Source organism: Mya arenaria, chromosome 6 (genome assembly GCF_026914265.1).
Source record: "Mya arenaria isolate MELC-2E11 chromosome 6, ASM2691426v1".
NCBI lineage: Eukaryota > Metazoa > Mollusca > Bivalvia > Myida > Myidae > Mya > Mya arenaria.
In genome coordinates this window covers 49,531,038-49,603,126 of record NC_069127.1, presented here as the reverse complement: position 1 = coordinate 49,603,126, position 72,089 = coordinate 49,531,038, and the positions used below count along the sequence as shown (strand labels likewise).

Sequence of the window (72,089 nt, the reverse complement as noted above, 5' to 3'; positions counted from 1 at the left end):
CAATGAAAAAAGAAGAGAGACTCATTAAAACCAATTATGGTTAATTCTCAATTCTGTTATTTGCTCACTGTCTATGCGTTTATCACTCGTTATTTTGCACGTATATTTTGCATTTCTGTAGCTCAAATGCTTATTTACTTTGTTCAATATTTTCTGCAATAAATACTTGTTAAATCAAAATGTCTTAATTTTCTGTCCTGTGACACCAATGTCGAGGCTGTCACATAAACTCTATGATGTGTCCTGAACTGGCCAAGACCATGTGCATTTTCCTTTGTTGGTAGCGAACATGTCACATCCAGTATTCTATGGCCATTGTTTTTCGCCAATTATCAACATCCTCTATTGACGTGGACTGGTTTCATGTTACATATAATTCGCGATTTTCACATCGCGACCAGTCCAAGTCACGTGTTCAAGAGGTCATGCCCCATGCTGGTTAACAAGATGGTGACCGCGTTGACATCTTTGTTTTCTGATGTCTTCCTAGTGTCAGCTTTTCCGTTGAACAAGATGACGGATTGGAAAATGTGAAAGTAATTGGGAGATTACGGAAACCGTTTTGAATGTAAACTTAAGTCAATCAACAACACAACCATCAACGCGAAGAATTTTGTTTTTACTACAGCAGTAGCGTTGAATAACAATGTACAAAGACGTCGTGGACACATTGCATTTAGAGAAATATTATACAGAAGAAACTGCAAATTTACAAAGTACAAAGTAAAGTATATTAAAGTTTTTTTATGAAGCAATATTTCACAATCAATTGCATTACAGTTGAACCCCGTTTGCTCGAACTCGCTTGGCTCGAATTCCTCGTTGGCTCGAACTGGATGTAAAGGACCGATTTCTATACACTGAAGATAAACATTCCCGCATGCCTCGAATTTTCCGAGGCTCGAGATATTTTCGCCGGTCCCTTGGAGTTCGAGCCAACGGGGTTCGACTGTATGATAAAACTTAAATCAATATTTTTACCATCGTGATATTAGATTGATATAGGTAGAAGTCAGACATCGCCCGTTCATTAAAGCTCGTAACATGGCAACATAATTTGTCAGCCATGATTGATCAGCTTACAAAACGATGCAAGTTAATACAAGTATTTTAGCGAAAACGGCAACATTCATTAGTTGGTATCGGGCAAATACTCCAACTGGGACGCTATTAATTGTGTGTCACTCAAATGCGTATTTGTCAAGCTTTGGTTTGAAAGACAGACACTTTGACAAATACAATAACTGATCGCACGTCGTCATCTGTCTTCAAGTAGGAGAGTGACTTGAGATTGCCTGTTGCATGTCAATGAGGACTTTCGGACTTCGTCCACTGTGTAGTTATTTATTTTCTGTCCCATTGGTGTAATTTAATTATAGAAACTAGAATGTCATTTATACCAGTCCTATAGGAGGCGTTGACAGTGTTTCACTAATCATTATGGTCACTTACAATAAGACAATGAAAACTACAGGGACAAGACCAGTAGTTGAAAAATCGAAAAAAATAAACCCTGTTTAAGGACACAAGGCAAGAGGCCAGAACACATTGAACTAGTGACATAAACGTATAAACACCACACAAACATTGAGTACAAACACCACAAGATCACACTCTCATCAAATAGCTTTTACCGATACATGATGGGATTTCCGCATTGAAACATACAGTTGCAAATGTGGATGTATTTTGTTCTTCCAAAGTGTATGTTTGGTGGTCATTTCTGTTGATTGGTACCGCTGACCAGTCACTTTGTGTGGTGTTTAAATTATGATTGAGAAAAGGTTAGGCTGTTATAAAAACAGTGTCCAAAATGTAAAACATACGTATTACACCCCCACCCCCTAACCCCCCTTACAAAAATATTGGCCAATTTCTGAAACGTATCCATCTATTTTGTTAAAGGTGTCTTGTGTTTCGATTTCCGCCAATAGAGAGACATAAGGTTCATAGCGCTGATGCTAGACGCGTAATGTATTCCTTACAGGTGATTTCTTGGGCATCAATGATTCATTTAATCATATTGATCAATATTGTCGTACCTCGGTACCATCATTGCACTGTATATGCCCCTTGATTCTCCAGACGGGTTATCAAGATCAGCATTGATTGCAATAAATCATTTGTCCTTATATGGTGTCCCTTTCTATCTTTGGACCTGATTAAAGAATTACTGGTATTCTGCTGTGCAGTTTGCATGAAATAAACGCTTCAATCCACGCTATTTTATTTGACTTTCGCTGTTAAGCCAGCATTCCTGTTTGATCATTCGGAGCTCTTCTGCCACATTCCATCGAAAATAACCACGGATGTACATCTATATGGACGGTTTACATTGTCAAAAATCTTTACATTCAACTACAAGTACATCGCGGAGTATAAAGTAAAGTATATTAAAGATTTTTTTTTTACTTAAGCTATGTTTCACAATCTATTGCATTATTACAAAACTTGATTATCATTACGTTGAAAACAACTTTGTAATTATTGTTGAAATAGTTTTTCTTTATAATAAGTTGGTCACGAAATGAAACAAAGGAAAAAAGCAAAACCTTTCTTATCATAAAAATTCATAGTCTGCATGACAAAAGAGTAGTCTAGCAAAAAGCGAACTACTTTCGTTTCCTTGTAATAAATTATGTTGCTTAGCTTTCAAACGTCCTATTTCATCAATATTTTTACCATCGCGATATTAGATTGATATAAGTAGAAGTCAGACATCGCCCGTTCATTAAAGCTCGTAACATGGCAACATAATTTGTCAGCCATGATTGATCAGCTTTCAAAACGATGCAGATTAATATAAGTGTTTCAGCGAAAACTGGAAAATTCATTAGTTGGTATCGGGCAAATACTGCCAACTGGGACGCTATTAATTGTATGTCACTCAAATGCGTATTTGTCAAGCTTTGGTTTGAAAGACAGACACATTTACAAATACAATAACTGATCGCACGTCGTCATGTTTTCAAGTAGGAGAGTGACTTGAGATTGCCTGTTGCAAGTCAATGAGGACTTTCGGACTTCGTCCACAGTGTAGTTATTTATTTTCTGGCCAATTGGCGTAATTTAATTCTAGAAAATAGAATGTCAGTCAATTAAATCAGTCCTAGTGGACGTGGACAGTGTTTCACTAATCAGTATTGTCAATTACAATACAACAATGAATACTACCCAGTAGTTGAAAATTCAAAGACAAATCCCGTTTAAAGGCACAAGGCAAAAGCCCAAACGACAATGAACAGACAACACACTCATCAAACAGCTTATACCGACAAATAATGGCATTACCATCTTGGAACATACAGTGACAAACCAAGATGGTCGTTTTCGTACTGTGGATGGAATACGTACTTCCAAAGGGGGATTTTGCTTGTCATTCCTGTAAATTGGTACCGCTGACCAGTGCGTTTGTATTGTGTTTTAATGGTTGTTGAGTAAGGTTAGGCTGTAATAAAACTGTCCAAAATCTAATGTACTATAAAATTCCCCCTTACAAATATATTTGATTGGCTAAGTTCTGAGACGTATCCATCTGTTTTGTTAAAGGTGTCTCGTGAAACACTTCCCCAATAGAGACACGTGGCTGATAGCGTAGAGGCTAAATGCGTAATGTATTCTTAACAAGTGATTTCTTGGGCATAAACAATGCGTTTTATCATATCGATCAATTCCCTCGTACTTCGGTACCATCATTGCACTGTGTATGTCCCTAGATTCTCCAGACTTAAGGCGGGTTATCAAGATCAACATTGATTGCAATAAATCATTTGTCCTTATATGGTGTCCTTTTCTATCTTTGGAAATGAATGGAGAATTACTGATATTCTATTGTGGAGTTTGCATGAAATAAACGCTTCAATCCAGTTTTATTTCGCTGTTTAGCCACCCTTCCTGTCATCCTGATCATTCGGAACTCCACGGCCATTTTCCATCGAAAACAACCTCGGATGTATATGGACGGTTAACAATGTCAGAAATATTTTCATTTAACTACGCTGTAAGTATATCGCGTAGTAATTTCAATTTAGCTGTTAAACTTCATGTCTTTACTTTTGGGAATCTTAATTATTTATGCAAATAAACATTTCACGGGCGATCTAATTTATCTCAGTAATACAATATACACGGTTAAACACTTCAATTATTTAATACTATTATTTTTTTTTATTTTATTTTTTTGGATCTGGCTGTTCCGAGTATGTCTGTTATGACTCTTTTTATTCTTATTATGCTTAATAATAGTGCTTCAAATAGATACAAGATAAATCGTCATTGAGTTTTAGGTAGGTGTCCGCTTTGAAAAGTTTGCTGTAATCTATTATGCAGGAAGACACGCCATGTGCTTGAAATGTGGTTGATTGCATTTTTCGTTTCAAATTATACTTTATCTAGTACTTAAAAGAAACAATTCACTAATGTCGATCGTGACTGAAACCAAGTAAATTTGAAATTTTCGTCACATTTCGGATATTTTTATCGCAATTTACTTGCATTGTTCTCCTCTAAATGCCAAAGACTTAATATGAAGACGCCAGAAAGTCCTGGCCAGGATCAGTTCGAAATGATTCACTAGATGGGAATTTAGTTCCTTTACGTATACATCTTCATATACATGCACCGGGGCTACATTAATGCATTTTATTTAATCGAATGTTTGTTTCCGAATACCTTTTACCCAACTGTCTTTTGAGAAATCATAAAACGCGACAAACCCAATGTCAAATCAATTTCTCTTTTCGCATCCCCCTTTTCCACAATATCCTTCTTTTGAATATTACACTTCAAAAAACATTTGCTCATTAAATTGATATATTTCACAAAAGTTCACGCCAGGTCCCGGTGAACGTTTTACAGGTCTTCAATTAACAATAATTCATACATTCTCTATCCAAACTTTCTCCGTTGCTCAGCAACGGCTCACGTCTGCGCATAAACATTTTGGTTTACTGCTAAATGCATACGTTCATTATTATCTATTAATTGCTTTGTAAATAGCACACCGTAGCGGTCTTAAAGTTAAGTTTATTCTTTAATTTATTAGAATTGGGTGACACAATAGAAAAGGCCGGCCAAGCTACTTCAAGTTTGTTTTTCAATTTCATGAGTTTTTTGTGTATTTTCTATTGCCATGAATGTCGCATCCCGAAGCGGCTTAATCGGGCTGCGGTAGGGCGGTATAGCCGTGATTCAGCGTGAAAATCGCTTCTTCCTTACTTCCAATAGCGTTCAATGGCCGACTGGGGCGGTTTACAATTTGTATGAAAAAGACTGCACCAAGAAGTATGTTGTACCTAACTGAATATGACATTTTTATTTAGGATGAATAGCACAAGAGCTTGAATTATTAATATTCATTAATCACTCGTTCACTGACATGCAAATGGTTCGGTATGATTTATAGTTGTTTGTTTTTTAAGACGTTTGCAAAAGTTTGTATAGTCAGTTTGGAGAAGTGCAGAAATACCGAAGTTCCCTTATTAGTTCACACAGATGTCAATACCATTTGAATACATACATACTCACGTAACAGCAATACTTTGAAATTTATTCACATCATAAAGTATACACGCTTTTCGTTTTCTTTTAACCCTACTTCAAAGGTGTTTTGACCTTATGCACCAGTTAATTGTAACCACGGTCCCCCAGGACCGGGGGTATACCGGGGATAGCCGGGGAAATGGGCCGTGTTTTTACCTTTTTAGGTGGCCCCGCAGTGCCGGGTAAATGCGGTGGTTTTGTCTTTACGCCAAATAAAGCGGGGAATGGGTCTTATCTAGAGTCCCTTGGGTGCGGGGGCATTTGGCGGGGGTTTCACGAGCAGTTCGTCCCTGCAGGGCGGGGACTTTGTCCGGGCTTGGCTGGACCGAAAGTCAAAGTCCCCGCTAATCCCCGGACCTGGGGGGCCGTGGTTACAACTGAATGGTGCATTAAGAGGACATGCTTGGGTCATGTCATCTGAGTAAAATATAAATCCAAGATACATGGATTGTTCTACACTTCATCGCTTTTCATTTAGTTTCCTCGATTGTTTTACGTTAAAAACGTCAACGTATTGTCTTAGCCTTCAATGGTTTCGTTGTGGTTGTTTAAATGTTACCTCCAGTTAGGGCTTTTATTATTTTTATGTCCAGTGTTGAGTCTATACAGAGCTTGTGATTTTGTGACAACCAGATGTGGTCAATCCCCTTGCGAGTGACTTTTGAACATTGTAAGACAGTTCATATCATATTACTTTAACAATTTTTCATACAACCTCGATTGGTTAAAATTTAGTCTCAAAGTACGAAGTTTGATCGCTTTTTATTTTTATTTCAAAGTATTAAATCTTAATATTAAGTATAAAGATAAATTGCTAGAGCCAGATGTGGTTAATGTTTTTCAAATGTTGTATCCACCTTGGCAAGAGTCCTTGGGCTCAATTCGACGTAGCTTATAACTCTTAACTCCGCAGAAACGTCACAGATTGCAGAATATAAACTTGAAAACTGGTATAAGAACTGAATTTTCGTAAATGAGGCGATTTAACTCCAAAATTGGCTGTCTGCATTCGGAAAACAATAGCAATACTGTTATTGCCCAGAACAAAGCATCGGGTGGGGTTTGTACGCAAGAGAACGGTATTAAATAGGTTTTTTTGAAGCAAAATATGCATTGAGTAAGTCGGGAAGCCTAGTAAGAACGTGCCTTGTTTTCACGAGATATTTTAATACAGACATTATTTTGATCTAAAACAAGCGTCTTCGTAAACGAGCAATTGCTCTTCATTCGGTGCACAAGTTAGTTTCTAAAAATTATCGTTGAAACATATAGAAAACAGTGGTAATACTCACCGAATCGAGGACGTTTTCCACTCAAAACAATGAACCGGGAAGCATGGACGCACCTGACATTACTGCCCTTGTGATATATAGATCGTTTTCAGCATTAAGTACTGATATTGTATATTATTGCTTAAACTGGCCTGGAATTTTGTTTGCATCAAAACAGTTGTTAACCTTTGTTATTCTAGTGGCCCCTAATAAACTGATTTTTCCTTAGGAATTTAGACTGAGCAGTAGTTTTTTTGTTAATTAAGTTGTATGTAAACCTCTTTAGTATCGACGACAACTATGGTTTGAACCGAGAGTAGTTGTTTTTGAAGATGTTTGTACACCACTTACGCGTCAATAGCAACTTCAACAAGACTGTCTTCAGCGTGCTTACACATTCTTCTTGCATACTATTTAGCAATTTCTCTTCAACACACGTGTCGACGTAAATGTTTGAAATAAACATAACTAAGTGTCACTTGAAACTGACACATCGCGACATAAGTTGATTGACAAGTTCTCATACATTTCTGCATCTGTGTTTTCGACTTGCGTAATCTGCGCTGTCAATGGAAGAGAACTTAATAACCCTAATGATTGAGAAGGATTAAAGAAGAAATTAAGTGCAGATGTTTATAAATAAATGCCATCGAAAGCTTAATAAATGTCAATTAAATGAAAGTCGGGTCAACATTCATTTATTTATGACGGAAAATGAGTAAAAGAGGTAAAGAAAACAAGTGGCCTCGAGTGTCGGATTATTATGAAAGTATACGTACTATGGTCATGGGAATATCATCAGGACAGTTACTTATTTGTATTGAATTTCTCGTTTCCCACATTGCTTAAGTTTTGACATGAGTTATCTCCCAGGGCTGGTATTAAATATTGGTTTTAATTTGATCCAAGAACGATGTAGCTAATCGGATCACTTGATCACGGATTAATAACTGACCAATAGAGTGAATGAAGGCATTGATATATGATCATAAGATTAACTTAAGTTGCATATTGAATACCAGCTCAGCCAGTGCTCGCCGAATATGTATAACCCGATGGAGAGGGTAAATAGGCTTACACACCCCCCCACACACACCACTAATCTCCTATGAGGACAACCCTAAAAATGCTAAATTATAAAAAGACACCCGCTCCTGAAAGAGCATTAAGAGAGCGTTCAGATCAGCTCAGTTAGGCCAGAGTTTTTTTATCTTTAGATTTACGGGAGATTTTTCAAAAAGTTGGGTAAGGAGGAGGAAATAAAAATAAAAATAAAATGCATAAAAATAGATTTTTCTTTGATTTTTTTGATTTTTTAAACCTTCTTATATCATGAAGACAAAACACACCTAACTTGTGTCAGCTATTTCATAGGCTGAACAAAGGGTGAAAGATCACCATAAAGTATCAAAAGCATAATTAAAAGTTCCTTTTAAAGACTAAAAATATTGACCTCCACACTGTCAGTTCAAACGCTTATTGAAATTAGTTGTATATATTTGTTCGAATGCATCTATGCATATGTGGTGCATATATTATCAACCCATAGATTTTATGAAAAATGTCAGTGTAATAAAGAAATTAAAATGGCCATTTCTAATCTTTTGCCCACAATATAAGCATATCCTTTCCATTGTGAAGTATTCAAACATTGAACAAAGTTTCAGACACGGTATTAAAGGAGGTCAAATGTGTTTTTCTGTCTTTAACGAATTAGCACCGTGACAATTTACCGTGATGTGGTTTTTATATAGAAAATATTACCAAATAAAGTCCAAGCCCTGATGGAAATTCCTCTTCACTTCGAAGTTTGACAGGGCTTACGGATACACAGACATTCAAAATCTACATTTATGTACTTCACCAAAGAAAATTCGGGAGCATTAAGATAAATTTGACAAGTGTTATGTGTTTCAAAAAACCGGGTCTAAGAACTGATTTTAGAATCAGTCCTGAACAATATCCTTCCTATTCCAGCTATGCCCGTTGGCAATGAGCAACCGATCAGTATAACTTCTTGCACTGACTGCCAAATATCTTATGTTCAGATTTTTTTCTGTCTTATCGGAAACACACACTATGTTATTATTACATCATTTTCAGTATTCTTTAACGATTTAAATTCTAGATCATTATTAAACTAATTAACAACTACGAACGTATCACGATACCTTGTGTTTTTCTCTTCAAATATATGTGATCGTGAAGCAGTGTGTTTGTTCAATGCTCCTCAGAGTCAAATTTAGAAAAAAATATCCATTTTGACTATGATGAACACGATATCATTTTGCAGTTTATGTTTGTCAGAAGCTATACATTTTTGCGCTGTAATCCAATTCATTCTTGTTAATATACGACGTGCGCCAATGACTTTTAATGGACAATACAACCCACGAATTTCTGTCTCCTTATTTTGCCCGGAAGTTGCGCAATCATTCCACGAATCGCGAACAACATAATGAATCTACAAAAAAAATCACAATAAACACGCTTTAAGTTCTCCCCGGTTTGATTTAAATAAAGAAACATAACCATCGGAACGTCTTTGTAGTAAAACCTTTCAATATAGTTGCAGAAATTGCGAGAAATAAGGGGTATGACATTAACTACTTTCACTTTTGACAGGACGTTGTTATGGTAACGGGTACCTGTTCTGTTTCCCCGCGTATTTCCGACTGGTTTACGTGGTTTGTGCAGTAAAAAGACCGATAATGAATGACAATTAATACACCAGTTGGTTCTGAGATATGGGTTATAGAGCACTGATTTTATTTTCTTCTTAACATTGGAACAACGTTCGTCGGAAAAAATAAAAATAAAACTACGAAAATGAATTTTATTTTTATTTGGGTTTTGCAATATTTAGGTACGGCGCTCCCGTAAATCTAAAGATATAAAAACTCTGGCCTTACCACAGTGTCTTTTAAGAGTTCCGGCCATGATTCAGAATAACCCTATGATTTCGAATATAAAAATGTCAGCATTCCGTTGAATTTTCCTAACGGCACCGTGGTCATACGAAATCGTAAATCTAATTACGCATCTCCATGCAATTAGGAAGATTATACTCAATAATAAAAGGAAACGCATGTTCATTCCGATACAAAACTTAAGAAAAAATACAATCAAATGACTAGACACAAATTTAATGATACTGTTTATCATTGTTGAGCAGATGCATGGGTAAAGAACAACGGGACGACGCCATTGGAAAGACAGCATGCTAGAAACAATATTATGAAATGTTTGAACTGATAATATGATAAGGAATAGCAAAACAAACGTTTTCACTGGATTATTTAACGATTAGCGAGGCGGGAAGTTGATCTTGCATCTAACTCGAGCGGCCACTCGGCCCGTATCCACGTCAGGCAGATATGGCGAGGGGTTACACCGATTGTGAATGATGTGAGCGAAAATAGACCTGAAAAGAACATTATGGATCAAGTTTATATCCAAAAATCGATCATAGAGAATTGTTTTGCCATTAATATCGGGAGAAACACTTGAAAAAGAATGATAAAAATGTTATCACCGGTGTTGGTGGTCTTTTTGAAGCCATGAAGATATCCGTCCTAGACATCCATTCATGACTCGGGCATTGATTGTTATGGGAAGGACTATTCCATTATGTCTCCTTTAATGAGAGTTATAACTTAAAATACATTGGGTATTAATTATTTAACATATAGTTTGCTAATAGCCATTAATATTGTATTTCAAGAACATTAGACTGCAGAATAATGTTAGTGACACCGAATATATGACACGGAATTGTGAGATTGTGCATTTTGATGACAAAATGGGCTTGATAAGAGAATGATTTGTATACCTTTCTATGCAAAACTTAATAAATTATTTTAATAATGTGTGGGGATGATGATATAATCTTAAGATATGCATTCCACTAGCAAACTGTGTTGTAAAGGTTGTCATATTTATCTCGGCCTCTGTAAACATGAACAATACAGGGTCTCAGTGTAAGTGTTCAAAATATGCAAGTAAGGAAATAAACCTATGTGTTTGTTTCCTTGAATTCATAGATTTGAAGGCATTTACGCCTTTTATGAAATTGGTATGTATTTGGTGACATGACGTACGATTAAGTAGGCGTGTTTACCCGTGGGTTTATCCTTGTACATTCCAAACATGTCGACTTCTTTTATCTCAATGTTCCGGTTATGTCGAACTTGTTTTCGAATCTTTTGGGCTCGGTTAGACATGTTTCGTTTTCCGGTTATATCGAACAAGTTATTACAACGTTATATTAATCTCTCGTTGGCGCGATGTTACGCGAGAATGTGGTCTTGTGTTGTGGGGGAAACCGGAGTACCCCGAGGAAACCCACTTGTCCGGCTTGTGACCACAAACCAAGCTCACAAACTTCTTATTTTGACTAAATGGGTGACCATGACAACGACTTTAATAGTTTAGTTTCATTTATGCTCATTTATATTTGTTCGGTTTTAAAGGGACTCGTTCACAGATTTCAAATTGGCAACATGTTATTTCAATTGTTGAAAAAAACTTGTTGTTTTGTTTACTTTCATGAAAAACATAACAGCAAATGCCGGATGATCATTTGAACAGAAATAAGTAAATCCAAGCCTAGAATGGTTCAATATTTCTGTCATATTATCTAATACTTATTTAAAATAGACCAAATTGAACTTTTGTAGATGTCGTATCATTGCTAGAAGCCTTTTTTTCACATTTCGCGCGAAATAATAAATCGATGCCTGACCCTATCAAACGTGAACGCGTCCCTTTAAAGATAGCCTTGATATGCATCACACTCGATCAAGAGGACACCTAAAGCAGTTGACCACACTCTCCACGCTTAATCGTTTCGACAATGGTTAACGCCAATGATCTTACTTGCTAGTCCAGGACATTACTTGTCTTGATGGGTGGGGTTGTGTAAGATTATTTATACTCGCACTAGGGCAAGACCAATTCGGCGAGTGGTCCGTTAAATTTGTTAGTAATTTTAGGTTTTTGGAGCATAGGAAACAGACAGAATGAAACCATAGTTAAGGCTTTCCTGGTTCTTTAACGTGCACCAGTGTATAGCACAGTCACACGGGACCCCGGAAGACGATTAGTATTTTTGTTGGTGCGGCTGGGAATCGAACCTGCGACCCCTGGATTGACAGTTATGTATGTTACCACTATACCACGGATCCGCCATCTTGGTGTATTTAGAAGTATTTGATATAACGGATATTGCTCGGTGATGACATCACCGGTATCAACATATGTGTGTCTAGATGTGGCACGTAACGTCAACGTCTTCAAGCTACACATCAATGACTCCTCTCCTAGACTCTAGACTCAGATATAGTGCTTTTATTAAGTTACAAAGAATCATCTTTCCTCGATTCGTTTTTTAAAAAAGTATAAATAATTGTATTATTTCGAATAGCAATACAATTCAGAAAATTCATGATTAAAACTCAATTAGCAAGAAGGATACAGTGAAATGAAGATCTTCAGTTTTGCCACATGAGTCTGAACTCAGATTTGAGAGAGTTGGAGGTCATGTATTATTTGAATTGTCTGCGTAGCGAGTATTGGTGACAGTTGTCTTCGTATACACTTATCAAAAAGATAATCTGCAATAGATATTCTGAAATATGATAGAAACTATCTTAAATCCATTAACAACAACCGTTTGAAATATGGTACGTTATATCTAAAGCGAGGTGTTGGTATTTTAAAAAAGGTGCAGTTGAGTTTTATTGCTTATATTTAAAATATCTTTTTAAGAAACACTAGCACGTAATTTCATTTACTTTATTGTTTAATAAAGGATTCTATCCAGGCTTAAGTGAGAATAAAACTGTTAAAGTAAAACGACAATTTCCATTTTATGCGTTTATAAGTGAATTTAACGACAAGTGTTGCATTGCAATAGCTATAAATGCTTCATTTTACTACATTTGAATTGTCAGAGAAAGACAGCTTGGATGATCGCACCTCGCTAGTTCAGAAATTATCCAAATTAACTGCCACCTGTTGCTAGTTATTGTATGATAATTTCGACGTTGAATAAAGGAAAAAGGAATATGATATTTAAAGAAAACATAAACATGACTGATTACTCGCATTCTTTTTCGGGTTTTTTTTTGCAGATGATATATCGAAGCTAAGGATGCAGTAAAGTATGCATGTATGTAGTTAAACTCTTCTATTGCATATTTATAAAACAAGCAGGATGAAGGGAAAATAAAAACATAATAGAAACGCGCACCATTCTTGGAGATACTCAGGCAATACTATTGATTCTTTAAGGCAAATTACACCAATTCGGAAATGTCTTCTCATTGGTACATTTTCAGTAACACATCACAGTGAATCAAGCATTTCAGACCATTGGCTGCCTTCAATATTTATAGAGTTTGAAGGTCAATTGTTTGTAATTTCAAAAAAACAGGCTAACATGCTGAATCTACTTGATCTACTTTTTATTGTTTACATGTTCATTGCATTTTTTGTCCTCGTACACCGAATATTGTCAATTTACCGTATACAAAGTGGTTACGTTCAAACAATATCATTTTTCGAAGGGGAGACGTTACTTTTTTCTGACGCTGTTTAGTGTTTAGTATAGAGTGAAGCTTTCTTTCCATATATGGTGTTGGGGTTGTGAAGCACTGGAAAACAGTGTTATTTCGCGTGAAATTGATTAATTGTCTATAGAATTAGAAAATATCATATATATGATATAGGATATTGATTTAGTAGTCTGTGACCTAAAGTAATGTTCAGCACCTTTGTTGCAATTCTTCGTTGACCGTTATTCACTAAAAGATCTTGTTAAAAGCAATGTATGTTCTTCTATTATTCGATGTTTTGTATCTCAGTCTTATATCAGTTGGTTGCATTTTTAAGTGGTACGACTAAGACTTGAAGTGTGTTCTGGAATGAACTCAGTAGTTTAAGGGTATCTAAGTAAAGCAGGTGTCAAATTTAATTTAGAGACAGAGATATATAAATGGCATCCGTTTTGAATGGTATAAAATAACAACTGATGTATTACTTTGGAATCACATACACTGATAAACGGGACTTTTTAAATCGGATGAAAAATGATTTGTTCATTTTAAAAACAAGATAATTTGTTACATTTTGCATGTGACAGAAGAATGTTATCTTGTGCACCTTGTTTAAAATTCATAAGTGTTAGTGTAAGACAAATGATTAACACTGTTTAGTTCGCCAATCTTTTGTTTGGTAGAAATATTTTCATCTGTGACAGGATAATCCTTACTAATGTTTTCGCGTTTAACATTCACGTCCAAACATTTTATTTCACACAGGTCTGACAAGGGAAGCATTCCCCCAACGTCCGTGTCAGACGAAATCTTACCTTTGAACAAATAATAGCAATAGGATTTCAAACGGATCTCCTGATAATAACGCATTGTAGAGACCGCGGTATTTTCCTGACGACATAGCGCGTAGTTTCGAATTTATACCCAGTGGGCCACAGTTTCGAATCCAGTCATGCTGTGGTTGTCGCCTAATTTATTTACAGAAGTATAACAAATTATCGAAATGCAAATAGAAGCAAAATAAATGCCTTCCTTTAGATAACCCGTTATAACCCTTTCAGTACTGGCTAAACCTTTATTCGTACTTAAACGTTTTATTATTTTGTCAAACAATTTCTCTAACAAGTGGTGTCATACAATTGTTGAAATAACTAATATTGCAACTGTTTGCAAATATTGGCTTGGGAATTGCTGTGTATTGAAATAATTGAATGTCAAATTGGGGATTATAAATTTGATTTAAGAATTCAAACAATTTATGAGGTAAGGTAAATATTTTCGTCTGTTTGTAGATCATGGCGCATCAAATGCACCATAAGCATAACCATTTCTTCAAATGTTCAAGCAGATGTCAGTCAGCTTTTTGATGTTCTTTCATTCATGAGAGTTCAAAGAAATTTGTAATGGTAAAACATGCAATTTCCCGGACAGAATAGCTTAACAGATTCTTCTATTTAAATTGTATCGTATAATTTGCAAGCTTTAAAAAAGAACACTTCTTTGAAATCGTGTGGTAAATGTAAATTCTCACCTTCGTCAGAAAGGATCATATGTTTTACACAGACGATGAAAAAATACATGATTTCTTCTACCAGTGAATGAATGAAATTTAAATTGATAAGGTTTGATCAATTGTCATAGTTTATGCTGTCATGTCTATTTGAGACATCTTTTTTACTATTCAAATCAGCTTATGTTTTATTCAGTACATATAGACCTTAGGCCCACAATACATAATGTTATATAAAGACATACTTAATTACAATACAGTGGTGTCAATGCTTAATACAAGTTTTATATATCCACATGTAGATAAATAAATTATACATAATAGCAACTACCAGGACACACCCAATAGCCGAACAATATACAGAGACTCTGTTTAAAGACAAATGATTTTGGACATTTTTTTCTGGGTATGCACTTCTTTTATAACTGTTTTACTCTTTGATACCGAAATAAAAAATACATGTACATTAAATATTGGTAGTAGTTGGAAGCGAATTCACACCGGAACCGTATTTTTTTTAAGAAAACAGGTACTTATCCACTCGCCCACAGGGATTCATACGTATATGATTTAAACCTATTTTGAAAACATTGATATCATTACGCGATAATGTCAATTAACCAATCATGCACCAGCCTATTCTTGAATCGCGTTAGTAACTCGTTTCAAAAATTGTGGACTTCAACTTTTGAGCATATATTAACTTTTGTTGAAGGTATCTAACCGTCATTATCTTAGTTTTAACCTTCGTTATGATTTGCCACACTTTATTTCGTAATAAAAACATACGTAAAAATGCATTTTACAAACCATGAACGAGTCGCTTTAATAGCACAAGGCGTTCCCCTTACAGACACTGAACATGTAAGTCTTACACATCTGTAACCCATCACTCTTTGTGCTTTGCAGAAATGCCTCCTTCAAGAACTCTTCTATCGTTTCTCTTTTATCTCAATAAAATAACCTTTGCAACATACATAATCTTTGTGACACTCGACAACTCACCAGTGTTTTGAAACTTTATATTCTGTGTTTGAAATTGTACCAACAATGTAACATTCAATACAAAACATGATTTTAAATCGTGCTGTGAGGAAAACTTGTCGCTGTCCGTTCTTGGTACGACTACCACGGTGGCGGTGTCGAGGTCTGTTTTATTTGCCTGTGTCTGTCTGTCTCAAGTATTATCTGTGGCGGTGAATGATGTTTTTATTTTGGAATGAGACAATTTTCTCAATGAAATTCGACTACTGTCATTATTCAAATGCCATAACACGATGCGAGAGAAAGAATAATAGTGTGAACATTAATTCTCTATTCAGTTTGAGTTTATACGTATGGTGAGGCATATCAGGTCGCTTTACTCCTATGTGTAGGCAGATGGCCATAAAAGTAAGTTTTGTTTTTAATAGAAAATCCTCCTACTTAAAAACACGGCTTGCTGTTGTACAACTTTCATTTTTAAAGTGAACGTTTGTATGGAAGCGTGCATCGTACTTACTGATGATGTAAACGTCTGTATGGAAGCGTACATCGTACGTTGTATTGAAGCGAATATCGTAAATACTTATGATGTGATCATGTAGAATGGAAGCGTATATCGTATATACTGATATACGACAATATGACCATGTAGTTTGGCGCGTATATCGTATATACGGACAATATGACCATGTAGTTTGGAAGCGTATATCGTATATACTGATTTACGACAATATGACCATGTAGTTTGGAAGCGTATATCGTATATACTGACAATATGACCATGTAGTTTGGAAGCGTATATCGTATATACTGATTTACGACAATATGACCATGTAGTTTGGAAGCGTATATCGTATATACTGACAATATGACCATGTAGTTTGGAAGCGTACGATGTGCCCATGTAGTATGGAAACGTATATCGTATTTACTGACGATGTTACCATGTAGTATGGAAGCGTCTGTAGTATATACTTACACTATGACCATGTAGTATGGAAGCGTCTATAGTATATACTTACACTATGACCATGTAGTATGGAAGCGTATATCGTATTTACGGCGATATGACCATGTAGTATGGAAGCGTATATCGTATATACTGACAATATGACCATGTAGTTTGGAAGCGTACGATGTGCCCATGTAGTATGGAAACGTATATCGTATTTACTGACGATGTTACCATGTAGTATGGAAGCGTCTGTAGTATATACTTACACTATGACCATGTAGTATGGAAGCGTCTATAGTATATACTTACACTATGACCATGTAGTACGGAAGCGTATATCGTATTTACTGACGATATGACCATGTAGTACGGAAGCGTATATCGTATATACTGACGATATGACCATGTAGTACGGAAGCGTATATCGTATATACTGACGATGTGACCGTGTAGTATGGAAGCGTATATCGTATATACTGACGATGTGACCGTGTAGTATGGAAGCGTATATCGTATATACTGACGATGTGACCATGTAGGATGGAAGCGTTTATCGTATATACTGACGATGTGACCATGTAGTATGGAAGCGTATATCGTATATACTGACGATATGACCATGTAGTATGGAAGCGAATATCGTAAATACTGACGATATGACCATGTAGTATGGAAGTATATCGTATATACTGACGATATGACCATGTAGTATGGAAGCGTTTATCGTATATACTGACGATATGACCATGTCGTATGGAAGCGTATATCGTATATACTGACGATATGACCATTTAGTATGGAAGCGTATATCGTATATACTGACGATATGACCATGTAGTATGGACGTTTATCGTATTTACTGACGATATGACCATGTAGTTTGGAAGCGTATATTGTATATACTGACGATGTTACCATGAAATATGGACGCGTATATCGTATATATATATATCGAGTATGCTTACATTGTAAGTAACTGTCAAGTCGACATTATGCGTTTACCGTGATTTCTTTTCCAACACATTAAATTAATATTAGCACATGTCGAAATAAAAAGCGACTAGACTTCAGTCGAACCCCGTTGGCTCAAACTCGCTTTGCTCGATTTTCTCTTTGGTTCGAACTGGATATTAAGGACCGATTTTGTTTCAACTGAAAGTAATTATTCCCGCTTGGTTCAAATTTCCAGAGGGTCGAGGTATTTTCGCCGGTCCCTGGGAGTTCGAGCCAACGGGATTCGACTGAACGTTGTAGCATCATCATTATACATTTTATGCAATTTATGCTTTCATACGTTTGTCTTCTAATTCTTACCCCATGATGAAAGAGAGCGACGCTCTGTTTCTTACTGTTTTATTTTAATATGAATTTTATTTATTTTGTACACGTACAACGATACACTATTGCAATCTTTTCCCCTCGAAAGTAATTTTTTATCTACATAGAAAGCGTCATTATGCAAGCGTTTTTATTTTAATTAAACACATTATTTACAGTGCTTGCAAGTTTTATTGCAATGTAAGTACATCTTCTTTCAGTTCATGATTGATAGATACATTCAATATTACAGACAATACTGCGAAACTAATGCAGAAACTCTAACAATACATCAAACATTCTTTTCCAATTGTATTTAAATTGATAATTGTTTTAATCTTAAATTGTACGTCTATTCTGTTTTAGTTTCGAATAAACACTAAGGTTTATTGTCAAAAAAATATTGAAGGCAATTCATTAACTGCGCGTCTATCTGTTTAAATCTAATGTTCGATTAAAAGATACAGCAATTAGATGTTATCTTTGAAACTTAGTCACCAAGTATGCGAGATCTTTAAATTAACCCATTGTTTTTAATACATACTTCGCATTGTCTTGATTTTAATGTTTGCACACAAGATATTTTATCCAATATTACCTTAATATTTCTCTCAAGATTTTAAGACAAATACCATTCATTTTGTTATTAAAGTACTCCATATCATTAGCTTGTTTATCATTTATATTGCACCTAGGGCTTGCTTTAATCCACTTGAACCGTTCATTTATAGTGTTTGTCAGTTCCATGTTGATAGCTAATAAGTAGACGGAGGGGATTTATGTAAACGAAACAGGTAAGAAGTGTTTTATTATGAAAACATTGAAAGAAACCAAAAATACATACATATTATGGATGCAATTAGTTTTGAACGAATGGAATTGTAGTATGTTTAAAAATAATCGACAGAAATCGACTTTTTAGTGGTCAACATATTTTTCGTCTAATGAGGAGGTAGTTAACGTCAAATTTGTCAATACATTTATTTCAGACGTTATTGATTTAAATCAGATGAACCGGTAGATTTATACAGTGGCTGTCCCACTGAGTGGGTAGTTAACACAATATTATGTAGACCACTAAAAGTTAAATGGGCTCATCAAACCATTTACTTTTGTAAGTTCAGACTAACAACTTTTAATCATTACATATCTGCAGTATACTTTTGGCCGTTCGTATTAAAGTCGAAAAGATATAGTTTGTCTGATTATTTTTTGACGTTGGGGTCATACTTTATAGCACTGCAATATGAAGTACGCAGGTATTTGCCATAATGCTGTTCTGCTTAGAATACATAACTTTTTAAGATGCAAAATCAGTCTTGTTGATTTTGCTTGCTATCTTACTATTTAACCATTTACAATTTATTCCAACAAAGCATTCAAGTACTAACATACCTATAACATATGCAAACAAAAGCCATACAATGAACACAAGCACCTTCATACAGAAGCAAATTCAGATAATACGAACAATTCAATGAATCAAGTCAAGTTCAACCAGTCAAAGAAACATAATATGGATAAAAACAGTGCCGGATAACAAAACAATCCATATACTATAGGATGCAAATATTTCACATGCATGAATAAGATGCCAAAGCGCATCCGTTTGTCAAGTTTCACAAGTCAACATATACCTTGGCGAAGAAACGTATCTTAAAATGATATATATATATATATATATATATATATATATATATATATATATATATATATATATATATATATATATATATATATATATATATTTCACTTTAAAAATATTTGTACAAACTAGATGTGTTCAATTGACAAATCTTTTAATAAAAAATATTTGCATTCATAATTCTCAAGTTTCGAACTCTTAATCATTTGAACGCTCTGAGCGAGTACTGTATACGTTTGTGTCAGGAAACAAAACTAGTTACAGCCATTAAACACTTCATTTCCTTTGAGATCTTTATGGGAATTTAACGTTCGAGCAGCTGTGCTTAGCTTGAACGCTAACCTTGCAATAAATACCTCCAAATAAACAATAACCTATACTTGCCATATTTGTTTAACTATCTTTACTTTAAAAATGGATATTGAAATCATTATCTTTATATGTACTGTAGTTTTTCTTTAATTTTGATTATTTCAATTTGCATTTAATGTTGAAGATTGTAAAACCAACACCTAGCGTTCGTTTGATATCCATAACTTGACAAAACAATTGAAATTAAATATTTCATTCATGTGTGGTGTGTGTATGTGTGTGTGATAATGGCAGACCAATCACGCATGAATATAGTTTATAGAACAGCTAAAGTCGGAAAACAAAAAATACTGTATCTAAATTATTATACATTCTGTTCTTATTTTAGAACAATAAGCCGTGAATAAGAATCTCTTAAACATAGAACTTCCATTACATATAGTGAATAGTTTAAATCAGCTAATCCTCATATTTTATATTTTGCATTTATTTTTGTCACGTATGACAAATAATTCATATCTATTTATTGACATGGCATGTTTCTAATCTGTATTACTAGTAGGTGACATGTTGAATTCACGTTATATAGATCTATTATAGTCTATGACTATTTACCTTGTGGGTATACGTCAAATAAAGTTATGTTCTTTTCTGTTCTGTGTAACAATTATGCCTTTGCGGATGTTCAGTAACTATTAGATTTTCTAAACGAAATCGTAAAGTTTGTAAACTTTATGACTCAAAAATTACATCTTCTGCGTTGTCAAGTAATAAAAAGTGTTATTGAACTGGGTATGTTTTGACGTGTCCGAATGTTTATATCCGAACTTTGATAATAAGCAATATGACTGTAAAATCACACAGTTAATAACAGAGGTCAAAAATATATAATAAGGAGAACTTATCAGGGAAGTAGTAGTGATCCATCAGGGACAACTAGAAGCAACTGATCTGGCTAAAGTTGGTTATATTTTGATGATGATGATGATGATCATAATGATGATGTCTAAGCAACGGTTGTTAACCGGAAGCTACATAGCTTAAAAATAAGATATGAAAAAATAAAGGTGGTAAAATAAAAATAACTATGTGGAAATGTAAAAAATGTAATGATCGCGGGTGTTTAACACTGAGAAATCGATTTGAAACCCAAACAAAGCGTTGCTCTGCATGTGTTATAAATGTCAAAATTCGTCAGATATTGAAAGTCTGAACTCCAAATTCGAATTGCTTTTATCATCATTTCGAATTTAACTGTGTTTTGAAGGTTTATTCAATACCTACATGTATTATATTATGACAGCAAGTCAGCATGTGCTATATAATAGTATGCTCTGCTGAAAACATTATTACTTTTATTTCAACTTGTCAAGATATATTAGTTTGGTGAATACGTTGAGGTTCTGTTCGGCATCTTGAACTGACTCTCTGTTTCTCTTGTGCTTATGCCAAAAAATATACACATCTGCTTTTATCTTTGAGATCTAATTTACTCTCAAATTTAACATTCATCACCCCTTCTCTTTTAAGTCTCCCAACCTAACCCTCATACCATTCTTCCCCCGTAGCAATTTAAAACCCTAAATTCAGGCATCCACTCATTGGCGCATGACAAATTTGGTATCAAAATACCATCCTTATTTATACAATTTAATCCTAAACCTCACCATTGTCGTATACGATAGATACTATTCAATGCCGCGACATATTAAATGTTAAGATCTCAGGTGTCCTTACCGTCCATTGTATTTTCTTGCGGGTTAATAATTCTATTGCGGGTACGATAATGGGCAGCTGCCAACCAATCAATGAGCTGCTCTCATCTTTCAATAAATCACTAGAGCGTTAAGATACGGGAAAATATATTGGATGAGATTATTAAGTTGACTTAAATTGTTTATATTTTGAAATATGTGAGTACGGCTGGTGATACTGAATGCGAATATTTTGGAATATTGAGGTATGGGAATTATATTGTACTATTTTCGTTTTCTTAACGTTTCTGGTGCATTTTGCAAAGTTTTCTCAAATATTTTTTTCAGTGTATATAAATAGGCCGATTGTTCAGAATTTTGTTTAAGTTAACAACATGATTAATGACGTCTTTGTTAACTTTCGAACATGAAATATGTGATGCTGTGAATCCATTAAACTTCCAGAGCAGTATGTTTTTGAAAGAGTTCATGATGTCGGTAACCTCATTATTATATCAGTATTGTGATGAATATGTCGTTTTTATAACATTAGTTAGAAGCACATTTATTGCACCTAAATGAAAAAAAATGTCACACAAAAACTTAATAAATACGTATTTATCAAAAACCGTGTACCCTTATAAAATAAAAGAAGCGTTGAAATCCAATGAATATAAAATATATTCTTTGCAGTATGTCCTAATTTGGTATTTTTTTATCCACTGATATATATTAAATGGGTGTTTAAGAGAACGTTTAAGAGGTTAATTTGCTACATTAACAATTAACTTTGCAGGTTAAAAACTATTGAGTGCATAATTCACACTTCGTTCTAATATCAAAGCTTCCACAAACGTTGGCATCAAATCTTTTTCTAATAAAATGTAAGATTATTAAGGGGCTTGTTTAAAAAAACAACACAACATCAGCCATTATTGGTAAACATGTAAACTCAACAAGCTATTGTCAGTATGATACAAACATATTCAATGTTTTAAACATCTTTTAAGTTTGGCATATCATGTTGTTTTTTGGAACTTTACAACATATATTGAATGAAGAAGAAATGCGTGGAAAGCTTATATTCAATTATTTTTAATTTAATATTGCGCGCGTGCCTTTATTTTTCATTGCGTTGTTCCAACAATTCGGTTTAAACTCTCTTTTTTCAAAGATTGTGAACATAGTGTATACAGTGAATAAAGTAAGTTTACTTATGCTTTATCACTCTCGCTGCGAGAGTGTGGTCGGGTGTTTTGGGGGAAACAGGAGTATCCGGAGAAAACCCACTTGTCCGGCTTGGTGACCACAAATTTTAATCTCATGCTGGGAGCTGAACAACCTGAAAAAGTTTACAACTTAGGAATTTGAAAGTGACTGATGACTGCACATAACTTTATGTTTCCCTGTTACATATTTCCCCATGTATCCTCAAGCGATAAATATAATACTGAGTAAACAACACACATTAACTTGTTTTTGGAGATAGCTTTTTTCAAATAATACGTCCTCGAAGTTGAAGTATAGCGACCTTAGTAGATACTAACCAAAAAAGCGGTGATTAGGTACTGTTATAACTCACTTGGTGTTTTCTGTGCTGCTGATGCTCTAGATGTTGTTGTTGCTGCTGTTGCTTCTGCTGTTGATGATGATGATGACATGATGATGATGATGATGATGATGATGATGATGTGATGATGATGATGATGATGATGATGATGATGATGATGATGTGATATGGTGATGATGATGATGATGATGATGATGATGATGATGATGATGATTGGTCGACTCCATAGTGCGTTCCAACATACCCAGTTCACTAGTAAAATTGAAAACATTCCTCACGTTTAAAAACAAACAATCATTGTACTGTCTGGCGACACGAAATTTATGACAGTTCATAAGAGTTACAATATATTAACCCCGAATCAAATCATGAACTTCGGAATCGCTTGTTGTATGTGCCAACCAGGGGTAACATTTCACTTTCAAGAGCCTAAATATTTGAACAACTTTACATTTAGAGACATCGAGTAGCAATCATGTCGCTACTGAGTCGGGTAGTTCTATTTTATTGAAAGTAAACATGAGAAAAGTTTAAATACTTCATCGAATGGACTTAAAGAATAAATCTAGTCTTGAGCTCTTAACTTTTTGTTTGTTTTTGGTTTCAGTGAAGAAAGCAAGTTAAACATTTATATTACCAATCACTAAACTCACAGACATTATTTTGTGGTTTTTGAAGGTGTTTGTGGGGGAGATTTCTGTGTTCACTTGAATGTTTAACTCATGTTTAAAAATTGATAAAAAAGTAGTTTAGATAAGGAAACAACTGTTTTATTATGTATAAAAAATACAAAAATATTTAACTGGTATTTTTAAAACGTGACTTGACACACAACTTTAAAAAATACGTATGTATACATGTAATTGAATTGATGCACGCATAGCGCAATAAACATCCAATTGCTTTAATTTATTAGACCGCAGAATTCATAAATATGTTTTAATGAATATTTTGTATCATGTGTTACTTTACCTAAAGTAATAAAATTTATAAAAAAAGATTACAGATATTCCAATACAGCAAAATTTTTCACTTTAAAGCTTGGATATACAATTATGTATCTCTAAAATTTAACGATGAAACGTATCATTATTTCATTTGTTTCAAATGTTTCACTGCAGTTGTAATTGGTAAACAATATTTGAAACCTAAAACAGTTAGTAGCTTATTACTGGGATGGCCGAATGTTTTTAAATCACTATATTTTTAAGGTGACTACATAATAATTAAATATGTGTGTATTTCAAACCTTATTGGCACAATTTTTATTTCCTCCTACGTATTTAAATCTGACCTACCCTTCATAGAATAATCATATTGTTAACATGTAACTTTGAACATTAGCCCAGATTTGGCAAAAACACATGAAGTTGGTGCCAACTATTCCATACTTTTGGATTACACAGACTTGCGGCAAATATGGCTTGTTTTGTAGAAATGCTTCATAAGTAAGGGTTAACCTTTACAAGGGCGTGACATGTCGTGTCTTTGGTCACTTTAATCAGACATTACTTAAAGATATTATTCACTGCTTTAGGATTAAAATACTTGCTGACAGATATGAAATAAATATTTGAAAGACAAGGACATCAAAGTGTTGAGCATCTGCAGACCTAACAAATGGATCGATTTTTCCTAGTCTAACTATATTTCCAGGCACACAAATCCTTGCATTTACTATGACTTCCCTCCTTTCCCGCTCATATCGTTTTATCATCCGACTAGAACCATGATGTCTTCCTCGTTGTCAATTAACAACTTCCTCCCTTCATTGTATATAGGCTTAGCCCTTGCCTCCTCCTTTATCGTCTTTCTTCTCATTCCCCTCCGGTGTTATCTCGTTCCCGACTGAGACATCCTTCCTACCTTCTCATCTCTGTCTGTATCCTAAGCTCTTGTGTTGTACTCAAGTATTACTCATCGTTCCCACACTGTCTTTACCTCAATTTACCACTCCAATTCCTCTCCAATTCCTCATGTATTTAAAATTCCTCCCATCCATCAATTCATTATTCTAACCATCTATCCTTTTCTTATTTCTTCCAAATCTCCAATGCCTGTTTCCACTCTTCCTTTCTCCCCAATCCCCTTATTCGCCGAAGTATTACTCTAATTTGCTATCGCCTTTCCCTCATGTTCTTACTATTATTTCTTCGTCAAGTTCACACTGATTCTCACGATATGTGTCCACGAAGATGAAGGAATATAGAGGGATCTTGTTATCCGTCCGTCTGTTTGTACGCCCAGAAACATTGTTAGTCAAACTTTCACCATTCGGCAGATTTGTTTCAAACTTTCAAAGATGGTCGGGGAACATGTAGCTAATAGTAAAAGGAAGATTTCTACTGGGTACATTTTGACTTGAATTATAGCCCTTTGTTGTTCGTCATATGGAGTAAAGTGAAACAATAATGTTCGTGTGATCTACAACCCGCCTCGTTTGGTTATAAACAAAGCTTCGATGATTAGTATATATTCATTTAAAATCCATTTTGACTGATTTGACTGAGGGTCACTTACTTACATTTAAAGCGGCATTCATGTCTGAAAAATACATAATGGTAATGCACCAGTCAATTGTAACCACGCCCACTCGCCAGGTCCAGGAAATAGCGGGGACTTTGACTTACGGTCCAGCAAAATGCCCCCGCACACCAGAGACCCTAGGTAAGGTTATTTCACCGCCATTTTTCGCTTGAAGACAAAATCACCGCATTCACCCGGCACTGTCGGGCCACCTGGAAAGTAAAAACACGGCCCATTTCTCCAGTAATCCTCGGTATACCCCCGGACCTTGTGGGGTGGGGGGGCGGGCTTGGTTACAACTGACTAGTGCATAAGGGCATCCGTGTCCTATGCGTACATATTTTGTTTCTTTTTCGGTATGATCCTTATCTTTGCCTACAAGCAACCTTTTCCACACGTCCCTTATATTCTAAAGTTTTGGACTCTGAGACAAACTGTTTTATGATAAGTTGCCTTTGTTGTAAGTTGCCTTTGTTGTAATGCGTTATGGGTCATAATACGATATGCATATACACATAAAACACTTCCAAACTTCTGGCATGGACATTCAATTGTCGTGGGACTGGGAGGTTGAGAACATTTGATAGGGGCAATGAAATAGTCGAACAATAGTTCTCCCAAACATATTTATTACCACGACGACAGCTAACATATTAAGTTTTACGTAAAAGATGGGCCATTAGCAATTCTAACAATCGGCAAATGTATAAAATAGATAAAGTAGACCCCCTAATTAAAGCTTTGAAAGCTTAGTTGAAATCCTACTACCATCAATTCTTACGTCGTAGTATATTAGCATATCTGAATACGTAATTTCGTGGCATCGTCTTTCTTTAATATATATTTAAACATTTAATCGTTAAATTCTGTGACTTAATTTTGACAGGTACAAATTTATTTGCTTAAGTCAACCCCGTTGTCCGATGTCTCATGCATTTGCCTGAATTTGAAATGTTAGGGTGTCGTATTAAAGAGATTATTGCGAAATTTGACAAGCGAAACAGGAGATTTATTAATTTCCTCTTTTCAACAGCCCTCTGCTGTGAATGGTTGTTAATGGTTTGTGTCATATTCCATTTCGAATCTCACCACTTAGATGCAAAGGTTTATTGTGAAACCATGATTGTATTTATATTCAATTTGCTTAAACATCCCATCCAACAAGCGTTTTCAAATGTTGATTATCGTGAATATTTTTAAAAGAAGACTGACTATAATGAAAAACACTATATTTAAATTATTGACATATTGTTTACTGAGTTTTAAATATTTAAGTAACGGTGCCTGCCGCTTCGTTTCGTTCCAAGATGTCATTCATGCATGCGGTTGTCTATGTGCGTCCTATATTCGAAAGTTTCAAATATCCAAAAGAAATGACTAACAAAACATGTAATTAAACTTTTTAATATACAGTCGAACACCGATGGCTCGAACTCCCAAGAAACGGCAAAAATACCTCGAGCCTCGAAAGAATCGAGCCAAGCGGGATTGTTTACCTTTAGTATAAATAGATCGGTCCTTTAAATGTAGTTCGAGCCAACGAGGAATTCGAGCCAAGAGAGTTCGAGTCAACGGGGTTCGACTGTATAATTATAGTACTGAAATGTTTTTCCTTATTCATTCAGCATAAGCAGATTTTATGACAGAAAAAAATGTCATAAATTAATCATAAACCGTTTACTCGAAGAGTATTGTCATTAAAACATGACACCACGGAGAGATTTTTGTGGAAACAAGAAACGAAGTGCGCTTTCTTTGATGGAGGAGTTATGAGAAAACACAAGTTTATCTTCACCCATTAGTTAATTGAATATTAAGTGGAATGCCATATTTCTATTTCTATAATTAGTCCTAATAGGAAAGGTTTTAAATTTCAATTTAAGATGCTAGACTTGTGGGTCTGATTTCATTGAATCTTACCCCACCCAGCGCAACTTAAAGCAAAAATGTGTAACAATTATACCCCTTATTAACAATACCAAATAAAAGGACCCATTTGTTGCAACGAATTTAATCAGTTTTATTAAAATCTCCTTTTTCCTTAAGAAGGCGTATAATCTTTCAATTTTGTGGATCTTAGAATATTGCTTAGTGGTGTTGAAAGAATTTTCCCAGAGGCTAAACGTTTTAATAAAAAAATGACATTGGCAGGGACAAGGCTGAAATTTGAATAAAGGTGGCGCTGAAATACTAATAAGATACAAACAAGTTATTAAGCATCGGTTTACTCATCGTTGATGCCAGCGGTAAATTCATAATGAGATACATTTGCCATGCTGTTGTTTTTTCTCATTTGATTTTGAGGCCTGAAGTTTTTTAAGGTGGCGCAACCTCTTACGCAGTGATACCCCTTGGAATATAATGTACGACAAGGGGAAGAAACTGCTGCGTATAGTGCATAATAATGCATTATATTTCTAAAATGTGAGCAAATATATCAATGAGTGTGTCGTTACAACACCCATGAAGTTCAAAGAGGAAAAGTCTAGACATATTTAGTACGTTTTGATTCGTCTGTTTTTCAAAGGGCACGGTATTGTCATTATCTTGGATTGAGCGCCATCGGCGTTGGTATTGTAGTGATTGGGGTAAGGTTTTATCAGAACAAAAGAGTCCAAGATAGTCACATTAAACTTAGTATATAAGTTTGCCGTGATAATAGGCATCCGTCAAGCAAGTTCCACAACTCCTTAATGAGAAACGGACGGGTCTTGGTCCCACCCGCTTGGCGGCACTATAAATTGTTACATGTGTCTACTTTAGTACAGTTTTTGTTTTATTTTATTATATATAAAAAAATCATTTGAAAAGATAAGTCAGTACAAATAAAAATCAAATGTGATTAAATCATTATAATATATGCTGGTGTGTGGTGTGTGAACGGGCAACAGAAAATTCAATCAAAATTTATTTTGTTTAATAGTCAAGTATAAATGCCAAATATACAGATCTTAATAATTTGATTTTTAGCGGCTAATAACCAGACTTTTAGGTTTCTCACACATATATGTCAAAATTGCTGAAAAGTGTCGTTAGACTAGGATAAACGGTTTATAACACCCGTTTATACAAATCTTCCCTTCATTATATGGGAATTTATCACAAACTTTCTTTACCTGACATCTCAGTTATTGGCACTATCAACAACGTGTTGTGGGCAGCCTTTCATGCTTGCTTTGATCGTTAGAAAAAGACGATCACATTCTGAAAGGGCACCCGTTTATTGAAAATTACTTGTTAGGAAAAACTGACAAGACTGACCCTTTCACCAAATAAACAGGCACAGCGGTTTCGTTGGTCAATTAAATTGCAATTTCGTTCATAGGGGTTTGGTCTTTCATACGCATCGAGGTTAAAATGGTCGTTTAATTAGGCGGAATTCCCCCCGATTTAATTTTAGTCTGAACTATGCTTCCCGCTGATTGGTTCGTTGAAAATCAGTCCCGCAGAAAATGTGACCAGATCACTTCCGGTTCAGTGAATAATGGAGCGTATAATTGGTCAAAATCCTGCAGGTCCGAAAAGCTACATTGAATCGAAAACATTTTCAAATCTTTATAATTAGCCTGTTTTGATCGAAATACAGTAATATAACTATTTAAAGGGTACCCGTTACGAATAAACATCGAAGGTAAAATATTTCTCTGCACTGGTTAGATCAAATGCCTAATTTAAATTTCTTGAACTCTTTGCTACAGAGAAATTCATGTTTATTTAGATATATTTATGATTATTGTTCCAGACAATAGTGCCTTTGTTACCTCACAGACTTATCCCACATATTGGCACATAGACGCTCTAATCATGGTCAATCTAGATGCTTACACTGGCACCGACTTCTTAGATCTGTAGGTTACATCGTCTGGTCTGCCATGCGGTTACTTATACGCCAACTGTCTTTCAAAATCTTGAGTAACGTCAAGTTACATCAAGTAAAAGAGGATACATTTGAAAGAAATGCGGAAAAATGGAGAGTTTATACTTTTTAAAGCCTGTGTTAACAAGTTTTTTTTTTCATGAAATAGGGATATTACCATTCATCGCCATGTGTTGTACTGTGCTGACATCGTTTAAGGACAGGCAGGCTAGATCCGTGCAGGAAAAGAGCATGTTTTGAGTTTTGTCTGGCAAAAAAATATTCATAAATATAATTTCCATTCATGTATCATAAATGGATAATTTTTCGGTGCTTTTTGTTCTTTCTCCTTTCTTACGCAGCTAAAATAATAAAAATGCTTCGTCATGGTATTGTTTCACTAAGTACGAACTTCAGAGGAGTCGTTTACTATATATGTATTCAAAACAAGTATACTTTGTTATTTAATCGTCCGCTCCGACTATCAAATGAGATCTCATGATGAAACAATACATATATGAAAAACTTACAAACTTTCGGAATCTTAATACGCACATTAATGAGTACAAAAATGGAATAAGTAACAAGAAAACCAAGTCATAAAATTTAGCGTGATTACATGAAACGATTTCGTTGGGGGGAAACTTCATGCAAACCTGACCGCAGTATATCGTGTATCAAACTTGATACATGCTTTCAAATGTCTCCATAACATGATACGGAGGCTGAGGACTTCAAAGTGGTTAAGGACGAACAATATGGGAAATGTACACCTTTATAATGTTCAGACATGCAACGCTATTTCGTTTGGATGAGTTGTCATGGAATATTTTATAATGATGACTTACGATCACCTGTAACTATGGTAACATATTAACAGTTTCCCTTACTTCAGTGATATTTGAATTCGTTTTAAAATTGACACAGGAGTATAGATCATACTGATTTTTGACGACAAACACGTGGTAAGTTTTTACGAACCTTATTACATTACATTTTGACGTGCATTATTTTTTAGTTTACGATATCTCGGCAAAAAATGAACATGCAATTTGATAGTTATACATGTAAGCTATAAAGGTGAATATTTATGAAGCAAGTCACAGGTGTATACAAATATCTTGGTTGAAAACGAAAATGCTTTAACTCCATCTTGTTAATGTCATGCAGTACATACAATTCGCCTTTTAGCTGTTCAAAGTAAAATCATTCAGTTTAAAGTGACACTCTTATTCAAAATCAATTCATACACATGAATAGCACACATACATTTTGAGTGATAAACCTTTAACTACTAACTAAATGATGCACTAATTGAAAATATTAATAACTGATAACAAAATTATAACCGTATATTAAATAGCTGAAAACGCACAAAATATTAAATGATTGGTGAGTGCTAAAAGCTTTACTGTGATTTACTGTCGTCTCATAAGGTAGATATACCGTGTTTTCTGCACCTTTCTTTCAAATTTAACTCGGTATCCGGTATACGAACCATTGTTTTCGACATTTATTTATCTTTTGTTATATTAAAACAATTGTTCTAATTGTGGTAAATCTTATTTGAGAGTAAGAGTGCATCTTTAAAACGATCCATATTGTGGTAATAAGTATGTGATATAATGGTGTTTACGTCTGGAAAAATGGTTCAGAAGTATAATCAAAATAACATAATGTATAAAAAATATATAAAGACAACATTGAAAATGCGTTGAGTGTAAGGATATAATCCAGAATCCATTATCTGACGGGTCGGCTTCATTCCAAAGGAATACTGAGAGAGCTCTGCAAATTGAATGCAGATTTAGGAGCAATTTTTTGGCGCATCTTTGTAATAACAGGGAGATTGTGTTCGTAATGTACTTAGCATTGTTGACAAAGAATTCACCGCTGCTGACCTCTAGCTAATGATTAGCACATGTTCAGCTGTAGTTTACTCATCTTCTATTAGCACGCACATACAGGAAAATATGTCGTCGCGATTATTGCTGTCATATGGAAGAAAAATTGGGTGGGAAATAAGATGTATTTTTATCGCCATGACGTCGAATGAGGCGTGGTAAACTAAGGCTAAGGTGTTGAAATGTTGAGCAAAACTCATAAATGTTTTGATATTTTTGATAGATTCTTACATTTTACGCGTGTTAAAAATGGTTTTAACATTTTCGTTTGTTGTAATATTATTGTGTTGTAACTAAAGTCTCCTATAAGTCTCATTTTGATTGACAATACATTGTACTGTAAGTGTATTATGAAATGTGAAGATGTTGTATTGATGAGACTTGAATTATCTTTCAAACTGAGACTAGACACTTTGGGCCGATTGTTCAGAACTTTCTTATAGTTAACAACATTGTTAACCTAATTGTTGTTAACTTTAAAATCGTTCCTTCTCGGAAAAACCCCCACATACACTAGTGATATGCTTATTACCAGATCTGAGACAAATGTTTCAGCTGAACTTGATTATATTTAAATAAGTGAGTACATCATCAACTATTTCACATTTAACAAGTTAACAACGATGTCGTTAATCACATTGTTAACTTTCACAAAGGTCTGAACAATCAGGCCAGTCACATGGTATATCACTTTGGTAGCTACACAAGTGACGGAAACCTAACAATTGCGTTGGCGTTGTCGTTATTTGTCATTTCCTTTCTTGAAGCGTTTTAAAGGTGAGAAGTAAGAAGATAAATGAGGGACATTTGCACAAACATTGTTTTAAGAGTGTATTTTCAATCACTTTAAACGGATCACCTATATACGCCCTGACGCATAGAAACGAAAACGTTTTACTGGCAGTATTCATGCTAAAAAGGTTTTTAAACTGATATGGTAATTATAAGATTTATTAGTTCAACGCTAATGCATGTAGTTATGGTCTTATTCAAGAATGACTACAACCTTTTATCTTTAAATACTTTTACTCTCCAGAATTAATATTTATCATTTTCAAAAGTCTGGTTTCAACAAACGATATTAAGTGTCTCTGACAACGAAACATATGTAAGTTACATATATCATCACGAGTAGCTGATTAATACATGAACATTTTAAAAACTGACGGTTCTAAACCACTAGCGGATCGAAGGTGGGGCGCATCCGATGCATCCCCCTCCCTTAACCGTCCAATTTTTAATTTTATTCAATATAGGAGAAAAAATAATACAAGACGCCAAAAATGCACCTTTTCGGACTAGAAATTGTTTCTTGAGGGAGTGTCCCCTCCCAATACTTTAAATAAATTTCGGCTCAGAGGGAAAAGTGCAAGTCAAAAGTTGATGTACCTAGGTTACGGCCATTCTAAAATCGTTGGTCCCCTGTAAACATGACACGTGTTATTCCGGTTTGCATGTTTTAGTCTAAAATGGAGAGTGGTGATCTATTATTAGATTTAAATGTGTTATTTTTTTTACCAATTTGGCATAAAAGGAAGTGAATTTGCTAATGAATGCTTTGATTGTATGACTCCAATGAATAGTTAATTGAAATGTCATAAACCCGGTTCGTCCCCAGTATTCTATATAATGTCTTGAATCATTTTAAAACCATTTTATACCACTTGCTAATTGCATGTAATAAAAGTAATGGGTTTTCAATTTGCATAAAGACTTGTGACATCCATATATCTTACGCTATCTGCAGAGACGTCAATAACGTCGTATCGAATCATGAATAAATAAGTGACATTTGACGTGCTGACTTTATTCCTATCAATTTAGAAACAATATCAATATTTTCATACTACAAAATCAATTTGTACATGTGTTTTCGATGAGTAAATTTGTCGACCACATGAACATAACTATTTTGATGATGACACATAACTGTTAGATAAGGATTAAACCCTGTCATAGAAAACAAATTTAATATATATAAACACATGTACATGCACATGTCTACGAGTATATCGAATATGATAAAAAATATAGATAATCACAAGCGGATTTAGCCCCCTCCCCTTTCCAACCCCAACACCGTCAATTGCCAAAGAAACCTTTTTATGACAATATGGTGTGTTAAACCGTAATGCACCAATTTAGGTTAATTTACTAGACATATTTTCTTGGGTAGGACCTCAAAATCCCGCAAACCATATGTGTAGCTTTATTGGTTCGGGTTCGAATGAGAGGCGGCAGGCTATGAGTTTTGTAACCCAAATTAGTTCAGTAAAAAAACTTATTTACTTTACAACATTTGAGAAACATTATATTAATCACTCTCGTTAGCACGATTTTACGCGAGAGTGTGGTTTTGTGTTGTGGGGGAAACCAGAGTTCGCTGAGGAAACCCACTTGTCCGACTTGGTGACCACAAACCGAACTCACATGCGCCCAGGCAGAGAATTGAACCCGGGTCGCCTAGGTGGGAAGCGAGTAACCCGAGTTACTCCCTCTTTAACGTCAAATCCTGGGTCCGTCCCTTAAAATAACTTTCTGAGAAGATAATTAAGCCACATTCTATCAGACATGGTCAGATATTTTACATTTTGGTCAAGAATTTATATGGGTCATGACGGATCACATATTAAGTCACTAGATCAAATGTTAAGAAATACACCTTGTTATTAATCAAAAACTAGATTGCCGAAATGTACCGATTGTTATGATCTAAAAAAATCATTTTATAAGATTAGATAAACTCTGTACAGATGTAACATATTTCTTTATTTGTTCCCATGATTTGTTCGTTGTACATATTTTCTTACAGAAACACACACGCAGGTTAACTTGATTACAAGCATATGATTCCTTAGAACAAATATTACATACTGCAATAAACTTTTTGTATAATGTCGTAAAGGCATTACGGCAGATATAACAAGACCACTTTACGACCATGAAACACGTGTATCCAACATTAGATCATAAACGGAGGCTGACTTTATTAATCTCTTTGTCTAAGCAAGTTTTTATCATCAAAGATCATAAAATATTAAAGACAACGAATTAACACTAAGTGACATCGTCAACTAGATATGAAAGCTAAGCGAAATGTTGCAAGATATAACTTCTGATTGCATGTACTCGATCCATTTTTCTTAGCATGAATTATAAATATGGTTTTGAGACTTAATGATAAAGATAGGAATTATATTACGAAATAAGAATTATTTCTGAGATAACAACCATAAATGATTAGCCGACTATTATAAATCGATTGGTTTTGATTGATCGTGGTAAATATCAAGTCCTTGGAAAAAATCTTTGAGTGAAAACTGAACTTCTTATTTATATGAAAAATAATAATAATAATATGATAAATGCATTTGTTTAATGCAGAAAACATATGCGGAAACACAGAAACAAATACAATTCACAAGAATTAAACAACGTATTGAAAATAAAGTTTTCTGGAAAATGCATTTGCTGAGACCTCAATCTACTTGTAAAAAGGGTCACACAATAGCTGCACTATATGTTTAGGCTACGTTTATATGACTGTTTATATCAGGTAACTGAAGTTATGATTGTTGTCATTAAACCTATAGCATGATGTTTCCACACTCCAGTATTAAATCTGGTAAATTGTTGTGAGATTGAACTACAAAGGAAAATGTCTAGATTTATATCAAAATGATTTAAGAAAATTGCGGCAGTGTAATAAACCTCTGCGGTTTTATGTGCATTCCCAAAGCTACCGCTCAACTCTAGATTTTGACAGATGGCTTGTTATGAAATGATGAATGGATGATTTCAAAAATATATTGTAAAACAAGACGTTGCACCGTGTTGTTACATATTTTAGTTTTTCAATTATTGTTACTCATTTATTAATTTAATATTGAAATGACAATGCTCGACCAATCGGATCTTGTGTAAGGTGGTCGAGTTGTTACGATTTTACCCGAGCGTATCGATATGGTTTCCGGGAAAAAATGGCGGAATACTATAATAATATATAATATAGGCCATGTATACATGTTCTTTGACTAGGTTGGTGCCTTTCATTTGCAGACTTCATAAGGTGCCTTGCTAATCCTCATAATCCGGATAATCCATAAGCTTCAGCGCGCGTTGGATTAAACCTCAGATCAAAGCAACATATATAATACTGCATATAAATTTAATACCGCAGCGTCTTTATCATGCTGTTCATTAGGAAATATTGTTGCTTTTGATGAGCATTTATTTGTGAAGATTAATTAATATGATATGTATAGCCTGGAAAGACAGATTGATATTTTTCAGATGAAACAAGGTTAGTTTCTGTCATAATATATTGCTATTGAGTAAAAATCCAGAAAATGTTTAAGCATAATATACTCTGAATACTCATATATCAAATATAATATGATTTTTATTATTAGTAATATGTATGCAATTAAATTGATATTTGAATATTTAAATACGACGGTTTAATAAAAGTCCAACATATTTATGTTATTTAAATGTTTAGTTTCTAATTGTATGATAACTGATGTAGCTTTAATTGATTTGATTTATATGCGTTTTTGTTTATTGAATATCAACGATGATAAATGACTATTTAGCTGTAAAATCATGCGCACAATATATTAATATGAATCTGTTATACTTTTTGCTGAACTTTTCTTTAGTAGCACTAAGTTGATAACAAGTGTGTTTAGATCACAGCCGCTGGTGGCATTATCGGTCAAGAATGGGATTTCTTACATACATAAATATATGCATATATATTAATATAATTACAGTCGAACCACGTTGGCTCGATCTCGATTATAAGGACTGATGTCTTAAAACTAAAGGTAAACATTCCCGCTTGGCTCGAACTCTCCGAGGCTCGAGGTATTTTCGCGGGTTCCTTGGAGTTCGAGCCAACGGGGTTCGACTGTATATGATTGTTATACCCAAAACCACTATTCCTGATCAAAACTGCCACATGCCAATCAATTTAAACAACATTTAAATAAACATTTTATATTAAAAATACGATCTAGGCAGTATCATAAGTTCATAACATTTGTGTATTTGTTAAACTATATACACATCTGGAAAAAAATGCTTGATATAGTATAGGGGAATTGACATCACTTTTAAATTCTGATTTTATACATTACATATATAGAATATACTACATATAAGATTTTATTTAGATTCTGTACAATTGATCATAGCCTCTTATAACTCAATTTGAGTGTCAATACTTTTTATAACCGTTTTTATATTGAAATTGTTTTATGTTTGGATTGACAATAATAAATAAATAATATTTAATAATATAATAAATAATGAAACCATCAAGATAATTTGAAACTACATGTGGTAAATTTTCTTTTTTTCTATTTCTGTTACTAATTGGGGATTTTCAACAGAAATTTTCGGATTAGAGCCGATTTTGTCGGATTAAAAAATACCGATGCCGGACAGAGCTTTCAAAAGAGAAGTGTTTGATTGAAAACAACGGGGTGCCAATTGAAAAAAATGTAATCGATTATAGTTTAGCGGATTATACAAGAAACATCGACAGATCTGACCAATTTTCCCTGAGATCTGAACTTTCATTTTCTGTTCCGCTGTTGTAATCTTTTGGTCTTGTGTTGTCGCATGCTGTGATGAAAACTTTATGAAAAGAAATGACCATCATATGACCATAAAAGTTATGTAACAACGCGAAGAGAAAAAAATCGAACACAGAATTTGTTCAATAGTGCCGTTGCACAAGAGGTACAAATGTCGGATAATTAGCACAATTAGTGGTCACGTTCTTGTATAATCGCTACAGGAAATGGTCAAGTGATAGTTTAGTAATAATTCAGCGGTTCCTTGTATATCTATTGTTGTCTTGTTTCCAATATTCCGATGACACCTTTCCATTCTCTTCTCAGACAATAGGATGTTTCGTAACATAGATTCAATTATGTATATAATTGTGTCCAACTGTAGATACAATTTGTTCCGTTTGGCCCGTTTATCGTTGTTTTGTTAATATTTTATTACTTGTTGTTATTATTATTTCTTTTGTGCATTCTGCCCGTCCTATCTGATATTCTTTTTGGAAGATCACAGAAATTGAGACGATTGTTTAGAATTTTGATGAAGTTAACAACGTTGTTAACGTTGTTAACCTCATCGTTGTCGACTTTCAAATCTTAACTGCTCTGGAGGTTAAATGGATACACTTCAGATCTGCTGTATTTCTAATATTATTTGACACAACTGTTTCGACAGTACTTGATTTATTTAAATATATGGCCACACCATCAACTATTTCACGTTTAAAAGTTAACAAAGACCTCTTTCATCATGTTGTTAACTTTAACAAAATTCTGAATAATCGAACCTTTTAATATTGCCACGTCCTATCTGGGCCGTATTCAATAAGCATCTTAGATTAAACTTAAATTTAAGATTTGAAACTCAGTGTTCTGATATTTAGCTGACCACGAGGCTTTATGGATACACTGAGGCAAGTCTAAGGATACGGATAAGATCAATATTGAATACTGGCCCTGGTCGGTTTTTCAAAGGGAAAGGTCAAAAGTGTAGATACTGTTGTATCACTGACACTGGTGTCGTGGTCGTTGTTACCAGCATACAAGATCTTCGAAAAGGCCAAATGATGAAGATATTCACGTACATATTTGCAATGACAATACCATCATTGGAACAAGTTCCACAACCATAGCTAAAAGAGTTGTAACGTTATGCCAACATTTGCATTTTACTGAGAGAAATAAACGCAGTCGAGCATTTGAGACCAAGGGAGACGCTCTTGTCCCCTCGTTTGATTTAAAGAACCATGAAATCATAAGGAACCTAAATATGCACATATACAACTTCAGACAATAGCCCAAATAGTTTTAAGTTAACAGCTGAATAATTGCTATCAAACAAGTTTTTAAAACTATGATAAAGTTAAACTTTTTTAAGTTTATTGCAATTTCCGATCATTTCCCGAAACTCAGTTGTTGATTCATTGACGTTAAAATGTGGTTGACATAATATGATGGTAAAATATCCCCTTAATGTGGTTGTTTTCAACAATATTTTGTTAACATCCCTCAGGATGATAATTTCTATCTCTTTAACCCTAACAGATTTTGATTGAAATCATTCGTAAACACCCCGTCAATTTGTAACATTAAACAAATCAATAACCACTGGCAAAGACGAATGAATAAACATAATTTTAATGTCCACTCCGCCCACTTTTTGCAGTAAGCATGCGCAGTAAAAGTAATTGACATTTTTTTCCGATATCCGTACTCGATCGTATTCGTACCTAGCTGAAATGATAAACAGAAGCGAAGATAAAGTAACGAGGTTGAATGTAAGGTTTAATTTATGAAAAAAGTGGATACTGTCTCAGTAAACGATGGGTGCAAAACAAATATACACATGCTTTTCATTTGTTGTCAAGTGTGCCGTAAGTGTTGTATAATAAAGCTTTGTGTTTTTATTGATTCAGAGCACTTGAGAGTTCTTCAAGACAAACACACATAGGGAACTGGAATTTCTTCGCAGACAAAACAGGGCGAATAAATATACACACCTTAGTTGGACTATTTATGGAGACTGACTCAAAACAGGAATTTCACAAAGAAGGAAAATATTAACACGCACCATAAATCTACTTGATCGATCCATCATAAAACGGGAGTTTTGTCGCATATTAATAGGTAAGTAATGTCAGGTGTTAAAGCTGTAATATTTGTACTATGATACATACTCAAAGATCAAACGGTGTGTCGCATGTTTTGGTATGATTTTTATGAACGAAAATAAAGCTAGTTTTCTTTGATTCAAACGAATTTTGAATTAAATATGTATGCATTTGGGAATACCTTTCATCTCTTGTCTTTAAAAGCTATGTGTTTGGAATACTTTGTTATAAAGGATATTGGACATGCCAGAAAAGTACATATAACATATGTAACATCTTTATTTATTTTGTCTTTTTACTTTGGCAACTAGTTTTCATACCAAAATTTTAGAAGCTACCAGAAAGTATACATACATTCATATTAAACTCATAACTGATATAATTTCTACAGTATTTTTTTGTCTTTTATGTACATTCAATGAGTTTATATAAATGTTTACATCATTTGACAGACCAGCACCTGATGTCTATTTGATAGAAGGAATATACTTCATGCTATGTTTCTTATATTTAACTGGGTATACTTTTTAATAGAATGTTTTTTTAGAAAACATAAATAGAAGTATACATGTATGTGTTCTTACTGATGTTTATGGTTTAAAGGAGAAACATACAAGTAAATGTTAACCGAGTGTACTTTCTTGTAGAATGTTTCTTTTAAACAAAAGTATACATGTATGTGTTCTTATTGATGTTTTAGTTTAAGGTTAAAAGGAGAAACATACATGTATATTAGTCAAGTTTATTTAACAAATTGTTCAGATCAAATTCTAACTGATATTTCATCAAATGTATGTGTAATTTAAGATTAAATAGTTCAGAGTTTTTATACACATCGCTAAGATAACTTTATAAACAGTCATATCGCAATTTATTTTCACTGCTATCAGACATTTGAAATTGTAAATGATAGTTTTCATGTCACCTGTATAGCTATCAGTAATTTGTAACAAAACTATCTTACTCGAACAAATTGACAACATAAATATACATCATATTAATTGAAATCTGCATTCAGTCAGACTATAATAAATTACCTTTTTCCTGGGGTTCAAAGAGTTGTTTTCAATTCCCGACTGCAAAATTAAATACGAGTTATATTTATGTTGAAATTCTTCAGCGAAACTAACCGTATTTCAAATATGTTGATATTTTTTTAACATATTAACTTTTCAAACGATGCATTTAACGAAAACAATTTTTTTTATAGAAAAATCATATTTTGCAAATTAAAGTTAATTTTAATGTGTAGACAAACAAATTGAGTGACACTGATAATAATTATTTTCAAAGTGTCAATCGTTTTGTTTTTGACACATTAACATTTGAAAACTGATCAGTAATTAAAGGCTTGTACACAGTTTTGCTAAACATTATAGAACATGTCATTAATGTCAAATACCTGAGGTGTGATAGATTTATATTAGTAACCAATGTCCCTAGTAAAGATCGATAGTAATCGATTGGTTAATTAGTATCTTACCATACATATATCACGACCAGGAATGCATAGGTGCGTTCACTTTTTTTGTACAAATTACTAGTTTATGATCATTTCGAAGCAATTGTGGATGCTTAATTTAAAGTGAGTTTCACATTCTTAAGTATACGCATCACTTTTCAAGTGTTCGTAACTTAATATACTTTTGATGATAAACACACATATGTGAAACCGGTTTAGCATCATATCATTCAGTAGGCGGTAATCGAGTAGTACATTAATGAATTAAACATACTCGTTCTCAAAACAAGTTCTCTTTATGTCTTTTTCAGTATCCTACAGCTATCGGAATAAATCAAGTGGCAAGAAGTGGAGATTCATCTTATATCGTCGAGAGGAAAGTGAATAGAATTTGTTTCTTTCCTGGCACATATAAACGTCAATAGTTTTGAAACCTGAGACAACCAGTGTTCTGCTGACGTATCCATAGAAGTTTTCCTGACGACAGCGGCTGTTTTTGATTAGAAGCACGTGTAATTCGAACCAAGAAGATAATTAAACAGCGAAGATCCGCCAGAAATCATTTGGTGCTGATGACATCGTCTGCAAATTGAAGAGGACTTGATTTACCATTCCGACATCTGGAATTAATCGATTAAATTGATAGAAGTGGGAGTAACTACAAATTTGGAATAAATGCTATTAAATGAGGCTTAGAACGGGACTGATAATGGCCGGAATTGGATTTACTATTGGAGTCTTGTGCGGACTTTTGGTGCATTTGCCCGCAGAAACCTTGCCAGCTGCAAACTTCGAAAGTCAACATCTAAATCGAGTGCGCCGAACTGCCGGAGTTGAAAACGCCGCAGATTACGGAAATCCGGATAACCTCATTTCGGATAAGCAAGGTACCGTAGGTAAACATAGCGCTCAAGTGGATTTTATGAATAACAATTATGAAACTTTACCAGTGGCAAATCGGGATAAGCATGGATATAAGGTGATTACAAGTGATAAACCTCCGAATGTGAGCGTATTAAGTAAATACCCTCTGTCTAGTGACGAATCAGTGGTTTATTTAAGCCCAGATCAACATAAGCTTGTCCTGGATAATAGTGTCAACAATGTAAGCAATGCTAGTCAGCCTAAAAGAGATACAAATGCAGATACACCTAGCGACAATTCTGTCAATAGTAATCATAATGATGGGAGTCAGTTTCTCAACCGTGAAACACAGCCGCTGACTAGAGGTGAAACCAAGGCCTTAGGTCATGGTAAAAAGACAGGGAACAAAATTGAAATTGACAATTATCAGGAAGAATCACATTCAAGTGGATATGACGTAACAAGTGGCGTGTTTTGGAGTGATACTGTCGAACAATCTTGCCCAAAGGGTTTCAATAATGAAGACACACGGGGTTGGAAAACGAAGGCCGCTAATGAGAAAATTTTGGCAATGAATGACGGCTGTGGTCGAATGCAAAATCGAGTGCTTACATTTGAAAGCATGGACAAAGCCTGCGCGAGATATAGACTGAATGTTGATCAAATGCAGGGAGAGATGTTTTCCTACTACTTAAGCAAAATGTTAGGTATAAACAATGTCCCACCGTCGGTTCTGCATCTTGCCGACGCGAACAGCGACCAATGGAGCACAATCGGGCAAGACATTGCAAACGCAAAATGGTCGGAAGAGAAACCTGTGATTCTTTCCAAGTGGATTGACGATTTGAGTCCCTCTTACATTCCTCAAGAATTCAGAAACCTCTCCTCAGTACTATTCCCCAAAGATCTGAAAGAAAATGCTCACTCATTAGATGATAAATTAGTTAATGGCGTCACCCGTACCTCGTTATGTGAACTACTGCAATGGTCGGATTTAATCATTTTTGATTATCTGACAGCGAATTTGGATAGGGTGGTGAATAACTTGTTTAATTTACAGTGGAATGCTAAAATGATGGAAAAACCCGCTCACAATTTAGAAAAGGACTCTAGCGGTAGGCTGGTATTTATTGACAACGAGTCCGGGTTATTCCACGGTTACCGGCTTTTAGACAAGTACGCAGTCTACCACGAGTCTTTATTAAACTCATTGTGCGTTTTTAGGAAGCAGACTATTGATTCAATAAAGCGTCTTGTTGACAGAGACAATGTAAACGAAGCTTTACATTCGTTGTTTGAAAACAGTGAACCTTTGTATAGATCTTTGCCAAGAATTCCAGTGAAGAATATCAAAATATTGACATCTAGAATGCAGGCAATTTTAAAACATGTTCAAAAGTGTGAATCTCAAAGTGTCTAGCATTTTTATTAGATTTTAGCGGTAAGGTCGATGTGACCGCTGGGAAAAAAAATCATGTATATTTATGTGTTTGTGCAATCTTTATTTTTTTAGAAGCATTTTAAACATGAACATAGTTTATGGCACATTTTCATCCAAATTAATCTTATTATCTTGCTGAAAAAGCCATTTCGTTTCAAGTGTCAGAAATAGATATGTAATTTCCAAATTGATAAATGAATCCATTCAAATACCTTGTTACTTTAATTTGTCAAATAAAACACAAATAAATATGTATGCAAATATTACTGATAACAATTTTAACTTTCTCTAAAAACGTGAATGAATATAAATTGTCACTCTGACTTGGCAGAAACTTAAGATTTGATCGTACAATTTTCTATCGTTTGTGCTAGATGTTTTCACTTTTTATGAAATTCTGGTTGTTATTGAAATCATACATAATCATAGTACATTAAGTGTCATGAATTTTAATTAACATTCCGTTTAAGAAACGTATACAATTCATTAACAATTTAGTTTTTTATTATGAATTTGAATAAATAACTTTATTAAAGTAATTATTTGTTTATTTCAGTGTAATATTTTTCTTTGCTTATTTCCCTCTATGGAAAAATGAATTCAAGACTCCGTTTAAATACAAATGGTTTTAATAGTTGGCGTGAATATGGAGTACCTAATTTAGAGGCTAATAATTAAATAAATACATCATTTTTATCTTATCTTTTAACCTTGATCGACAATATATCAACACTTTATTACATTTTTTGCAACCATCAATTAGGGAGCCCTTCAAAACTGTTGAGACGTTTGGTTTGATTTATTTTCACATTTATTAAACTTTCGACCACGAAAAGATAATTTTCACAGCAATTTAGAAGCAGCAATATTCATTATGTAATTGAAAATCATTCAACAATGTAAAATTTACTTTTGTCAATAATTGAATGAATTGAAGTTAAAAGCATAATCGCCCAAGTTTCGGTGGTATTTCTTTCACATGAACTATTATACATTTCTAAACGCTTTTATAAATTTTAGCCTACATTTTGGATAATAAATGGATATGATATTATATAGTATTTAGAATATACTGAAATGAACATGTTTCTTGAATATTTAAATATTTGTTTTGTTAATTATTTCCGTAAACTTGCCTGTGATTATTTGTACATAATATGATGATTTTACAATTCGTATATATTTGAATTTGCTTCAGTATTAATTCTCTGTTAAATGTGTGTTTAACTCCCATATAAATCAATATTATTTGAACAATTTTCAGCATTATAATATATTACCCAATTTTATAAACTATATATTCTAGGTAAAATAACTATTGTAAGATAATATTACTAATAACTTCTAGCTTTCTTAAATACATCATTATTGTTTTTCATAATTGTGTGACTCAGTGAAATTCTTGCCATACATGTTTCGTAGAATATTCTTAGAATGTCTGTAATGGTGGGATTTTTGTAGTTGGTTCAGACACAGATGTTTTAATAACATATTACCTCTCACCAAATAGGTTATGGGTTTGATCACCCCCAGGGGTACATTATAGTGGCCTCTCAAAAATGACACTAGTGCTGGCAAGAATACCACGAAAATACTTCAGTCAGATCTCAATCTCAGTCTCGACTCATTTTACCATTTACCATCAAAAGTTATTAAACATAATATATGTGTTGACACCTTTAAAAAGCGCATTCTATCATTTATTATGTTGATTAAAACTTTTTGTCAAGATTCCAAAGGAAAAATATTCTACAGCCAAAAATGCATTGGCGCATAATTCATTTTTGATTAAAAAATTCTCAAGAATTTTTTTGCTCAAGAACAATATTTCTTTGAAATATTGAAAACATCTTTCATCAACAAATTCTAAAATATAGTATGTTTTCAAAAAGTATAAAAACACGCAATCTTTTGAATCTTACTATCCTTTTAATTGGAAAGAGTTGAGTTTGAGTTTGAGATTTGACTTGAGTATCTTTGTGATATTGGGGCCTGGTTTCTGCCCAGGAAACAACTTCGAAAATAACTTCTATTAGCTTTCTACAGTCTTTGCAATTGAGCTAAAATAAATTAGTTTAAACTAATAACTGCTCATGGCATGTAGAATGATAGAAAATAAATGTTCGCTAGTTAAAGATATTAGAGAAACCAGCAAGTTTTTGTAAGAATGTACACCATCTGCTACTAATCTGAATATGTTGGCGGTAACGAACCATAATTTGTCGATGGGCGCAATACAAATTGGAACACATTGCCAGACAGTTGTAGGACATTTGTTTTAATTACGCCTTTACTACCAACCTTTCATATTCTGGTCATAAAAATGTTTTTCCATGTAAAAAATATTTAGTATTGTTCTGTTTCAAATTTAAGCACCCTGCATTGAATTTAGCCACATGACCTAAAGGATATACATCGTTTTACATTTTAGACGTAACAATTCTAGTACTAACAGACATTAAGCATTATCTTACAGAAAAATAGCTGGTTCCTTATTCTAGTTTTCGGTTTAACAATGCTTACTTCGACTGAAACCTATATTTTCAAAACTTGGGTTCAAATTCTAGGCTATTAATCAGATAGTTTTTGCTATTATGCTTTTGATAATACAGCATTTGTTTTGTATTATAAATAACTGTTCTATGTTCCCATTGCTTAGCAACACGACCATTCCTGTTCCGGTTAAGTTCTCGTGTAACGAGTTTTACCGGATATTGCATTTTTGTTAAAGTTGACCAGTGAAAATGGATAAAGTGTACTTGTTCTGATTTTTTAAGCAACTCTTTTGCTTGTAAAAGTCGCATTTGATTATTTATGAATTAATATAAAATATCTGTTTATACATACATACAGTTGCATGTATGTGATTGAAAACAAATTCAATAGTTTCATATATTATATGAATGTGAAGTATTCCGATAATTTTATTGTAAAGTTATGCCTTTTACTGGAAAACCTGACAATTATGCTTTCTGTATAAACTTACCGAGGGCGATATTCATTATCAATCTAACTTGGCACACAATTGACCCTACTCATATCTGCGACGTTGCAGTCACAGTCTGCGACATTGCATGTACAGATAAAGCCAGCGTTTTCCTGTCTGTCATTTACTGAGGCTCATGTTGATTATGGGAAAAATGTATTTTTTATGAAAATTGTCGTAAATCTTAGATTGATAATGCATATCAGCCCTTATTTCCACTGTGGACCATGCAATCCTGTGTTATAAGTGCTCATTGTGTGTATGTTGTTAAAACTTTGACTTATATTTAATATATAAATGAGAATGAAATTCTCAATCTTATCATTGTGTTGTGTTTTGATTTTAATTGTAAACGATATTATCGCAAACTCTGTATATTATAGAAGGTCTAGTGTCATTAAAACATGGACCGGTCAGTCGTTACTTAAACTATGTTCACTCGAATGACCTGTCCGGCCATTACATTGGCCCACCTTATCAACGAAGATATGTCAAGAAATCGCAATATCACGAATATAAGGTTTGGATTGCGTTAAGGTCACATCTTGAAAGTTATTTGCAAATTCAGACAAGCTGTTTCTTACGTTACCATACAAAAATTGTTCTGAGATAATATTATCACTACTTGGAAAGTTAACAATCGTACTGTACGATCTTTGATAACAATATGGACATTTCTACTGCCAGTCACAACTGCATCATTTCTACTGTCAGTCACACCTGCAGCATTCCCATTTCTACTGGCAGTCACACCTGCAGCATTTCTACTGTCAGTCACACCTGCAGCATTCCCATTTCTACTGTCGGCCAAACCTGCAGCATTGCTACTGTCAGTCACACCTGCAGCATTCCCATTTCTACTGTCAGTCATATCTGCAGCATTCCTAATGTTAGTCACACCTGCATCATTCCTACTGTCAGTAACATCTGCAGCATTTCTATCGTCAGTCCCACCTGTAGCATTTCTACTGTCAGTCACACCTGCAGCATTCTCATTTCCATTGTCAGTCACACCTGCAGCATTTCTACTGCCAGTCACACCTGCAATATTTCTACTGTCAGTCACACCTGCAGCATTCCCATTTCTACTGGCAGTCACACCTGCAGCATTTCTACTGTCAATCACACCTGCCGCATTCCTACTGTCAGTCACACCTGTAGAATTCCCATTTCTACTGGCAGTCACATCTGCAGCATTTCCATTTCTATTTGCTGTCACACCTGCAACATTTCTACTGTCAGTCAGACCTGCAGCATTTCTACTGTCAGCCACACCTGCAACTTTCCTATTGTCAGTAACATCTGCAGCATTTCTATTGTCAATCACACCTGCAGCATTTCTACTGTCAGCCAAACTTTCATAATTTCTACTGTCAGTCACACCTGTAGCATTTCCTCTGTCTGCCACACCGGCAACATGCCCATTTCTTACGTCAGTCGCACTTGCAACATTCTTATTTTACTGTCAGTCAAACCTGCAGAATTTCTACTGTCAGTCACACCTGCAGCATTTCTTCTGTCAGTCATACCTGCAGCATTCTAACTGTCAGCCACCCCTGCAGCCTTTCTACTGTCAGCCACACCTGCAGAAAACTACTGCCAGTCACAGCTGCAGCATTTCTACTGTCAGCCACACCTGCATCATTTCTAGTGTCAGGCACACCTGCAGCATTCCCTCGGCCAACCATACCTGCAGCATTTCTACTGTCAGTCACACCTGCATCATTTCTACTGTCAGTCACACCTGCAGCATTTATACTGTCAGCCACACCTGCAGCATTTATACTGTCAGCCACACCTGCAGCATTTATACTGTCTGCCACACCTGCAGCATTTATACTGTCAGCCACACCTGCAGCATTTATACTGTCAGCCACACCTGCAGCATTTATACTGTCAGCCACACCTGCAGCATTTATACTGTCAGCCACACCTGCAGCATTTATACTGTCAGTCACACCTGCAGCATTTAAACTGTCAGCCACACCTGCACCATTTATACTGTCAGCCACACCTGCAGAATTCCCATTTCTTCTGTCCGCCACACCTGCTGCATTTCCATTTCTACTGCCAGTCACATCTGCTGCATTCCCATTTCTACTGTCAGTCACACCTGCATCATTTATACTGTCAGTCACACCTGCAGCATTCCTACTGTCAGTCACATCTGCAGCATTCCCATGTCTACTGTCAGTCACACCTGCTGCATTCCCATTTATACTGTCAGCCACACCTGCATCATTTCTATTGCCAGTCACACCTGTAGCATTACTACTGCTGTCACACCTGGCCGGTGGCACACAGAACCTACATATGGCCAGGGAATGGTCAAGTGCAGGTGACACACAGAACCTACATATGGCCAGGGAATGGTCAAGGGCAGGTGGCATACAGAACCTACATATGGCTAGGGAATGGTCGAGGGCAGATGGCACACATAATCTACAAATGGCAAGGGAATGGTCGAGAGCAGATGGCACACATAACCTACATATGGCCAGGGAATGGTCGAGAGCAGGTGGCACACATTACCTACATATGGCCAGGGAATGGTCAAGACCAGGTGGCACACAGAACCTACTTATGGCCAGGGAATGTTCAAGAGCAGGTGACACACATAACCTACATATGGCCAGGGAATGGTCAAGATTAGGTGGCACACAGAACCTACATATGGCCAGGGAATGGTCAAGATTAGGTCGCACACAGAACCTACATATGGCCAGGGAATGGTCAAGATTAGGTGGCACACAGAACCTACATATGGCCAGGGAATGGTCAAGAGCATTCATGAATGTCAAAGCAAAGTAAGAAAGCGAACGTAGTATCTAAAAAAACAACCTTTTATGTTCTGGTTAAATAGCAAAACTACACTGAGAATCTGTTTCTTTGCTACTATCGGACAATATGCTATTGTTCTTTATTATTTTTTTTTAGATCTAACGGTAAAGTTATTTATTAAACGAAAAAGAATACTATCGATGTAATTTTTAATTTGAATTGCATTGTATATTTATTTTGATGTTCTCGTACCAGTCTGAAATTGGCTGAAATATTCATTCGACAATTAGACTGATAATATGAAATACATCATACATTAAATAAACATCGCAGATGTAATCACTGTAACGCGTTAAACAGCAATCTTCACAACTCCGATAGAAATCTAATTATGAAAACACACTTTTCCTTAATTTCACATACATAGGTTTCGTCATAAAAAAATCTAGCCTAACGCAAATGCCTTAAATTTTAAGTACGCATCAATCGAAATTAATGATCACCGTGATTTTAACGTTTGCCTAAAAGCATGAAGGCTAGGTCTACAATTATTTTGTGAATTTATTAGTTCTCTTTCATCGGTAATTTGGTGTTAGTTTTGCAGAAAGGCCAACACATATTGATTATCTGTTTTGGGTAACTATTTTGACGAATAATGAGGTTTGGAACAGACATTTTAAGACAATCATATCTAAATAATGGCTGTACTGTACACACACATCTTTAAGTTAGCGTATTTTCCTAAATTCACTGCTTGCCAGGCGTCGTTGGAAATTTTGCTTGACTGTATCAATTTTAGGGGAGAGCATAATTGATATTCGCTCAAATGTTTGCTGCATTTAGATGTCAAACGAGGCACAATAGCCAGGTAACTAAACTAGCTCAGTTGTCATGGTAACAAGTAGAGGTGAAATTTAATGCGATAGTGCATGTCTTTATAAGGCTTCGTCCTTTTGAGATATATCAAAAGTACCTATTCTCATTGAGATGACGTATCGCATGAATGGCCCTTCCTGCAGGTTAAGGTCAATGTAAGAGGTTATGAGGTCATCACACACGACCATTCATAGATTTAATCCAAAACGACACATGTTCATATACATGTAATCATCTTTCTAAAATGTACATTTTATTTTTTTCTGGAGGGAAGTGTGAGTCATCATAAATCGTGAAACACAAAGTTTTTGTATAAACCTCAAAAAAGTACAACTCATAAGATTGATACTGACGATTACCTATCAATTTTGTTATCTAACAAATGTTTTCCGAATTGCATCATAGCGGTTTCGTTAATTTATGTTAATGCGTTTCCGTGCTAATGAAATAATGCTCGGATGTTAGTGTTTCATCCTTCTTCAAGATGCCATAAAGAAACTCGTAAATGCCATTATACTTTCAGAGTTACATTAGCGTAAAGTAAAAAGATACAGTTAGCAAGAACTGAACTTAATTATGAAGAAGAAGGTTTATTTCCAAATACAATAAACCATCAAGCCTATGAGACAAACACAATATTTACAAATATTTACAATGGAACATACACATACAGGATTAGGAGAAGGCAATAATAATAATAATAATAATAATAATAATAATAATAATAATAATAATAATAATAATAATAATAATAATAATAATAATGCTGCTGCTGCTGATGATGATGATAATAATAATAATAATAATAATAATAATAATAATAATAATAATAATAATAATAATAATAATAATAACAACAACAACAACAACAACAACAACAACAACAACAACAACAATAATAATAACCGTAGTTTGTATTGCACCGTGTCAGTATTTCATAGTTATTTTCCCAAAGATGTTTTGTGCAAACAAACTTCAGAGGAGAAGAGGAAAAAATGATCTGAAACTGATTAATCACCCACGACAGCATGAATATCGTGTTGAAAAACAACTAGTGGCAAGCTGAAGGTAAATATGCCATAATGATCAGTAATTAAGAAAACTATTTAACGAAATAACACGGTTTGCATTGTCAGTATATATGGTTTGAACATAAGACTGCAATCCGCAGCATGTGTTTGTCATCAGAGCGCCCTGCAATTTGCTGATAAGCCTACCAGCAAGGAAATATGACGCTTAAATACTGATGTAAAAACTATTTCTGTGATCATATGTGAAATTAATGAACCCCTGTATCAAAATAACGCTATTGTAGTTTGAGTTAGTAAAAAAAACGTTGTAAACGTTTTTTTTATTCTATTTATTGCAGAGAGACTGTTGATAAATGAATATAAGATTTCTCGATCACGAGTTCGTTTCAGGGAACGTGTGGGTTGCAGATTATAAAAAAAGATCGTAAATAATGTGCTGTGTGAGTTGCTTTTATTGACATGCATTGGATATAATTGTTTTGAACTTGTTCCGGAATATACAAATGTACTGGAATACATCTTTCACATTCACAAACAAATACTTTCATTGGCATATCTTGTATTTATATTTTATGTAAATACGAAATATTGCTGAAGTTATTCAACTCATTATTTACAGACTGTAAACATACAGGGCGTCTTTATAACATTGCTTGACTTTTAAACCTGAATTAGATTATATGTGACCCCCCCCCCCCAAAAAAAAAAAAATACAATAAAAAAAAATACCTTTTATTACAAAGGGCAGATGTTTAATTATATGGAGGGACGGTTATTTAATGTTCCCTACTAAATTATAAGTTACATTTATTTTTGAAGTTTGAACAATTTGTATCTCGGTAAACACTCTTTCAACATCGAATAAAAACTAATATTCGTATGAAGGTTGTTTAAATACACAAGCTTGAAATTCTGACTTATGATGAAAAAGTATAAATTCATTATTCGAAATGAAATATGGCATACTATTATTTTGCAAATTATACGTATTGGATTCTGTGAATAATGGCCAGGAAGTCAGATTAATGCTACAATTGTTTTCCATTTTATTGGAAAGATTTGATTGCATTATTTGAAGAAGTGTCAAGTTTGTTTATACCATTGTCAATAATTATAGTTTTCATTCATTTTGAATTCAGTGAACCGATTTGAATACACCTTTTTGTAAGAATGTTCTTTGTTTACTAACAAATGATAACGTCAATACTCTAACAAACACGCAAAGTGCGCCGGCAGGAAAAACGATCAAATATCGGACATCACGTGGAAGTGGTGTAGCTATCGGTAGTTGTGCCGCTGCTGTTGCTGCTGTTGTTTATGACGAATGACGATGTAAACGAATATGTCGCTGTTTTCAATATCCATACTGTTAATAGTGTTTGATGATATTATGGTGTTGCTGCTGCTGTTGCTGTTGCAGTTTTTGCTGTTTGTATTGTTAAAGAAGACAATGATGACAGTTTGATTATGTTCTACTCATTTAGTACTTATGGCATAAGAATTTGCCAATTTTGCTTCTCCAAGTAGTAAAATATAACTACTATTTAGTGCATCATTATTTTCAATATTGCATTTGTTTTTTGCTCTGTTGAGCTCATGAAAAAGCGAAAAGAGCTGGCAGAAGAAATGAAACGTCTTTGGTTTGTAGCATATACATATACAATTGTATTCACCTTCCACGTCTTCTATAAAATAAATTCGACGCAAGAACGGATCACATGGTGCAATATTTATGACTTGATGAACCATAAATCAAATTCATACTCGCACAGGAAAGGAACACCATTCCATTCACGCACGATCGAGTTGTGATGATCCGTTACCAAACTGGCAGGGCTTATCAGCTTATTAAACCTATGGTTTGTGGGTTAACCATTAACTAGTGGTCCTTCCTTATGATTTACTTAAATGATTAAAAAAAGATAAAATACATGCTTTTAAGTTTAGTTTATACAAATTAATTTAGCTCGATTGTGCAGAAACAGCGTATTTTAAACTCTCGATTTCGCTTACTGGGTCAGATTCACTAGTTCTAAGTGTCCATGTGAGAAGTCACAAGAACGTCCTCCGACCGAGGATCGAACCCGGGAGGGTCGGGTTTTTAAGTTGATGACGCATAATAAAAATATCCCAAAATAAGAATACCAAGAGAGTCGAAGAGCGAACACCAAACTTGCAGTTTTCCAGTCGACAAGCGACACAACTTGACCGTTGCTAAAGTTATGTACCCTGCTGTTTATGTTTGTAATGTATCTGCTCTCATGTCTACCTAGTGTGCATGTCTTAAACGTGTTTTTAGATATGACAAAGGTTTTAGCTTGCAGAATGGCGCCGCGGACGCTAACGACACCAACGCTATGATACAACCTCGATTGTTTCCTGTCTGCGTATGATAGACGAGCTACACATTAAACAGAGGGTCATACTATGTATCAGTTCATTTTTCCTCCACACAATATTAAATACCTGCCAAGGTTCTTTCGTAAACAAAAAAATATTTGGTTTATCTAAATAATTCTGAAATAATGCTCATGCCTTGCCTCATGCAGACTTAACTCATTGATCTATAGATGCAAACCAAGTCATATGAATGTTTAAAAATACGTACGTCATAGTCATTTTTTTGTAAATTCTTTGATGTTACCTTATCCATGGTATTATTAATTATCATATCGTCTCAGGATAGTTTGTTTTTGTCTTGAATGTAAAATACACTAAATCACCTGTAATCAAATCTCACATTTGAAGCTGACATTATTGGATTATATGATGCACGTAGTAACCCATATGATATTGATATCCATGTGCTGTTTTGTGCCTCTCCATGACTTTTCTTTCGTCTGTACTCATTAAGATAAACAAAGTGTTTCCAAACTATTACACTACTCAAATTATCACAAATCTAAAACAATATAAACAAGGTCCTATCTAACCAAGGTCTAATCTAACCAAGGTCTAATCTATACAAGGTCTAATCTATCCAAGATTATATCTAACCAAGGTCCTATCTAACCAAAGTTCTATATAACCATGGTCATATCTAACCAAGGTTCAATCCAACCAAGGTCCAATCTAACCAAGGTCCTGTCTAACCAAGATTCTACCTAACCAAGGTTCTACCTAACCAAGGTCCTACCTAACCAAGGTCCTACCTAACTAAGGTCCTATCTAACCAAGGTCATATCTAAGCAAGGTCCTGTCTAACCAAGGTTATATCTGACCAAGGTTTTACTTCACCAAGGTTCTATCTAACCAAGGTCCTGTCTAACCAAGGTCCTGTATAACCAAGGTCATATCTACCAAATCCTATCTGATCAAGGTCATATCTAACTAACCAAGGGCTTATCTACCAAGGTCCGATCTTACCAAGGTTCGTTCATTCAATGCCCTATTAAACCAAGTTAATATCCTATCTAACCAAGGTCTGATCTTACCAATGCCCTATCTAGCTAAGGTCCTATCTAACGGAAGTCATATTCTAAGGTCAGAGATCAAAGCAAAATAGCCGCATCATGAGTCTCATACAACATGACCACATTATAACAAACATACTACATATCAATAACACAAATGCCAAAATATCTGTATGTTAGCGAATGTTGGGTTAACTGTCTACCTGTTTGTCTGTCTGCCTATCTGCCTCGGCACAATCAGTGAAAACTAGTTAGAAAAAAAACTGATATTCAAACAAAGGCTACCCAGTTCCCAGCATGTGAGTTTGGTTTGTGGTCAACAAGCCAGACAAGTTGGACAAGACCGCATTCTCCCGCAGCATCGTGCCAACGAGAGTGACTAAGTATAAGTCAATATAACTTTCTTAACAATAAATATAAAATAAATAGTAATATTATAATAATAAAATTTAAACTAAACCGATATACGACACTATTTTGAAATAATGTTGTTGATAAATGAATTATGAGGGTTGTCCCAGAAATCCGTAACCAATACCATTATTTCAAATCAGATTGTTGACGAGGTCGACAGTACTACTTACATTCGTATATGGCTTAAGATTGTAATCAAACTCTATTAAGCTCGTATAAACTTCCTTTTTGAATAAAAAGAAGAGCGTATTAGATTCAAAACATGACCCAAGCGACCTTCACTCGTTTGAATTTCAAATTTCATGATGAAATTGCATATTTAACTTTGGGAAAGAAGTCCATCTTCAAAATTCAATTTATTGAAGTAAAGTTTGGGCCATATTGTTCTTTATCAGGTTGTTATCTAGTTAATACGGGATTGGTTGATATATCTTAAAGAAATTAAAATATTCTTTTTATTTTATCCGTTTTTCATCAACATGATATTGAAGCGAATCTGTATTATATGTACGATAACATCCTAATTGATTACAAACGACAATGAATCATCATAACATTATTTGGTCCTCTGAAATTATCTTTGCAGGTGTTTAGCATGTTTACTTTATGTCAGCCAATGCACAACAGGTTAGTTATTTCCTATTTAGGCAATAATAATTAATTACATGTTCCAAGTGTAGCTTTTGTAAAATAACCGATTAATAAACCTCTAGGTGCAGAATATGCGAAACATTCTTTAACCCTCTAAGATAATGTTGAACACGGGTCAATATCATCTTTTGTGATCTGCTCTCTAAAATGCATTTATATTTTTTTCTTGTCGTTTCAAAGAGAGCTAAGGCTATCAACTTGTTCACATATTCTTTCGTATGTTTAGTCACCAACTGGAATGACATGAAAACACAATAAATGTTTTTCCAATTATAACTTCTGATAAGTACAAAAAGTAGATTTCCATCCAACTCGGGCATTCTATGAACATTTGAAATGCACAGCACCCTGGTGGTCAGGTAGAATCATTATTTAACAAAATTCCCTACGGGTGACTCTCGTGTATTTTTACCGATACACAAACATGTCGTTTGGAATAAGGAGCTCGCCAGTTACGTACCAACATTTCATGCTACGAACAATATACTTTTGTAACGTCGTATTATAGAGCAATGTGCTTTGGTAGTCACATTGCGGTGTATAAGCGATGACGTTTGTTTTGTACGTATGTTTAGAAATGATGTTTATGTGACGTCATTGATGCTATGTTATTATGCTTTCTTACAAATGTAAACATGTAATTAGGATATATGCGTTATAAGTATAGACATAAGGACGTGCAAATTGTACAATATATTCTCAGTCCAGTAACTTTCTGACTGCACTTCGTTCATAATAAATGCAATCAGAAGAGTTCGGTACTAAACTACCAACACTCGCTAGCTTTGACATCGTTTGGTAATCAATATACGACCGATATTAGGTAGTCTCTGCCGCGAATCAATCGGAATTTTGTTATAACTACACAGAATCCGTTGCTACCAAAACAGACATACATTATTCCTGTTTTTGTTTTTTTAAGTTATGACATTTTTCGCATGTAGAAGTACTGAGGTGACGAGTGGAATTTGACAATTCACATTTGTAGAGCGTTACTTGATTATTGAATTACTAAAATGAGAAAGCAATTTGATGGCTTTATTATAACGCAATATAAAGTTAGTGTAGGCGTTTTGTTTGTTTAGAAAAAAGCGACACAAGGATGTATTGAGAGCATTTTAATATAATTTATAATGACAGAAAGGGAACACAGGCTAGAACCCTCATATGGACTCCACATTGAATATTGTATGATACGGTTGACAATCAGGCACAATACACTGAAGGAAGAACAGTATTTCTATACAGGAATAAGAAGTTGAGGGTGTGCATATTCATTTAAACATGTATATAAGGTTTATTTAGTGCATCCGTTCAGGGAATAACATTTTTGTGATACTATTGTGATAACACAATTCAAAATGAAATATTTGCGTAAAAGCCGTACCTTAGTCCCCTTGTTAAAAATGTATGAGATATGTGATCCTATTTCTCATATATAACACCAAACTGGAGCCTGAACTAAGATCTTGTACGTACAAATGCATGAAGAAAAACCTATACAGGGACGGATTCAGGATAAGACTTTAGAGGGGCGTAACTTAGGGTTGAAACCTTTTGACCTGCGCCCCTCCCTCAGAAAAGAAATTTATTTGGTTTCAATTGTTTGCAGATTTTTGTGGGGGATATTCCCTCAAGGAAAAAAAGCACAAAGCAATTATTAGCCAAAAATTGTGCATTTTGGGTGTATATAATTTGTTTTCCTATATTGAAACTATAAGTACAGTTGGACGATTTACGGGCGGGTAGGGTGCGGGGTTGCGCCCTCCAGGATCGACTACATCGACAAAGATTTTTCATATAGTTTTGTCGACAAAAGAGTTATCAGATATTAAGTGAACATGTCCACATAAGGTTGACAATTTGCTGTGTTACAACTCGTCGGATTAAAACAAGCCGACCAGATCCCATCATCGGTATATACGATATACGCTTCCATAAAGTATTATGATAATGAACAGCAGGAGAAAGCAGAAGAAGGAATAACACGTCCGTAATTTGTACTGCACCGTGTCAGTAATTCATTGTTACTTTCCCAACGATGTTTTGTGCAAACAGACTTCAGAGGAGAAGAGGAAAAAAATGATCTGAAACTGATTAATCACCCACGACAGCATGAATATCGTGTTGAAAAACAACTAGTGGCAAGCTGAAGGTAAATATGCCATAATGATCAGTAATTAAGAAAACTATTTAACGAAATAACACGGTTTGCATTGTCAGTATATATGGTTTGAACATAAGACTGCAATCCGCAGCATATGTTTGTCATCAGAGCGCTCTGCAATTTGCTGATAAGCCTACCAGCAAGGAAATATGACGCTTAAATACTGATGTAATAACTATTTCTGTGATCATATGTGAAATTAATGAACCCCTGTATCAAAATAACGCTATTGTAGTTTGAGTTAGTAAAAAAAACATTGTAAACGTTTTTTTTATTCTATTTATTGCAGAGAGACTGTTGATAAATGAATATAAGATTTCTCGATCACGAGTTCGTTTCAGGGAACGTGTGGGTTGCAGATTATAAAAAAGGATCGTAAATAATAAGCTGTGTGAGTTGCTTTTATTGACATGCATTGGATATAATTGTTTTGAACTTGTTCAAAGGCACCGGAATATACAAATGCACAGGAATACGTCTTTCACATTACCAGACAATACTTTAATTGGCATATCTTGTATTTATATTTTATGTAAATACTAAATATTGCTGAAGTTATTCAACTCATTATTTACAGACTGTAAACATACAGGGCGTCTTTAAAACATTGCTTGACTTTTAAACCTGAATTAGATTATATGTCCCAAAAAAAAAAAAAAAAAAAATAATAATAAAAAAAATAAAAATAAAATAAAATTACCTTTTATTACAAAGAGCAGATGATTAATTACATGGAGGGACGGTTATTTAATGTTCCCTACTAAATTATAAGTTACATTTATTTTTGAAGTTTGAACAATTTGTATCTCGGTAAACACTCTTTCAACATCGAATAAAAACTCATATTCGTATGAAGGTTGTTTTAATACACAAGCTTGAAATTCTGACTTAAGATGAAAAAGTATAAATTCATTATTCGAAATGAAATATGGCATTCTATTATTTTGCAAATTATACGTATTGGATTCTGTGAATAATGGCCAGGAAGTCAGATTAATGCTACAACTGTTTTCCATTTTATTGGAAAGATTTGATTGCATTATTTGAAGAAGTGTCAAGTTTGTTTATAACATTGTCAATAATTATAGTTTTCATTCATTTTGAATTCAGTGAACCGATTTGAATACACTTTTTTGTAAGAATGTTCTTTGTTTACTAACAAATGATAACGTCAATACTCTAACAAACACTCAAAGTGCGCCGGCAGGAAAAACGATCAAATATCGGACATCACGTTGAAGTGGTGTAGCTATCAATAGTTGTGCCGCTGCTGTTGCTGCTGTTGTTGATGACGAATGACGATGTAAACGAATATGTCGCTGTTTTCAATATACATACTGTTAATAGTGTTTGATGATATTATGGTGTTGCTGCTGCTGTTGCTGTTGCAGTTTTTGCTGTTTGTATTGTTAAAGAAGACAATGATGACAGTTTGATTATGTTTTACTCATTTAGTACTTATGTCATAAGAATTTGCCAATTTTGCTTCTCCAAGTAGTAAAATATATCTACTACTTAGTGCATAATTATTTTCAATATTGCATTTGTTTTTTGCTCTGTTGAGCTCATGAAAAAGCGAAAAGAGCTCGCAGAAGAAATGAAACGTCTTTGGTTTGTAGCATATACATATACAATTGTATTCACCTTCCACGTCTTCTATAAAATAAATTCGACGCAAGAACGGATCACATGGTGCAATATTTATGACTTGATGAACCATAAATCAAATTCATACTCGCACAGGAAAGGAACACCATTCCATTCACGCACGATCGAGTTGTGATGATCCGTTACCAAACTGGCAGGGCTTAGCAGCTGGTTAAACCTATTGTTTGTGGGTTATCCATTAACTAGTGGTCCTTCCTTATGATTTACTTAAATGATTTAAAAAAGATAAAATACATGCTATTAAGTTTAGTTTATACCAAATAATTTAGCTCGATTGTGCAGAAACAGCGTATTTTAAACTCTCGATTTCGCTTACTGGGTCAGATTCACTAGTTCTAAGTGTCCATGTGAGAAGTCACAAGAACGTCCTCCGACCGAGGATCGAACCCGGGAGGGTCTGGTTTTTAAGTTGATGACGCATAATAAAAAATATCCCAAAATAAGAATACCAAGAGAGCCGAAGAGCGAACGCCAAACTTGCAGTTTTCCAGTCGACAAGCGACACAACTTGACCGTTGCTAAATCAGAGTTATGTACCTTGCTGCTTATGTTTGTAATGTATCTGCTCTCATTTCTACCTAGTGTGCATGTCTTAAACGTGTTTTAGATATGACAAAGGTTTAAGCTTGCAGAATGGCGCCGCGGACGCTAACGACACCAACGCTATGATACAACCTCGATTGTTTCTTGTCTGCGTATGATAGACGAGCTACACATTAAAACGAGGGTCATACTATGTATCAGTTCATTTTTTCTCCACACAATATTAAATACCTGCCAAGGTTCTTTCGTAAACAAACAATATTTGGTTTATTTGAATAATTCGGAAATAATGCTGATACCATGCCACATTTAGACTTAACTCATTGATCTATAGATGCAAACCAAGTCATATGAATGTTTAAAAATACGTACGTCATAGTCATTTTTTTCGTTAATTCTTTGATGTTACCTTATCCATGGTATTATTAATTATCATATTATTGCAGGATAGTTTGTTTTTGTCTTGAATGCAAAATACACTAAATCACCTGTAATCAAATCTCACATTTGAAGCTGACATTAATGGATTATATGATGCACGTAGTAACCCATATGATATTGATATCCATGTGCTGTTTTTATGCCTCTCCAGGACTTTTCTTTCGTCTGTACTCATTAAGATAAACATAGTGTTTCCAAACTATTACACTTCTCAAATTATCACACACCTTAAACAATATAAACAAGGACCTATCTAACCAAGGTCTAATCTAACCAAGGTCATATCTACCAAGGTTCTATTTAACCAAGGTTCTATTTAACCAATGTCCAATCTAACCAAGGTCATATATATCCAAGGTCCTATCTAACTAAGGTTCAATCTAACCAAGGCCCTATCCTACCAATGTCCTGTCTTACCAAGGTCATATCTAACCAAGGTGCAATTTAACCAAGATCCTATCTAACCAAGGTCTTATCTAACCAAGGTCATATCTAACCAAGGTGCAATCTAACCAAGGTCCTATCTAACCATGGTCATATCTAACCAAGGCTCAATCTAACCAAGGTCTAATCTAACCAAGATCATATCTATCCAAGGCCCTATTTAACCAAGGTCCAATCTAACCAAGGTCCTATCTAACCAAGATCCTATCTAACCAAGATGCAATCTAACCAAGGTCCTATATAACCAAGGTCATATCTAACCAAGGTGCTATCTAACCAATGTTCTATCTAACCAAGGTCCTGTCTAACCTAGGTTCTATCTACCATATCCTATCTGACCAAGAGCTTATCTACCAATGTCCGATCTAACCAAGGTCCTTTCATTGAATGCCCAATCAAACCAAGTTAATATTATATCTAACTAAGGTCCGATCTTACCAATGTCGTATCTAGCTAAGGTCCTTTCTAACAGAAGTCATATCTTAAGGCCAGGGATCAAAGCAAAAGAACCGCTTCACAAGTCTCATACAACGTAACCACAATATAACAAACGCATTACATATCAATATCACTAATGCCAAAATACCTGTATGTTAGCGAATGTTGGGTTAACTGTCTACCTGTTTGTCTGTCTGCCTATCTGCCTCGGCACAATCGGTGAAAACTTAGTAAGAAAGAAAACTGGGGTTCAAACCATGGCTAACCTGTTCCCAGCATGTGAGTTTGGATTGTGGTCGACAAGTGGGTTTCCACGCCTCCCCCACAGCACAAGACCGCACTCTCCCGCAACCTCGTGCCAACGAGAGTGACTAAGTATAAGCTAAGTATAAGTTGATATAACTTTATTAACAACCGTTATAAAATAAATAGTTATATAATAATAATAATAATAATAATAATAATAATAATAATAATAATAATAATAATAATAATAATAATAAAGTTTAAGCTAAACCGATATACGACACTAGTTTTGTAATAATGTTGTTGATAAATGAATTATGAGGGTTGTCTCAGAAATCCGTAACCAATATCATTATTTAAAATCAGATTGTTGAAGAGGTTGACATGATCACTACATTCGTATATGGCTTAAGATTGTAATCAAACTCTATTAAGCCCTTATAAACTTTCATTTTGATTAGAAAGAAGGGCGTATTTCATTCAACACATGACCAGTGAGACCTATACTCGTTTGAATTTCAAATTTCATGATGAAATTGCATATTTAACGTTAGGAAAGAAGTCCATCTTCAAAATTCAATTTATTGAAGTAAAGTTTGGGTCATATTGTTCTTTATCAGTTTGTTATCTAGTTAATACAGGATTGGTTGATATATCTTAAAGAAATTAAAATATTCTTCTTCTTTTTTATTTTATCCGGTTTCATCTATATGATATTGAATCGAATGTGAATTATATGTACGGTAACATCCTAACTGATTACAAACGACAATGAATCATCATAACATTATTTGGTCCTCTGAAATTATCTTTGCAGGTGTTTAGCATGTTTACTTTATGTCAGCCAATGCACAACAGGTTACTTATTTCCTTTTTAGGCAATAATAATTAATTACATGTTCCAAGTGTAGCTTTTGTAAAATAACCGATTAATAAACCTCTAGGTGCAGAATATGCGAAACATTCTTTAACCCTCTAAGATAAAGTTGTACACGGGTCAATATCATCTTTTGTGATCTGCTCTCTAAAATGCATTTATATTTTTTTCTTGTCGTTTCTAAGAGAGCAAAGGCTATCAACTTGTTCACATATTCCTTCGTCTGTTTAGTCACCAACTGGAATGACATGAAAACACAATAAATGTTTTTCCAATTATAACTTCTGATAAGTACAAAAAATAGATTTCCATCCAACTCGGGCATTCTATGAACATTTGAAATGCACAGCACCCTGGTGGTCAGGTAGAATCATTATTTAACAAAATTCCCTACGGTTGACTCTCGTGTATTTTTACCGATACACAAACATGTCGTTTGGAATAAGGAACTCGCCAGTTACGTACCAACATTTCATGCTACGAACAATATACTTTTGTAACGTCGTGTTATAGAGCAATGTGCTTTGGTAGTCACATTGCGGTGTATAAGCGATGACGTTTGTTTTGTACGTATGTTTAGAAATGATGTTTATGTGACGTCATTGATGCTATGTTATTATGCTTGCTTACAAAATGTAAACATGTAATTAGGATATATCCGTTATAAGTATAGACATAAGGACGTGCAAATTGTACAATATATTCTCAGTCCAGTAACTTTGTGACTGCACTTCGTTCATAATAAATGCAATCAGAAGAGTTCGGTACTAAACTACCAATACTCGCTAGCTTTGACATCGTTTGGTAATCAATATACGGGCGATATTAGGTAGTCTCTGCCGCGAATCAATCGGAATTTTGTTATAGCTACACAGAATCCGTTGCTACCAAAACAGACATACATTATTCCTGTTTTTGTTTTTTAAGTTATGACATTTTTCGCATGTAGAAGTACTGAGGTGACGAGTGGAATTTGACAATTCACATTTGTAGAGCGTTACTTGATTATTGAATTACTAAAATGAGAAAGCAATTTGATGGCTTTATTATAACGCAATAGAAAGTTAGTGTAGGCGTTTTGTTTGTTTAGAAAAATGCGACACAAGGATGTATTGAGAGCATTTTAATATAATTTATAATGACAGAAATGGAACACAGGCTAGAACCCTCATATGGACTCCACATTGAATATTGTATGATACGGTTGACAATAAGGCACAATACACTGAAGGAAGAACAGTATTTCTATACAGGAATAAGAAGTTGAGGGTGTGCATATTCATTTAAACATGTATATAATGTTAATTTAGTGCAACCGTTCAGGGAATAACATGTTTGTGATACTATTGTGATAACACAATTCAAAATGAAATATTTGCGTAAAAGCCGTACCTATGTCCCCTTGTTAAAATGTATGATGTGATCCTATTTCTCATATATAACACCAAACTGGAGCCTGAACTAAGATCTTGTATGTACAAATGCATGAAGAAAAACCTATACAGGGAGGGATTCAGGATAAAACTTTAGAGGGGCGTAACTTAGGGTTGAAACCTTTCGACCTGCGCCCCTCCCTCAGAAAAGAAATTTATTTGGTTTCGATTGTTTGCCGATTTTTTGGGGGAATAATCACTCAAGGAAAAAAAACACAAAGCAATTATTAGTAAAAAATTGTGCATTTTGGGTGTATATAATTTGTTCTCATAAATTGAAACTATAAGTACAGTTGGACGATTTACGGGCGGGTAGGGTGCGACTACATCGGCAAAGATTGTTCGAATAGTTTTGTCGACAAAAGAGTTATCAGATATTAAGTGAACATGTCCACATAAGGTTGACAATTTGTTGACAACTCGTCGGATTAAAGCAAGCCGACAAGATCCCATCATCAGTATATACGATATACGCTTCCATAAAGTATTATGCTAATGAACAACAGGAGAAAGCAGGAGACGTAAAAACACGTCCGCAATTTGTATTGCACCGTGTCAGTAATTCATAGTTATTTTCCCAACGATGTTTTGTGCAAACAGACTTCAGAGGAGAAGAGGAACTTTTTTATCTGAAACTGATTAATCACCCACGACAGCATGAGTATCGTGTTGAAAAAACAACTAGTGGCAAGCTTAAGGTAAATATGCCATAATGATCAGTAATTAAGAAAACTATGTAACGAAATAACACGGTTTGCATTGTCAGTATATATGGTTTGAACATAAGACTGCAATCCGCAGCATGTGTTTGTCATCAGAGCGCCCTGCAATTTGCTGATAAGCCTACCAGCAAGGAAATACGACGCTTAAATACTGATGTAAAAACTATTTCTGTGATTATATGAGAAATTAATGAACCACTGTATCAAAATAACGCTATTGTAGTTTGAGTTAGTAAAAACACGTTGTAAACGTTTTTTTAAATATTTTTATTGTAGAGAGACTGTTGATAAATGAATATAAGATTTCTCGATCACGAGTTCGTTTCGAGGGAAATGTTGGCTACAGATTATAATGAAATATCGTAAATAATGTGCTGTGTGAATTGCTTTTATTGACATGCATTGAATATAATTGTTTTGAACTTGTTCAAAGGCACCGGAATATACAAATGCACAGGAATACGTCTTTCACATTCACAAACAAATACTTATATCTCGTATTTATATTTTATGTAAATACGAAATATTGCTGCAGTTATTCAACTCATTATTTACAGACTGTAAACATACAGGGCGTCTTTATAACATTGCTTGACTTTTAAACCTGAATTAAATTATATGTGCGCCCCCAAAATATTTACCTTTTATTACAAAGGGCAGATGTTTAATTATATGGAGGGACGGTTATTTAATGTTCCCTACTAAATTATAAGTTACATTTATTTCTGAAGTTTGAACAATTTGTATCTCTGTAAACACTCTTTCATCATCGAATAAAAACTAATATTCATATAAAGGTATTTTAAATACACAAGCTTGAAATTCTGACTTATGATGAAAAAGTATAAATTCATTATTCGAAATAAAATATGGCATACTATTATTTTGCAAATTATACGTATTGGATTTTGCGATTTTTTTTGTGAACCGATTTGTTTACTAACAAATGATATCGTTAATACCCTTACCAACACTAGAAAAGTGCGCCGACAGGAAAATCGTTCAGATATCGGACATCACGTAAGTGGTGGTGTTGCTATTGATAGTTGTGCCGCTGCTGTTGCTGCTGTTGTTTATGACCAATGACGATGTAAACGAATATGTCGCTGTTTTCAATTTCCATACTGATAATTGTGTTTGATGATATTATGCTGTTGCTGCAGGTGCTACTGCTACTGTTGCAGTTTCTGCTGCTTTTGTTGTTAAAGAAGACTTTGATGACAGTTTGATTATATTCTAATTAGTTAGTACTATGTCATAAGAATTTGCCAATTTTGCTTCTCCAAGTAGTGAAATAAATCTGCTACTTAGTGCATCATTATTTTCAATATTGTCTTTGTTTGTTTGCTCTGTTGAGCTCATGAAAAAGCGAAACAAACTGGCAAATAAATGAAAAGTATTTTGTTTGTAACATATACATTATACGATTGTATTCACCTTCCACGTCTTCAATAAAATAAATTCGACGCAAGAACAGATCACATGGTGCAATATTTATGACTTGATGAACCATAAATCAAATTCATACTCGCACAGGAAAGGACCACCATTTAATTCACGCACGATCGAGTTGTGATGATCCGTTACCAAACTGGCAGGGCTTATCAGCTTGTTAAACCTGTGGTTTGTGGGTTAACCATTAACTGCTGGGCCTTCCTTATGATTTACTTAAATGATTTAAAAAAAACAACATCAAATACATTGTTTTTTAAAGTTAAGTTTGTACCAATTTATTTTAGCTCGATTGTGTAGAAACAGCGTATTTTAAACTCTCTCGATTCAGCTTCCTGGGTCAGACTCCCTAGTACTGGGTGTCCATGTGAGAAGTCACAAGAACGTTCCCCGACCGAGTATCGAACCCGAGAGGGTCGGGTTTTTAAGGTGATGACGTATAATAAAAAATATCCAAAAATAAGAATACCAAGAGCGCCGAAGAGCGAACGCCAAACTTGCAGTTTTCCAGTCGACAAGCGACACAACTTAACCGTTGCTAAATCAGAGTTATGTACCCTGCTGTTTATGTTTGTAATGTATCTGCTCTCATGTCTACCTAGTGTGCATGTCTTAAACGTGTTTTAGATATGACAAAGGATTTAGCTTGCAGAATGGTACTGCGGACGCTAACGACACCAACGCTATGATACAGCCTCGATTGTTTCTTGTCTGCGTATGATAGACGAGCTACACATTAAAACGAGGGTCATACTATGTATCAGTTCATTTTTTCTCCACACAATATTAAATACCTGCCAAGGTTCTTTCGTAAACAAACAATATTTGGTTTATTTAAATAATTCTGAAATAATGCTCATGCCTTGCCTTATGCAGACTTAACTCATTGATCTATAGATGCAAACCGAGTCATATGAATGTTTAAAAATACGTACGTCATAGTCATTTTTTTCGTTAATTCTTTGATGTTACCTTATCCGTGGTATTATTAATTATCATATTATTGCAGGATAGTTTGTTTTTGTCTTGAATGTAAAATACACTAAATCACCTGTAATCAAATCTCACATTTGAAGCTGACATTATTGGATTATATGATGCACGTAGTAACCCATATGATATTGATATCCATGTGCTGTTTTTATGCCTCTCCATGACTTTTCTTTCGTCTGTACTCATTAAGATAAACAAAGTGTTTCCAAACGATTACACTACTCAAATTATCACATATCTAAAACAATATAACCAAGGTCCTATCTAACCAAGGTCTAATCTAACCAAGGTCCAATCTATACAAAGTCTAATCTATCCAAGGTTATATCTAACCAAGGTCCTTTCTAACCAACGTTCTATATAACCATGGCCATATCTAACCAAGGTTCAATCTAACCAAGGTCCAATCTAACCAAGGTTCTATCTAACCAAGGTCCTGTCCAACCAAGATTCTACCTAACCAAGGTCCTACCTTACCAAGGTCCTACCTAACCAAGGTTCTATCTAACCAAGGTCCTACCTAACCATGGTCATATCTAACCAAGACCCTGTCTAACCAAGGTTATATCTGACCAAGGTTCTATCTCACCAAGGTTCTATCTAACCAATGTCTTGTCTAACCAAGGTTATATCTGACCAAGGTTCTATCTCACTAAGGTTCTATCTAACCAAGGTCCTGTCTAACCAAAGTTCTATTTAACCAAGGTCCTATCTAACCATGGTAATATCTAACCAAAGTCCGATCTAACCGAGGTGCAATCTAACCAAGTTGCTATCCACTGTCCTATATAACCAAGGTTCTATATAACCAAGGTTCTATCATACAAAAGTTCTATCTAACCAAGGTTTTATCTAACCAAAATTCTATCTAACCAAGGTTATATCTCACCAAGGTCATGTCTAACCAAGGACCTATCTAACCAAGGTCATATTTAACCAAGGTCCAATCTAACCAAGGTTAAATCTAACCAAGGTCATATCTGACCAAGGTTCTATCTAACGAAGGTCCTGATTAACCAAGGTCCTATCTAACCAAGGTCATATCATATCTAGCCGAGGTGCAATCTAACCAAGTTGCTATCTAACCAAGGTTCAATCTTACCAAGGTCCTACCAAACCAATGGCATATCTAACCAATGTCATATCTAACCAAAGTTATATCTGACCAAAAATCTATCTAACTAAGGTTCTATCTAGCCAATGTCCTGTCTAACCAGGGTTCTATCTACCATATCCTATCTGACCACGGTCCTAACTAACCAAGGGCCGATCTTGCCAAGGTCCTTTCGTTTAATAACCAAATCAAACTTAGTTAGTATGCCATATAACCAAGGTCCGATCTTACCAATGCCCTATCTAGCTAAGGTCCTTTCTAACGGAAGTCATATCTTAAGGCCAGGGATCATAGCAAAAGAACCGCTTCACAAGTCTCATACAACGTAACCACAATATAACAAACACATTACATATCAATAACACTAATGCCAGCATATCTGTATGTTAGCAAAATAATGTTGGGTTAACTGTCTACCTATCTGTCTGTCTGCCTATCTGCCGCGGCACAATATAACTTAATATAACTTTCTTAACAATCGTTATAAAATAAATAGTAATATAATAATAATAAAGTTTAAACTAAACCGATATACGACACTAGTTTTGAAGTAATGTTGTTGATAAATGAATTATGAGGGTTGTCTAAGAAAGCCGTAACCAATATCTTATTTCAGATCAGATTGTTGACGAGGTCGACATGATCACTTCATTCGTATAAGGCTTAAGACTGTAATCAAACTCTATTAAGCTGTTATAAACTTTCATTTTGAATAGAAGGAAGGGCGTATTTCATTCAACACATGACCCATGCGACCTACACTCGTTTGAATTTCAAATTTCATGATGAAATTGCATATTTAACGTTAAGGAAGAAGTCCATCTTCAAAATTCAATTTATTGAAGTAGAGTTTGGACCATATTGTTCTTTATCAGTTTTTTTATCTAGTTAATACAGGATATGTTAATATATCTTAAAGAAAAAAAAAATCTTGTTCTTCTTTAGTTTATCCGGTTTTCATATACATGATATTGAAACGAATCTGTATTTTATGTACGATAACATCCTAATTGATTACAAACGACAATGAATCATCATAGCATTATTTGGTCCTCCGACATTATCTTTGCAGGTGTTTAGCATGTTTACTTTATATCAGCCAATGCACAATAGGTTACTTATTTCCATTAAGGCAATAATAATTAATTACATGTTCAAAGTGTAGCATTTGTAAAATAACCGATTAATAAACCTCTATGTGCAGAATATGCGAAACATTCTTTAACCCTCTAAGATAAAGTTGTACATGGGTCAATATCATCTTTTGTGATCTGCTCTCTAAAATGCATTTATATTTTTTTCTTGTCGTTTCAAAGAGAGCAAAGGCTATCAACTTGTTCACATATTCTTTCGTCTATTTAGTCACCAACTGGAATGACATGTCAACACAATAAATGTTTTTCCAATATAGATTCTGATAAGTACAGAAAATATATTTCCATTTAATCTCGGGCATTATATGAACATTCGAAATGCACAGCAATCTGGTGGTCAGGTAAAATACTTATTTAACAAAATTCTTTACAATATTCCTCTCGTGTATTTTTACCGATACACACACATGTCGTTTGGAATAAGGAAGTCGCCAGTTACTTACCAACATGTAATGTTACGAATAATATACTTTTGTAACGTCGTGTTATAGAGCAACCAATGTGCGTTGGTAGGCACACTGCGATATAAGAGAAATGACGTTTGCTTTGCGTGTGTGTTTAGAAATTATGTTAATTCGACGTCATGTAAATGTACACGATAAAACAGCGCGAAATATTGCATATTTAGCATAAATAAAGTGATGGCAATTTGGCTATCGTTAATAAATCAAGAGACCCGTAGTGTAGGTTTTACACTATAATACATAGCGTTTTATATTGAAATATTAATGCTGAGTTATTATGGTTGATATCGAAATGTAAACATGTAATTAGGATATATGCGTCACAAGTTTAGACATGGTCGGACGTGAAAATTGTACAATATATACTCAGTCCAGTAACTTTGTGACTGCATCTCGTGCATAATAAATGCAATCAGAAGAGTTCGGTACTAAACTACCATTTGGTAATCAATATACGACCGATATTAGGTAGTCTCTGCCATGAATCAATCGGGTTCTTGTTATAGCTATACAAAATCCGTTGCTACCAAAATAGACAGACATACATTATTCCTGTTTTTTTTAGTTTTGAAATATTTCGCATGTAGAAATACTGAGGTGACGAGTGGAATTTGACAATTCACATTTGTAGGGCGTTACTTGATTATAGAATTAGTAAAATGAGAAAGCAATTTGATGGCTTTATTATAATGCAATAGAAAGTTGTAGTAGGCGTTTTGTTTGTTTAAGAAAAATGCGACACAAGGATGTATTGAGAGTATTTTAATATAATTAATAATGACAGAAAGGGAACACAGCCTAGAACCCTCATATGGACTCCACATTGAATATTGAATGATACGGTGAACAATAAGGCACAATACACTGAAGGAAGAACAGTATTTCTATACAGGAATAACAATTGAGGGTCTGCATATTCATTTAAACATGTATATAAGGTTTAGTTGGTGCAACCGTACAGTGAATAACATGTTTGTCAGACTATTTTAATAACACAAATCAAAATAATGAAAAATGTGCGTAAAAGCCGTACCTTAGTCACTCTTTCATACAATTACGAGATATGAGATCCCATTTCACATATATAACACCAAACTGGGGCCTGAACTTAGACATTTTATGTTCAAATTTATCAAGAATCATGTATACAGGGGCGGGTCAAGAATAAGACTTTAGAGGGGGCACAACTTAGGGTTGTAACCTTTTGACTTGCGCCCCTCCCTCAAAAAAGAAATTTATTTGATTTCAATTGTTTGCAGGGGGGTTTAAGGGTATTCCCCCAAGGAAAAAAACAACAAGAAAACAATTATTATTCTAAAATTGTGCATTTTTGGTGTATACAATTTTTCTCCTTTATTGAAATTAAAAGTACACTACGATTTACGAGCGAGGGGATGCGCCCTCCAGGATCCGCACCAAATATTTCATTCAAGGTACATTGACCTTGTGGTAACATCGAATGCTGTAATGAAGTAACTTATTGTTCGTTCAGAACTCTGTAATTCGTCACATGTGTTTGCCATCAGAGCGCCCTGCATTTTGCTGATAAGCCTACGAGCAATGAAATATGACTGATGGAAACTATATGTCTGTGATCATATATGTAATTAATGAGCCCTCCTTATCAAAATAACGGTATCATAATTTGGGCTTGTAAAAGAAACCTTTGTAAACGTTATTCTATTTATTGCAGAGAGATTGCTGATAAACAAAAACATGATTTTCAAACAGGAGTTCGCATCGGAGAAAATGTGGTTTACAGAATATAATGCAATATTGAAAATAATGTTCTGAGTTTCTGCTGTTGACACGAAGTTAATCGCTGAATTGTTTTGAATTTGTTTAAAGGCATTGAAAGTCATATTTCGTAGACACTTACGTACATTGTTATAACTTGTATTTATATTTTATGTAAATAATAAATATTGCGGTAGTTATTGAAATCAATATTTACTGTGTGTAAACATAATGGGCGTCTATTAACAATGCCGAACTTTTTTAGCCTGAAATAAATTATATGTGTGCTTCCAAAATATTTACCTTTTATTACAACGAGCAGGTGTTTAATTATATGATGAGATGGTTATTAAATGTTCACAACTAAATTATATGTTACCCTTTGAACAATTTGTATCTGGGTATTCACTCTTACAACATCGGTATAAACTAATTTGTCGAAGCATGTTATTACGTATTGGACCTGTGTAAAAATAGGCGTTTTATTCTTGTTCATGATGAAAAAGTATAATTTTGGTCTACAAATGAAATTCATTATGCGAAATAATATATTTCAAACTATTAATTTGCAAATGAAACGTATAGGCTTCTGTGAATAAAGGCCAGGAAGTCAGGTAAATGCTACAATTGTTTTTTATTTTGATGAAACGATTTGACTTGCATTATTGAAGAAGTGTCAAGTTTTTATCCATTTTCAATAAGACTGTCTGTCTGTCAATAAAATGATTATATTTGACATGCATTCATTCAAAACAATCTTGTTCACACCTTTGTAAAATGAAAAAAAAAAGATTTTGTAAACTAATTAATAAAATCATCAACAATCCTACCAACAGTTGGGCCTAAATATTCAAACGAAAGAAATATGGCGACATATCAAAATATATGTTGAGTGGTGGTGCTGCTATCGATGGTTGTGCTGCCGCTGTTGTTGATGATGGCAAATGA

The 72,089-nt window shown here is 34.5% G+C and overlaps 2 protein-coding genes across 6 annotated transcripts; one reads left to right on the top strand and one right to left on the bottom strand.

The window, feature by feature from the left end:
* Positions 1-18,832: 18,832 nt before the first annotated feature.
* On the top strand, positions 18,833-46,403 carry LOC128238524 (four-jointed box protein 1-like). Of its 5 annotated transcripts, none has more exons than XM_052954526.1 (3): positions 18,833-18,929; positions 39,135-39,345; positions 41,103-46,403. In XM_052954526.1, exon 3 carries the CDS (start codon positions 41,477-41,479, stop codon positions 43,073-43,075), a length of 1,599 nt encoding a protein of 532 aa, XP_052810486.1. In that variant the 5' UTR covers positions 18,833-18,929; positions 39,135-39,345; positions 41,103-41,476; the 3' UTR covers positions 43,076-46,403. The 5 variants fall into 5 exon arrangements, with proteins under 5 accessions (XP_052810486.1, XP_052810485.1, XP_052810488.1 ...); XM_052954525.1 differs by lacking the exon at positions 18,833-18,929 and adding an exon at positions 21,936-22,052; XM_052954528.1 differs by lacking the exon at positions 18,833-18,929 and adding an exon at positions 30,598-30,703.
* Positions 46,404-46,662: 259 nt separating this feature from the next.
* LOC128237857 (circumsporozoite protein-like) lies at positions 46,663-48,472 on the bottom strand. The gene is made up of 2 exons (XM_052953437.1): positions 47,680-48,472; positions 46,663-47,483 (listed from the first exon to the last, which is right to left on the bottom strand). Exons 1-2 carry the CDS (start codon positions 48,470-48,472, stop codon positions 46,663-46,665), a joined length of 1,614 nt encoding a protein of 537 aa, XP_052809397.1.
* Positions 48,473-72,089: the final 23,617 nt, after the last annotated feature.

What these genes read in the sequence shown, in the direction of transcription:
- LOC128238524 (XM_052954526.1), top strand. Translation starts at nt 41,477, where the DNA reads ATGAGGCTTAGAACGGGACTGATAATGGCCGGAATTGGATTTACTATT.
- LOC128237857 (XM_052953437.1), bottom strand. Translation starts at nt 48,472, where the DNA reads ATGCCACCTGCCCTTGACCATTCCCTGGCCATATGTAGGTTCTGTGTG. An exon ending in TGCTGCAGCTGTGACTGGCA is followed by an intron (nt 47,484 to 47,679) that starts GTAGTTTTCTGC and finishes CCGGTGTGGCAG; the next exon opens with ACAGAGGAAATGCTACAGGT.